The sequence below is a fragment of the Mytilus galloprovincialis genome, chromosome 5 (genome assembly GCF_965363235.1).
Source record: "Mytilus galloprovincialis chromosome 5, xbMytGall1.hap1.1, whole genome shotgun sequence".
Classification (NCBI taxonomy): Eukaryota; Metazoa; Mollusca; class Bivalvia; order Mytilida; family Mytilidae; genus Mytilus; species Mytilus galloprovincialis.
This window is the reverse complement of record NC_134842.1, coordinates 95,289,257-95,361,345: the sequence shown is the minus strand read 5'-3', so window position 1 is coordinate 95,361,345 and position 72,089 is coordinate 95,289,257. Positions and strand designations below refer to the sequence as shown.

Here is a 72,089-nt window from a genome sequence, read left to right as displayed (position 1 = left end):
CCCTTCCAGTATGTGTGAGATAACACACAGTGTTCAGTGTCATTCTATTGGTTCATTCTCCAGTTTTCTATGATGTAAAAAAGAAGATGTGACATGATTGCAAATGAAACAACTCCCCACAAGAGACCAAAATGACAAACAAATTAACAATTATCATGATTATAGGTCACCATCAACCTTGGCCTTCAACAATGAGAAAAGCCCATACCACATAGTCAGCTCTAAAAGGCCTCGAAATGACAGTGTAAAACAATTCAAACGAGAAAACTAACGGTCTTATGTACAAAAAAAGTACAAAAAACAATAAGGTGACACATAAACGAACAACAACCACTGAATTACAGGCTCCTGACTTGGGACAGGCACATACATAATTGTGCAGGTTAAAACATGTTAGTGGGATCCCAACCCTCCCCTTAACCTGAGACAGTGGTATAACAGTACAACATAAGAACCAACTATAAAAATCAGTTGAAAAAGGCTTAACTCATCAGATGGACAAAAATACAAGTAGACGTGGCAGGGTACTTGTACATCCCAACAATAAAAAGACACTAGGTACAGATCTGAGAGCACTAAGTTAACTGACAGCTAGTTCAAAGCCACTAACAACTAATAAAAAATTATGCATCAAAGACTAAATCATAAATCTGTACACATCCAACATCCAATGGATTTAGTATAAAGACGTAAAAAAAGACATGAACATGTGGAATGCCAAGATACAGGTATCGACAGATTGTAGATCCATGAATGTGTATGTATATAACATACTAGTAATATTTAGTTTGCTTTTAATTTACTGATAACAAAATCAATATTTATACCAATAAAAACAATATTCAATGATCTTAATACAGTGTTGAAATGGTAACCTTTTGATAATAAGTTTATTTAAAGGAGCAATAAGTTTACCAGGATGTGTCTTGAAGACTGTTGCCTGATTAAATGTTTTTTGTTTGGTGGTTTTTTCCATGGGGTTATTAGTTTCCCTATTTTCAATCTTTTATGCTTTAACTCAATAGCTTATAAACAAAAAGCAAAATGTTTAATTTAAATCATACAAAGTCCTGGTAAACTTGATAGTTAGTTCACAGGGCAGTGACAAATAGTTCATTTAGAGAGATACTTTAGCATGTTTAGGGTGACACATGAATCCTGAAAATGGGATCTAGGTCTTCTATACTATTTTTTGTCTGTATGTCTTTTTATTTTTAGCCATCACGAGTTGGTTGACCGTTATGGAATAACCGTTTCACAAATGATATTGGATATGTTCCTTACGTCGTAACTACAATCCCCTTCCCTTTCATGAATGTGACCTACCAAATTAGACTTTTTACCGGATTTGTTATTACATAAGCAACGCGACGGGTGCCACATGTGGAGCAGGATCTGCTTTCCCTTCTGGAGCACCTGAGAACGCCCCTAGTTTTTGGTGGGTTTCTTAAGTTTTCTATGTTGTGTCATGTGTTCTAATGTGTCTGTTTGTCTTTTTCATTTTTAGACAGACGTTGTCGGTTTATTTTCGATTTATGAGTTTGACTGTCCCTTTGGTATCTTTCGTCCCACTTTCAGCACAATTGTCTTTCTGGTCGGTTTTTATTGATGGAGGAAGCTCTAGCGCCGTATAGAACCACTGATCTTCTTCAGCAAATCATAATAAAATGTAGCCATGATTTAGCCAAAAGTGCTTAAAACGGTGTTCAACACCCACAATTAATAAATCAATCGAGACTTTGACACCATTCAATCATTTAATACTGCAAATATAGTTTGACCATTGCTTGTAAGCTAATAGTTCCAAGTGGTGAAATTGAAATCATCCCTTTGTAAATTTTAGTTGGTTGACCGTTACAGAATATCTGTTTCACATATGAATGCAGATATTTTCCAAATATCGTAACAATAGTCCCGTCCCCTTTTCCAAAAATATGACCTACTGAAGGAGACTTATTACCGGTATTTTCTAACATAAGCAATGCGACGGTTGCCACACCACCGTACATCGCCGAATCGGATTACCTGATACCCCCGCCCCCTAGTTTTTGGTGAGGTACGTGTTTCTCAATCTTCAGTTTTCTATGTTGTGTTTTGTGTCTTTTTCTTTTTCAGCCGTAGCGTTGTAGGTGTATTTTTTATTTCGGAGTTGGATTGTCCCTTTGGTATTTATCTTTATTTCCTATTTTGATTTCTTTTTTAGAGGGTTGCTGCTCACAAGGAAGCTATATACACATGCGTTGATGTTCAAATCATCCTTTCGTAAATTTTACGGACGTCATCACGAGTTGGTTGATCGTTATGGAATATCCGTTTCACAAATGATATCGGATATGTTCCTTTAGTCGTAACTACTATCCCGTTCCCTTTTCACGAATGTGACCTACCGAGTTAAACTGTTTTAATACAGGGTTTGTAATAACATGAGCAACAAGACCGGTGCCACATGTAGATCAGGATTTGCTTACCCTTCCGGAGCACCTGAGTTCGCCCCCATTTTTGGTGGGTTTCGTGTTGCTTAGTCTTTAGTTTTCTATGTTATTTCTTGTGAACTATTGTTTGTATGTATGTTTGGTTTTTTTTCCCTTTTTTTAGCAATGACATTGTCAGTTTATTTTCGATCTATGAGTTTGACTGTCCCTCTGGTATCTTTCTCCTCTTTCCTTTTTGCTCGCCTCTCTTTAACGGTATTTAGTAACTATCAAACACAAAAACTTAACATTGGCGAGTGAACCATGAACACAAGTTCAATGTCAGATAATACATATAAGACAGACATGAACACCTTACCATCATTTCAAGCACGAATTATATTTGAACTATACCATAATGAATCTGATAAATGACTTGACCAAGAAAAACAATTCTTGATCACTTTTAATCCAGGAAATAAGCTCAATGTCAGATTAATCTATCGGACATGCTGGCATTGCGATACTCTCTTATGCAAAATATTGTTAGCCTATTACTCATAATAAAAGAAATTCACATAAAAAACAACTATACATTTTTTTAGGACTCACAGAATCTTGAAAATGATCATGAACAATGGACATATGAAAGATAGAAACTTTTTAGATTTATCTTTTAATTGTTTATAATACAAACAATAATATATATACATGTATTATATACTTCAATATCTCTATCAAATTGTAATGTGTGAAAAGTATATACAAAAGACGGCATGCATTGTTTAACTTTGTGAATATTGTTGGTAAATATAGATTCTTTTTTTTTGTATCTTTTATCAATATTTTTCAATAATCATGAATTTACATGCCCCCATACACTACTACCTCAGTCCTGACAAGGGTATCAAGGGATACATACGGAGAAAAAATGCAATAAACAACTTGTATCTCTAACTTATTGATTTTTAACAATTGGAATATTTTAGGTTACATATAAATTAATAGTCTCTCCTCTCTCTCTCTCTCTCTCTCTCTCTCTCTCTCTCTCTCTCTCTCTCTCTCTCTCTCTCTCTCGTTCTCTCTCTCGCTCGTTCTCTCGTTCTCTCTCTCTCTCTCTCTCTCTCTCTCTCTCTCTCTCTCTCTCTCTCTAGCTCTCGCTCTCTCTTTTGCTCCTTCTCTCTCTCTCTCTCTATCTCTCTCTCACTCTCTCTCTCTAGCTCTCGCTCTCTCTAGCTCTCTTGCTCGTTCTCTCTCTCTCCCTCTCTCTCTCTCTCCCTCTCTCTCTCTCTCTCTCCCTCTCCCTCTCTCTCTCTCTCTCTCTCTCTCTCTCTCTCTCTCTCTCTCTCTCTCTCTCTCTCTCTCTCTCTCTCTCTCTCTCTCTCTCTCTCTCTCTCTCTCTCTCTCTCTCTCTCTCTCTCTCTCACACACACATACAACACTAATACTTTTACTCATCCGTTTTGCTACAATATGTATCATTACTAACTTTTTAATACAAATTTTTCAAAGATAAACATAAATTTGCTCATAGACAGACAGAAACTTTGTTACAACATAACGCATCTCTCTCTCTCTTTTTCTCTTTCTCTCTCTCTCTCTCTCTCTCTCTCTCTCTCTCTCTCTCTCTCTCTCTCTCTCTCTCTCTCTCTCTCTCTCTCTTGCTCGTTCTCTCGTTCTCTCTCTCTTGCTCGTTCTCTCTCTCTCTTGCTCGTTCTCCCTCTCTCTCTCTCTCTCTCTCTCTCTCTCTCTCTCCTGCTCTCTCTCTCTCTCTCTCTCTCTCTAGCTCTTGCTCTCTTTTGCTCGTTCTCTCTCTCTCTCTAGCTCTACATTTTTCTATTCTCTTACATTTAGTCTATATATTCTAATTATTCTTAGTATCTATAATACTAAAATTACGAGGTCCAATTTGTCAGCCGTCATCGGGTAAAAACAACAAATCAAAGAATTCAACTCTATCTATAACTAATATAGGACAATGGTGTAGATTAAAAATTACACCACTCCAGACCCTTTTGTTTTCCACATAATTAATATTGCCAATAATTAACAAGTTCCGGGTCTAATCCGATACCGATACCAATATTATATTCACCTGTTAGCTATTACCTTTTAGTTATCTATACGTTCCGCATTTGACAGGCGCACCACCAAACGGTGTATTTAGGATTTTGCTATATACACGGGTCATAATCAAAGGGCTGACACTACTAAATTCAATCATTGTCAAATTGTTCCCTATTGTAGCTTTATTCAGCAATCAGCAAGACTTTCTAAGATAACTAATATAGGACAATGCTGTTGATTAAAAAATACCCCATTCCTGGATAGCCTGGACCTTTTGTTTTCCAAATAATTAATATTTCCAATAATTGATAAGTTCCAGGTCGACGGGTTCAAACAGAAAGATTTGAAAGCAGAGAAAACTGTGTATCTTATAATCGACATGACTTTATCAGATGACAAAACCAATTACTAAAATAAGGCTTAGTCATAGTTATATACTTTAATTCAGTCACGGACCCGCGATATCACGGGTGTGTACTTGTGAGTATATAAGAATCCGACATAATAATAAACCCCAGCTAACAACTTACATGTAACTTTGAGTTAACTCTTATGAACTTTCTCTGATAACATTTACACCGTGCAATTATTATATATATAGAAGAAGGGAAGATGCAATAAAGTAGACGACATCTTACTCACTATGACAGAAAAAATGATACACAAAATAACATTGAGAATGGAAATGGGGAATGTGTCAAAGAGACAACAGCCCGACCGAAGAGCAAACATGAGCCGAAGGCCACCAATGGGTCTTCAACGCAGCTAGAAAATCCCGCCCCCTGAGGTAGTCCACATCTGGCCTCAAAATGAAATTGTGTACTAGTTCAGTGAAAATGGGCGTCACACTGCAAAACATATAAATGAACTAAAATTTAAAAAAAAAACGCATACAAGACTAACAAATCCCAGAGGCTTCTGACTGAGACAGATGCAAACATGCAGCGAGGTTAAAAATGTTTTGAGAGATCACAAAAAGCATAGATTGTTTTTGCTAGAGCGAATACAAAAAGATGAATTCTAAAATTTGCGACATGTGGTGCTACACAAAAGGTACTGACGGTAAACATGGTAAATCAACTAAGAAATATAAAAAATCTCAGAAAAAAATCTTAGACTAAATTTTATAAATGAAGGACAAAAGATACCAGAGGGACAGTCAGACTCATAAAGCGAAAATAACTGACAACGCCAAGTCTACAAATGAAAAGGACAGATAGACAAACAATAGTACACATGACACAACATAGAAAACTAAAGAATAAACAACACGAACCCCACCAAAAACTAGAAGTGATTTCAGGTGCTCCGGAAGGGTAAGCAGATCCTGCGCCACATGTAGCACCCATCGTGTTGCTTATGAGATAACAAATCCGGTAAATAGTCTAATTCGGTAGGTCACATTTATGAAAGGGAAGGGGATTGTAGTTATAACCTATTCGACAAAATATTTGTTTTGACAGATTTATTTTCCTCAAAATTCATAGAAAAACAATTTTGTGAAGAAAAACAACATGATCACGGAAACGATATGAGATATGTTACACAATATTAAACATTGTCAAACAAAAATATTATCACTTTTATTCTACAACTAGAAATGTACTGTTTACTATAATAATTACATGGTATATATATTCTGATTCAATAAAAACAAACACTACTGATGTGATCTAATTCTTCTCTAGATCCTCAAGAAATATCAAATATCAAATCAGTGCCTTATATTTATTGAGAACACTCTGACATGAAAGGAATAGCTTCCTATACTATATAGTATTTAATAATGTCTGCCGAACTTTTACAGCATATCATTTTAATTTTTGTAAAACATGTACAATATTGGAATGATTTTCTCTTCTCGCAATATCTAGAGGTGTTAGTCCTTCCCATTTAAGGTTAACGTCTGCATCATTCTTTAATAACAATTCAACAATCTTTGTATGACCGTAAAAACAAGCTATAAATACAGGAGACTCTCCTGTAATTTTGCACTTATTAATATCAGCCTTATTGCTTATTAACATCTGTACTACTTCAGTGTGTCCTTCCTGACAAGCAATGTACAGAGGTGATGCTCCAATATCTCTACACTTTTTAATGTCAGCATTATTGGTTATTAACATTTTTACTATTTCGTTATGCCCTTTCTGGCAAGCCATGAACAGAGGTGATACTCCATCATTATCTCTACACTTATTAATGTCAGCCATATTGGCAATTAACATCTGTACTATTCCAGTATATCCATTCTCACAAGCAATTAACAGAGGTGATACTCCAGGATCTCTACACTTATTAATTTCAGCATTATTCGTTATTAACATCTTTACTACTTCAGTGTGTCCTTCCTGACAAGCAATGTACAGAGGTGATGCTCCAATATCTCTACACCTGTTGATGTCAGCATTATTAGTTATTAACATCTTTACTATTTCATTATGCCCTTTCTGGGAAACCATGAACAAAGGTGATACTCCATCATAATATCTACATATATTAATAGCAGCCTTATTGGCAATTAACATATGTACAATTCCAGTATCTCCATTCTCACACGCAATGAACAGAGGTGATACTCCAGTATCTCTACACTTATTAATGTCAGCTTTATTTGTTATTAACATCTGTACTAATTCAGTATGTCCTTCCTGACAAGAAATGTACAGAGGTGATGTACCAATATCGCTACACTTATTAATGTCAGCATTATTGGTTATTAACATCTGGACAACTTCAGTATGTCCTTCCTGACACGCATACCACAGAGGTGATACATCATTATCACGACAATGGTTTATATTACTGATACAATGTTGTAAACACCATGTAACCAGTTCAATATATCCTAAATATGAGCACTCTATTAATGAAGTGCTATTGCTTATTGTGTCACATATACTAGCCAATTGTTTTTGTTGCGATATTTGTAAACCTTTCACATGTACAAGAAACCTATGTGCGAAGATAGGATCGTCCATATTGATATTACAAAAGACAGCTTCTACCCTTCCTTTCAACCAGTCATCTACCAGTCTATTTATATACATTTGCTGATATCTTTCCGGTACAGTTATTTTGAATTCATCACTACTGCTTTCTTTTACAAATAAAAACCTTTCACGAATAAAAATATATGAAGCATTTTTAATTAAACAATATATCATAACACTGCCAAAGTAATATGCAAGAAAGTCAAACACCTTGTCATGAATAATTTTGTACACTTCAGCATCCTTTCTGATAAAAGTACCAGTTAGTGAATCCAGCTCATCACGTAAAACCAACCTTGATGTACCTTTCACCACTTTACAAGCTTCATAAGTGTTCTTTATAATTGTTTTGATATCTTTATCGACATCTTCTGTGAGCCATTCTGCTTTAATATGATTGTTTAACATGACACATAGAGCAAGTGCACAATACTTGACATGTGCTCCCTCTGTCTTTAATTTATCTATCTCTTGTTTGTAAACTGTAAATGGATTCTGGAAGAAATCTAACATTTTCAGTTTTGTGTTTTTACTGTATAATTTGCATAAAAGAGGAAAACAGTCAAACATGTGATTAAATTCCGTGGTTTTAGAGGCGTTTGTCTTCAAGTAAAGTTCAGCAATAGATAGTTTTTCTGTTTTCGACAAACGTAGATCTTCAGACAAAAGATTACATTCACAGGATTGATAAAATGATAAAGATTTCATTTTTTCATCTTTGTAAACCTGTAGTCTACAAGACATAATTAATTTAAACAGTTTCTTTTCTACTAATGATTTGATTTTTTCCATCTGATATTTCCAGCTTTCAAATTTTATAGGATTTATGGAATATGTCCCACAAAAGTCATCAACAACGAACATGATTTGTTTACTTGGATTGTACCAATGGATAATATCTTCAGGATTTGTTACCGGTATGATCTCATAACTTTCTTGCATTCGAAGAGCAACATGACGCACCAACGAAGATTTTCCTGTTCCCGAACTTCCAGTGACAACAACGCAACCATTTTCCTTGATACGTTTTAATACACTCTTTGCTCCATTTGTTTCAATAAACATTTTATCATCTTCTGCCCAAATTTCCAATTCCTCTTTAATTTGACCTTCAAATTGAAAAAATGATATTTCTGTTGAATATTTACAGTTACTTTCAGACTGACTACTGTGACCTTGACCTGTACTTTATAAAATTTACAAAATGTTTGTCTTGAGCTTACCTGATGAAAGTTATTCCTACGTAAAAGAAATATGTTTCCGATCCAGACAATGTCTTGTCATAGAATTAACTTCAACAGGAATTTCAAGAACTAAAATTTTGGAAAACTTAAAAGTAAAAAAGTTGGGTTTTTTTCATTCATTGTTGTGTACAACTTGTTCTTGTGTTGTTCTATTGCATCACTGATTCAGGGAAGGGAAATAATGCCCGCTCACCAAAATGTTTAATCATTCTGTATATTTCTGTCCAAAGTCAGGAGCGTAATTCAGTAGTTGTTCTTATACTGTATATCATACTTCTTTTCGTTTGGTGTATGTGCAAAAGTCATGCAGTTGGTTTTTTTTTCATTTGAACTTTTTTCATTAAGTATTTGGTTTTAGCATTGTTACAGACTGAATAGGACCTATTATTGTTAACGAGATTGGCAAACAGACCACATCTCTGTATTCTATATCAAATACAAAAAAACTTAACATTGACATGTGAACCATGCCATAAAGGTCAGTTGAACCCTGCTTCACTGACATGTACTTTTCAAAATAAGGTAATATACATTGCCAAATAAAGTTGACTTGTTTTTATAGTATCTGAGAATAAATCCAAGTCCAGGAAACGAAGTGTTGACCAATGAACCGTGACAGTCGCTACACAACATACATGTACATCTAATAATAATTTGATATACCATATAAAGTTCACATCTTCTTTTCACTTAATACATTTAACACAACTTTTTAACGAAAAACACAACACAAACTTATGTTTGATGACAATCTCCCTTACATTATAAATAGAAGCTTTAAAACTATTTTTTGTGCTTACACTTTCATGTGTTACACATTCACAAGAAGACAATTATGGTCGGGTTGTTGTCTCTTTGGCACATTCCCCATTTCCATTCTCAATTTTATTTTAATTAATTCCCATTATACTTTTTTGCCTCAGGAATTTATTTCATTATTTGATTATAGTATCTGAGAATCTGACATAACAACAGGAAACCTTTCTTTAGCCATAAAAATATCGTCAAGGTCAGATGATCATCACATGTGCATGCAACACAAATTTCGTAGAAGAGGGGCCTTAATACAGCACAAACAACATTTTCCAAAGACTAAAAAAAGTTAAAAGTATATTTTAACAAAAAGCATTTGACTAGCAGGTCGAAACAACGGATGTTTTTAAATCATGCTGACTGTCATGGCAATTGCCAAATAAACGGATCACCAAATGTAACAAAATTAATCTAAATTATTAATTTAATACCTAAAAAAAATAGTAAATTTGCGGCAAAGAAGTTATATCACGAAAATGAGGTGAAAAAATTAGTATATCAAGCTCGGATTTAGACAATAAAACACATACCTCTGATGTTCAATGGAATTGGGTTATTTACAGCACGTCTAAATTCTTCCATCTCTTTCTGTAATTGTTTGACTTCTAGCATAATTTCCTGATTTGACTGATCTAATATTTTGACCTTTAATTCTTGGCACTCTTTATTCATTGGCTGACCACCCAATCTACGTACAGCCTACAAAAAGATACATGTATTATGTCAAACAAATGCAGTTTAATACAAGAGCACAATTTGTACAAGTGGTTTTCATAAGTATTACATCATGGATAGGGTAAGTTATCAAAATATTATGTCCAATCTTGGATTGCCAATTATAATAGATTTACTGTTAATTTCAATTATTGTATTGTTCTTGTATTACATGTTCTTAATTTTCTGTACACAATCATTTAAAAACATGTAGTATTCTATAATCGTTGATACATATGTAACACTTACATCAGATATATTACTCCATGCTGTATTGAAATCAGCAGTGGCCATTTTGTTACTATCATGATGAGCTAATACATTTCTGTACCATTTAATCCTTGCCAGATCAGCTCCTGGAGTTGTCTCTACCGGTAGTGGAAGTCTGTCGAATCCATTTCTTGGTTGAATAATAGATGCCAAGTTTCTAATCAAGCAAATCATCAATGTGACATCAAAAGTTGTTGAATCAGGTACACCTGTAACATCAAAGTATTAGAATAATAAACACCGGCAACAAAACATGTATTCAAATCAGGTAAACATGTGTAATATAAGGGAAATTAGAAACATGTACACCTGTAACATATATATAGATACGTTTGCTACATCAAAACGTATATAATAACATTTGTTGAATCAATTAAACCTGTAACATTAAATTAATTAGAAATAGTTACGCCTATAACATCAAACGTGTTATTATTTAGTATACATGTTACGAACAATTAGTCCTTGAACATTTTTAGTTATTATCGTCCTAAAATTGAAAATTGGGCATTTTTTAAATAACACGTAAAACAGTCAGTTGTACAATGGAAAACAGCTATATATTCTCTTTTGAATCATTCTATACACCAAATACAATATTTGAAAAAATAAACAATTTACATGTAGTGTCTATTACCAGCTGAAATGTATGTTTCATTATTTTACGTTATTTCGATTGACTAACAGCAATATTGCGTCATTCTAAAATTAATCTTCATTTCGAATTAATTGTAACATTCATGATGACACACGTTTCTACAATAAAGTACAAAGGTTACTTATAGTAATAAAAGAACAACTTGATATTTATCGTGTTTTCACGGTCAAAGCGGGCAAAAAGGAAATTTAAAAGTTTAGTAATTTCATAGGGTTGTAAAAGCGTTGTTCGTATGCAAATCTTTGGAAACGTTCTTCGGTCGACGCTTAACCCTAAAATGAATTAACTAAAAGAATCATTCAAGTGGTAATTTTAAAGGTGAATTTTGCAAGGGGGTGGACCCTTGCAAGCTCGAAACACTTATCGCTTGTTCGTGAAATGTAGCTTCAAAATGTATATATGAACATGAATTATTAATCTATAAGAACTTAACCATAATGGAAGCTATATTGTTCTGCTTTATTTTAAACAGAAAACTACTCCATATTTAATAACTAGAACATAAGGCTCTGTATACTTCAATTAGCAAAATACTATATCATGTTGCTTTATCTAAATGGATTAAAATCATAAACTTCATATTAAGACACTATAAGCATGCTATATATGAGATATGTTTCCAATTGGTTACAGAGGTAAACTTGTGTTCTAGCTAAATAAAAACGACAAGTGAGAGTAAAAAAGGTTAATTTAAAGTAGATGTACATAATAAACAATTATCCTACGAGCTCTAGAGAATTTGCAAATAAATAGACTACTGGCTAGAACGCCGAGCTACTGAAAGAATATAGGTATGCCCTCGAATGTCACATAATAGCAATTCATGTAATGCCTTTGTAACAATGGTTTGACAAATCGGAGTATATTTTTGAAATGATACTTTGGAATAGTAGGTAATAAACATTTTGGCACAGATTGATGTATATTGTTTATCAAATTCATGACACTAAATATAGTTGAAGACATAAACAAACTTAAAGGCATAGGAACATAAATTGTATTGTTGTTGTTTTTGGTTTTTTTTTGTTTATTTGTCTTCAAGTCATTGGTTGTTTTTTAACAAAAGTAAATAAAGAGCTGCACCATGAATGCATGATACGCTGGCGCTTTTCCAACAAATAAAGTTACATTACTCCTCAATGTCATAAAGGGTGGTTATTTTTATAGATATAAACAAACAAATCACCAAGGTTTTAGTAAAACTGCTCAAAGCAATTTAAAGTTATTGTCCAAAACCTGGTAAATCCAACTTTTTAATGAATCTCTAATCCTTAAAAACGTTCAATCTAATTTCCAAAAAATTATGAAAATGAAAAGAGCTCACGTCAATAGATACTTTGTATTTTATTATGGCCTTTTAAACATTTGTTGATTCGAGCGTCACTGTTGAGTCTTTTGCAGACGAAACGCGTGTCGTAAACATAAAGTTTTAATCCTGGCATCTATCTATGATGAGTTTATTTGCAACTACTGGGTCGATGCCACTGCTGGTGGAGATTTATTTCCCCAAGGGTATCACCAGCCCAGTAGTCAGCACTTCTGTGTTGACTTGAGTTATCATTGAATTGTTCATTACTATAAATTAACTGTTAACTGATCTTTGAATTTTTCAAAACCTAAGGCTTTTCTACCTCTGGAATAGATTACCTTAGATGATTTTGGCAAAACTTTTTGGAACTTTTGGTGTTAAATGCTCTCAAACTTTGTACTTTATTTTGGCCTTTTAAACATTTTTTTTTATTTGAGCGTCACTGTTGAGTCTTTTGCAAACAAACCGCGTGTCGTAAATATAAAGTTTGAATCCTGGCATCTATCTATGATGAGTTTATTTGCAACCACTGGGTCGATGCCACTGCTGGTGGAGATTTATTTCCCCAAGGGTATCACCAGCCCAGTAGTCAGCACTTCTGTGTTGACTTGAGTTATCATTGAATTGTTCATTACTATAAATTAACTGTTAAATAAACTTTGAAATTTTCAAAACCTAAGGCTTTTCTACCTCAGGAATAAATTACCTCAGCTGTTTTTGGCAAAACTTTTTGGAACTGTAGGTGTTAAGTGCTCTTCAACTTTGTACTTTATTTTGGCCTTTTAAACATTTTTTGATTCGAGCGTCACTGATGAGTCTTTTGTAGACGAAACACGCGTCTGGCGTAAATATAAAATTCTAATCCTGGCATCTATCTATGATGAGTTTATTCACTATTATTCGTTGGATATCAATTTTCACGGATTTTGTTGGTACAGGTGAACCACGAAATCAAGTATTCAACGAATGACATATTTTCTATATAATTGCATGTAGACTTCGGCAAAACCACAAAATTTAATACCAACAGACATGTTAGTTTTTCTTGATCCATTGGTACCCATGAAAATAAATGAATCCACAGTATAAACAATTCACCAAAGTTGCATACGAATTGGTTAAAGCGTAAACAAAGGTAAAACATGATACGTCCCGAAAACGGGCGTATAAAAACTATCACAGCAGTAAGGTCAAGATTACAAAATACATTGCTAGAAATTGATCCTACATGCTTTTTGTGTTTCTTGCATGGTTACATATGACGTTGCTTTGCACTTATACATCCAGTCATTTCATTATTGTTTTATGCTAATTTCTATATTCTTGTCTTTCGTTTCTTCTTATGTGCTTTGTCTGTGTTCCTTTTCGGATTATTTACTTGAATGTTACGCGGCTCTGTACTTGAAGACAAATCCCTCTATTGTTTTTGCGCATATATAAGTGTAACAGTACTATGCCGTCAGCGGTTTATGACGTCGCGGTTTCCGCGAACTCGAAACGTAAATGAGAGTTATTCCTCTTTGACCCGATGGAGAGAGTGACAATCGTTTTGATACGTAGATTTGCCGAGAAGAAAATGAAAATTGTTTTTATATAACAGACATGTTCCAGAATTTGATATACACATTAATTATGTGAATTTAGTGTAGCTGAAACAAACAACAAAACAGCAAATTATGAAATATATGAATAAAAAGAGAGTCAACTATACAGCAATCTATCAACAAAAAACACATAAAACGACTGTCAAGAAACGAAACAAAATCTGAATACTCGACAAAAAGTTGAGCCAATTAAATTATAATATAATACTAATTTCCTTAATTTGCTACGTGTATGGACTTATCCGTGTTCTTTAGAGTCAATCTCTTTGGTAGGTTTTAAATTGTATTTATATTTCCATAAATTATTAAGAAAGTACGAAAATCATCAATCATGTCTTCAAAATTCAATGTATCTATAGCAAAAGGTACATTTCGTACATATATACCTATATATGGATATGGCAAATACGTATTTTGAATGTGCACGGCAATTACATTTTTACACGAATATAATATTAAGATTTCTGATAAACACCAACAAAACAGTAACCATGCACGCATACGTGTAAAATAAAGTCCATCTAGAGAAGTTAACATATACGCTTCTAACATTGTAGGTTTTTGTATTTGACTACTCCAAGTCTGATCCGATTTGCCAAGTTTAATATTTATTTACTAGGTGCGCAATTTTTATATAAAAATAACATAATCGTGCCTGTGTTTAAAAGTTGTCGGAATAAAGAATTAAAGAGGAATACATATGAAAAAAAATCAATAGTTTCATTTGAGAAAAAGAGGTCGGACTAGGTTTCATTCATAATCACGGTATGACAACTGTATGAGTATACTTAGACTGTCTAGCAACATTACGGAATATTTCGATACGCATATATAGATGCCTATGAATACATGATCAAAACAGAAAGTATGTTTAATAGACCCCGTTAACACTTGCACAAAATTGAATCGATCTTTAAGAGCATCTCGCGTTTACGATCTTTTTATAACTTGTGCGTTTACATTTAGTATACATTGCAGTCATAAAATAATCGGTCTAATCATTTCGTTAAAAAAAATCGTGGAAAATAGAATAAGGAAATATTTGGTTCATTAGATATGCTTTTACATCTATTAATTATCTTTTTGATTAACATGTCATAAGTCCTCAAAAAACAAAGAAATGTCAGAATAATTTTACTTATAACGGTCATTTGGTTTGAAGATGAAGAATTTACAGAAAATAAAAAAAACAATAATAATGAATAAATACAATTAAAAAGATATTTTTTAAAATGTGCACCGATTAACACACGTATATTAAGCGAATAAGGAACGAATAAGTAACAGTGCATTAGTCCAGTACTGAAACGAGTATTTACGCCTTAATAGGGTTATTTTACCTATTAGAACCAATAGCTAGCACCAGACGCAAGAAAACATGGAAAAGATTTCTTTTAAAAGATTTAACACACGTATTATAAGCAAATAAGTTACACGGCATCGGTCTAGCGCTGAAACGGGTACATACGCGCTAATACGGATGTTTAACCTTTAAGAAAACATAGCTTACACCAGAGACAAGCTATAGCCTTTGTGTGCTAGTGTGGCGTAAAACAAGCAACAATCAATCAACAATCAATTAAGAAAATTATTTTTTTCTTAAAAGTTTCAATGTATTACAACGTGTATTTAGCAAATAAGGAACGAATAAGTAACGGTATCAGTTTTTCATTTATTTTTGTTTGGTTCGTAAATTAAGCTGTTATTTTCTCGTTTGAATTGTTTTACATTTGTCATTTCTGAACCTTTTACAGCTGTATATGCGGTATGAGATTTGCTCATTGTTGAAAACCGTACGTAGGCCTATATTTCTTGTGTCAATTGGTCTCTTGTGGAAAGTTGTGTTATTTGCAATCATACCACATCTCATTTTTTCTATTATCTTTCAGAAGAATGACGCAAAAACGTCGTATACATTTTTTTTTTTTATCTCCTTGTTCTTTCAAATCATTTGAGAATATGGCTAAAACACTGAAATCAGTTACTTATAAGAATATTGTAAACTGACCATGCGCAGATTTATTTTCATATCTACATAAAACACTTTGAATTGTAGATCGGTCTATCGCGATGTATCTAAGCGTTTACACTTAAACAAAGATCAGGGTTGCGTTCAATTTCGTAACGGCTACATTGGGCTACTTAGATTTTTGACTATTGAACATGTAGCTAGCCTAGCTGCTACATAGATATTTGATACAAGCTACACTAGCTACTCGTTCAATAGTCATAAATCTACGTAGCCCTATGTATATATATATATATATATATATATATATATATATATACAACTCGTCTAAACATCAACCCAACAATGTTAGATCTGTAAATTTGCTTTCACAAATTTTTGGTTCTTCCCTCGCCGGGATTCGAACCCATGCTACTGTGATATCGTGACACAAAATCGCATGCACTGCAGCCGTCCCGCTAGACCACACGACCACCTGGGCTCTCAAAAAAAGAGCTTTCGCTGGCCGTGTGTTACCTTTCCACGTCAGTTTTAATCTAGCGGCGTACTACAGTACATGATATATAAGGCATGAAGATGTTATTGTTACAGATCAGCTAAATTATCTATAGTAAAGGATCCTACAAATTAATGTAATATACAGTCACAGAAAATAATTATATTTATAAGTACGTCTGAGTCAGTGACAACTCTACAACAGATGTATCCATCGGATTGCCATCAATGATGGTGATACATGGCTGTGTACATAATGTATATACAACTCGTCTAAACATCAACCCAACAATGATAGATCTGTAAATTTGCTTTCGCAAATTTTTGGTTCTTCCCTCGCCGGGATTCGAACCCATGCTACTGTGATATCGTGACACCAAATCGCCTGCACTGCAGCCGTCCCGCTAGACCACACGACCATCTGGGCTCTCAAAAAAAGAGCTTTCGCTGGCCGTGTGTTACCTTTCCACGTCAGTTTTAATCTAGCGGCGTACTACAGTACATGATATATAAGGCATGAAGATGTTATTGTTACAGATCAGCTAAATTATCTATAGTAAAGGATCCTACAAATTAATGTAAGATACAGTCACAGAAAATAATTATATTTATAAGTACGTCTGAGTCAGTGACAACTCTACAACAGATGTATCCATCGGATCGCCATCAATGATGGTGATACATGGCTGTGTACATAATGTATATACAACTCGTCTAAACATCAACCCAACAATGTTAGATCTGTAAATTTGCTTTCGCAAATTTTTGGTTCTTCCCTCGCCGGGATTCGAACCCATGCTACTGTGATATCGTGACACCAAATCGCCTGCACTGCAGCCGTCCCGCTAGACCACACGACCACCTGGGCTCTCAAAAAAAGAGCTTTCGCTGGCCGTGTGTTATATATATAGCCGCTACGATATTGAACGCAATCCAGGAGGTGGCATTTTTTAAAGTCCGATGGAGATCGATCCTTCTCATTTTTGCAATACTAAAGATCGGCGATCTTTATTTGTTAGTGGAAGCGGGGTCTTAGATTTCTATTGATTTTAAGTAATTGCCATAAAAAAAGGAACAGAATTCTTAACCGAAATTAGAATTTATGATATCGTCTTGTCTTTCAGATATACTTTGACTGAACTATGAAATGATATAAACAATGTATCCACTATTTTAAGAAGAATTTCTGCTCAAGACAGACATGTAAGCACTATAAATAACCTGAATAGAAATGTTGTTTATAGAAGTATTCGTGAGTACATTTGAACATTGCATTGTTTTCCAACCACCGCATTGATATTACGTGTCTGTGAAACTGACTGAAAACTAAGTACTATCATGTGTAAATTAATGTGCATTTATTGTAGTTGAAAACAAAAAATCAACAAAACAGCAAATTACGAGATCTGTGTTGTCCGTAATTAGTAAGAATATCGTCCAAACCGGCCGAACGTCTTTCGACGTTGTTTTAGAATTGGCGCAATGTATTCCCGCCAATTCAAATTGTTGAACCTTTTTTAGAAATATCTCTTTTTCCATTCCGGTGACCCCATCTTTTTATTTCATGATTTTATTTAGATATAAACAACGCTTATTCTGTTGAATACTCAAAGAGAAATTATTGGTCAATTTTTTTTTATAGGTATTTCCCAATAAAAAAGGCCGGAAAACTATTATAGCAACTTATCGTTATTATTTTCCACTCAGACAATGGTAATATTATTAAAATAGTTTGTATTAACAGCTAGGTTAACAGAATAAACAAGTTTTTATTGGATACGGACTTTTAAAAAAATATTACACTGCTATTGACTAGAAGTCCCGATTTCCAAATTCCATGAAAAATATGGCGTTTTAAATCGAAAACGAGGTCGGTGACCCCATTTTTTTATTTGCTTATTTTGAAGCTTTTACCTAGCCTAAAGTAAAAATAAAACATAAAGACGATATTATTGGAAGATCTGAATAGAAGGATTTGGCTTTAATGTATACATACGGTCATCGTGTTCTTGTGTCAGGTAAATCTTTTACATATATATGTTTGTTTTTTAGTGATTAAGATATCAACACAACGTTGACTGTTGTACACCTGTTTTTGACATTTTTCCTATTACTCATGTTTGTTTTATTCACACATTGTTGTCAATGAAATATAATTGTATACGACTGTCATACAAGTGAGAGGGTTAGCTAGCTGTACAACCAGGTTTAATCCACCATTTTGTAAATAAGTAAATGCTTATACCGAGCCCGGAATATGATAGTTGCTTTTCATTCGTTTTGTGTGTTTGAGCTTCCGATTTTGCCAATTTATAAGGGAATTTGCGTTTTGAAATCTCCTTTGAGTTCAGTATATTTGTGATTTTAATATGCACTGTATATTCAACTTAGGATTGTTGTTGGGTTTTTTGCATTCATATATATAAACAGATTTGTATACAAACTATATGTCTTCCTTATCATAAAATTGAGAATGGAAATGGGGAATTTAAACATACCATTTGTTGGAAACAAAAGATTCCACTGAGTCTGTGTTAAAACTTTCCTGTATTTCAAGTCATCAAGAGTATTGTAGTTAATATTCAGCGTTGAAGGAAGATGGATAGGTGGAAATGATCCGTCAAAATAGGTACGGACTGCTCTGGGTGCCAGTCCTTTCAATAGCAAGGCTAATCGTACATAATTCTCTTCTTCTTCCGAGAGTGGTGCCATCATTTAAAAGATCTGTGGTTGTACAATTGCAACTTATTACATTCTCGAGTTATGGTCCGTCCCTTCCTGTAAAAAAAATGATTTTCTATACATAATTTGTTTAACAACACAAAATAACATTGTATGTGCTTAAGGTTCGTGTGGACACTTTGTCTAAAACGACTGCATTCTTAACTCAAAATTTACTCTGAGTACAAACTTACCTGTACATAAAGGCATAACATGCCCTAGATATATAAAATTCAAATGCATTTTATGGTTTATAATATCTAAACTGAATTGTGCTTTGCACTTTTATTCGTCACTGCAGAAGATAGTGAAATAAACAAACAATTGCGTCTTACTTGATAGAGTCTATTCAGGTACAAAGTTCAAATTATTGTCAGATATATCTATTGTCCCTCTATTGTCCCACTCAATCTATAGAGTTCAATTAAAGTATTACTAATAGGGAAGTTCTGAAACCTCTTTTCCCAGTTTTGTTCATTTTGGCACCTTCTGGAGGAATGAAAATAATGCCATTGAATGCACTGCAAAATCCAGTTTAGTTTTTAATTTTAAAAAAGAGAAACACGTATTTTAATTTTCTTTATATAGAGCATGCGACGCTTTAACATTTTCCAGATACTAAGTTCGTCTGTACTCAGAGTAAATTTTTAGATGAAAATGCAGTCATTTTAGTCGAAGGGTCCAAATAAACCTTAAAGCTATATTTTCTTATTTCCATATTGGTTATTTTTTTTACTCGTAAAGTCAAGATGTGGAAAAACGTTGTTTATGTGCTTGTGTGCAGATTATATACCTTACGGCAATATAGTGCCTGCTTGTGAGAAAGCTGCTCCCCTTTATATAGGTTATAAACCGTAGTTATACATTTGTTATGGTTGATAATATTGTCACAAACCAAATCTCCTTGTTTTGATCCTGAGAATATAAGGCGCGTGATGTTATTGATCAAATAATAATATATAACTTTATTGAATGGAGAGTTGTCTTATTGGCACTCATACCGCATCGTCTTGTATCTATATATGAAATCTGAAATCAAATAGAAAACAAACGTTCTAGCCAAATAATAAACGGAAGCCAAAAAGACATGTTCCAATAACATTTACTGGGAGTTAGAATCACCGTTTTCTTTCAAGATCAATGCTTTAGAATAAAGACATATTACTGTTATCAAAATTTTTACCTTCAAACAAAGGAATATTTAAAGAGTTATTATTAATCGAAATAAATGCTCATATTTTTTTTTCGCTACAAGAATTTCCTAAAATGTGTTTTTTTTAATATATGGAAACATCTTGTAGTAAACACTATTAGTAATTTCTTATGTTCATGCTATCGGAAAATAATCAATTTCTATTGTTATGAACTCGTCATATCCTGTGGTCACAATCCATTGTTATTCGTAACCATAGATCCATGTAATTAATCCTTGTTTCAGAAATAGAAACTATGGCTTTGCTCATTGTTGAAGGCCGTACGGTGACCTATAGTTGTAAATGTCTGTGTCATTTTGGTCTCTTGTGGACAGTTGTCTCATAAGCAATCATACCACATCTTCTTATTTATATGAGTATAACAAGTATAACTGTAATGTATAGCTCAGATCATCCCTGGTAGAACAAAGGAGCTGAGATGTAATAAATGTTCTCAGAAGGATTGGTGATTGATATTTAAATATATATTACGTTTATTTGAATTGAAAATTTAGTTTTAATACGACTTTCTCCAACCATTAATGGTAATCTAATTTGATACCAAAATTCGAATATTGTTTACTTTAGTATTAATTTGTAGTCTTATCAACATTTTTCGGGTTCATGTGGACCTTTTGGCTAAAATGGATTTGTTTGCGCCTCAACATTTAAATGATACTGTGAGTGTAAACAAACCTTTGCATATGGATATATTTGGATGTATTGGCTGTACTTGATATATAAAGCTCAAAAGAATTTAAAATTTAAGATAATTAAAACATAAACAAGATTTACTTAGAAATTTGCTGATTCGATATGACACGCTTGTATATTTACCTCCAAAACAGGGTGCTGATTGTATATATTGTGTTCTGTTTGGGTTTCAAATTTCTTCACAGACAAGACAAAGGCAAACAAGAATCTCCAATAGCATAAGATACCATACGTACCTATTACAGCTTACAATGAAAATTTGTAGCATTTAGATTTCGTCACAGCAGTCATTAGATATATTAAGGTTTTAAGTTACCAACACCATAAACTAACCAATTCATAACTTTCAACCTGATTATGATGTGCAGTCAACCAGAGTTTTGAGAGGGAACTAATGCTGGGGTTGGTCCTTTAAAATGTGTAGCTAAAAGACGGTTGGTAACAAATGAAAAATTGAAAAATTGGACAGGGTACTTGCAATTGTGTTTTATTAATTTTCATAGATGCAAATTAAAACCTATGTAGAAATTGGGGCACTAAAGCGGTTATAATAGTTTAAAAAAAAAAAAAAAACAGGCTAAATAATAAGGGGTAATTAGGGTTAAATAAATAAACAGAGAAAAAAGGTAACACAATTAGTGAACTATGGGGACATCATATCTGCTCAACACTACCTAAAATATCCTATTCGGAATTCCTTCTTTTCAGTTACATATATTGCATGATTTTCAGTTGCTTTAACATGTAATACCTTGTTTGCTTTTTAGTACGGTGACCAAGTAAGGAAAAGCCGCTTATTTATGGAGTTTAATCGTCATTCGGACTATACGGCTATAAATCACAGTATTGGTAGTTCAAAGGTTACACTTCACATTTTGACTTGTCGTCAAAAAATCGTACGGTGCAATTTTTGTAAAATGGGCTTTGAAGTTCGTTCCCTTATTTTAAAGAAAAAAATACTTTTAAAAGATTTTAGGTCTACATTCTTAAAGTATATTCGTGATATGCTTTTGCTTTTTGTTATTATATACATTGTTGTTACACCTTATTTTAACAATTTCAAACAAAGATTAGCAAAATTAATCCGTTATTGACGAGTTTTTGTAAATATTGAACACTACGAGTATTTTTCATTTAATTAATAGAGTACGTTTCAATTCATTTCATCATTTATTTTTTTCGCTAAATGTAAAATAATCAACATTTATATGATATTTCAAACCTTTGTTAAACAACAATTTCAAAATCCCATATCTCAGAAGCATTACTTTGACTTTTGCATTGAAACAAAATATACACTACAAAATGAAGATACAGGTTTTCCTCTTGAAATTCGACTTTCCAAAAATACTGAACCGGACCGATACTATTATTTTAATCTATTATAATAAATGATATTTCGTATCACAAAGATTTTTCATGACTAAAATTTGTTAAATTCGATCTTTTTTGTTAGTTCATGGTCCCATTTCGTGTTGGTTGTCGTGTTTTTATGTATTTTTAAAAAGATTTCTTATTTTCGTATGTTTATTTGATATGTTTTTTTTTCTTTTTATTTATTTCAAAAATTAAGAACCAAGTCAAAATTTGGACATGTAGTTATCTGGAAAATGTTTGAATTAGGAAGTCCTGTACGATTAGATCCTAGTAGTTAATAGTTATCAAAGGATTATAATTCATTGCGCCAGACGCGCGTTTCGTCTACATAAGAATCATCAGTGATGCTCAGATCAAAATAGTTATTAAGCCAAAAAAGTACAAAGTTGAAGAGTATTGAGGACCAAAATTCCAAAACGTTGTGCCAAATACGGCTAAGGTAATCCATTCCTGGGATAGGAAAATCCTTAGTTTTTTTAATATTTCAAAGTTTTGTAACAGGAAATTTATAAAAATGACAATATAAAAAAGGCAACACGTGTGTTTTAATTTTTAAAAGTGTATCGTGTGCAAGAAAAGAAGTACTGAATCACTTCCTTTACTGTAAAGAGTAAACGTTGCTTCTTAAGTTCTGTTGAAAGACTTAATGATTGAATCTGCCAGCAATAAGTTAAAGCGTATGGGTCTTTTGTTGAAATTCATGATTTGGTGAACCAATTCGATTCTGATGGCTTTTTGCACTTTCCCTACCACCCTTTGGCCCATCACTCACAACTTACACCAGTCTGAGAGGTGGTATCGCATTGCCTTTTAAAAATGTATTGATGATAACAAAAAAGTAAACAAATTGGTGACCTTGCAGCTGACTATTATACAAATGTGACCCTATGCTTTTCTCTAGCGCACTCAGTAGCAGACATTTTTTTACCGTTACGATATGAAAAACTCAATAAAGTTGTCTGCTGAAAAGGACAGCCGCACAAAGACTACAGCTTCCACCAAATTGTATCAAATTATTGAAGGGAGGAGGATTCCTGACTGAAAGAAGTTTTTTTTTTCTGTTAAAGAAAATCAACAGGCGCTCCGTAATTTCATTGGTAGTTTTTCTTCTTCAAAACTATGACAAATCTCTTTCTACCTTATAGTGGGTTTTACTTAGCTGGAACGTTTTTAAATCAGAAATTGTAGCAGTTATTTCACACAATAATGTTAATTGTAAATGACTGTCGTAACTTGGTTAGCACTCAACAAGGGCCAATACTCGTATGATAATTAATGCCTTATACTTTGACATGAAGTTAACAGAAATGGGAAAGAGCGACAGAATAATCATACGGACCTCTGATACGGATGTGATTGTTCTGTATGTTCACTACTACAAACAGATGACACATGCATGCGAGTTGTAGGTGCAGATGGGGAACATTAGCAGTATAAAAAATAGTTAAAGATTTTTTCCCATTCACCAGCTATGTGCTTGCTTTTCCCCAACTGTAACATCTAGAAATTGACAATGAGGGTCGGTTGAAAACAAAAATTTACGACAAAAGAGATGATTTCAGCTTTCCAAGTGAACTTTCCATTTCTAAGTAGCAACATTCCAGCAGCACCTGCATACGGGTTATATATCTTCCAATTGATATGATATTCCCGTGCTTGCATTTCCTATCATGATTTTCATGATAAGCTATTAAACCAAGAGTTCCAAATAGTTAAGTTGAAATCATCCCTTCGTAAATTTTACGGACGCCATCACAAGTTGGTTGACCGTTATGGAATAACCGTTTCACAAATGATATCGGGTATGTTCCTTACGTCGTAAATACAATTCTCTTCCCTTTCATGAATGTGACCTACCGAATTAAACTATTTACCGGATTTGTAATAATATAAGCAACACGACGGGTGCCACATGTGGAACAGGACCTGCTTACCCTTCCGAAGCACCTGAGATCACCCCAGTTTTTGGTGGGGTTAGTGTTGCTTATTCTTTAGTTTTCTATGTTGTGCCATGTGTTCTATTGTTTTTCTGTTTGTCTTCTTTCCTTTTTAGCCAGAGGTTGACAGTTTATTTTCGATTTATGAGTTTGACTGTCCCTCTGGTATCTTTCGTCCCTCTTTTACATGCATGAGCTTTTGCAAAATAAACGTTCGGGATAGAAAGCTTTAATTGAAAACAACATTTATCATTTATTGCTGAGGTTGAATGTCACCCGGCAAGGTAACTACTGTAACTTCAACGGAATTTGTATTAATCTTGTATAATAGAACAAGTGTTTGAAAAACGCCAATTTTCAGAATTAATCAATTACTAAGTAATAAGTTTCTTTTTTTTACATTTTCGAGATAATTCAACATCAATTGATTTAAAATTTAACACAAAATGCTGCTGATATCTTTTCAATTTGAAAATATAGAAAGAAAAAAAGAAAACAATATGTTGATCTTTGACCTTAATTTATGCAAAACTGTTACCACATTTCTTTTTGACGACATCGATATTCCAAAAGTACTCATTTTTCCGAATCCAATGATATATAATATAGCCATATAGTATGTTTGACGATTAAATTTTAAAAATATTGGGTCTGGTCACCGTACTATTTTCATTCATTTGTTATCCTTTGATTTATGTATAAATCATTTTCTTGATATTGATTTTCATAATACTTATTTTATCACTTTTGTACTCCATGGTTGGCTAAAACGGTTACCTTTAACTCAAGTAGCACTGATGAGTCAAGGATATCAATGAGCCCGGTTTTGATGTTTAGTCATATTTCTTTTACAGACGACAGTATAGTCTAGGGTTTTTTATTGGAATTATGTACACCATTGTTTTCAATTTTTGATTATCTGCTCTTTTCCATATAGTTCAGCGGCTACAAGCATATTTCAGAAGAATTGTGCACATCCTGCTACAAGCATGACAGTTGGCATAGACCTTCGTCAACTATTACTCTTTCATTTCAGATAGGGAAGCATTTGAAAAAAATGTCTCACTTCCGGTAAAATCCAAAATGGCGTACATCATACTTTAATCAGCCTAATATCAGAGGCTAGTGTGTGAAAAGGGGTTTTTATCATACTGCAATAATAAAATTTAGTACAAACCTTTGTTATGTACTATTTTTGAGTATATTATATAGATAAGATGTCTTTAAAAATCCTACTTTCGGTAAAATCCAACATGGCGAACATTGTACTAAAATAAGCTTATTTTTTAGGTAGGGTGATTGAAATGTGTTTTGATGTAATGCTACTATCATTAAATGGCGCAGGAACCTTTTGTTGATGCTTCTAAGGGATACATTGTTTAAGACATATGTCTTAAAACCCCTTACTTGCGGTAATATTCAAAATGGTGGACATAGAAATTTCATTTTTTTGTTTTTTATTAAAAGATAAAAGTGTTTTTTTTAAAACCACTAATCATATTTTGAAGTTGATATTTAAATACAAAGTTAACACTTCCGTACTTAAGTACTAAAACATTTTAAACATTACCACTATTTGGCAAAAAAAACATGTTAATTCCCAGTCACCACCACATGCACTTGATTTGGTTTTCCACATTAACAACAACCGCAGCAACCTTTATTACATTCACAATGTGCAAACTTCTGACAAAATGATGAGGCCTCAGAAAGAGTTTTTTTAAATGTATTCTTCTTTGTCCCTTCGTCGTCCATTAGCGCCTGGAATGAGTAGCATAAGAGCCAATTTCTAGCTCGTCCCATAAACACGTGTCTTAGTGTATTGAACGTTTTGCATGCTGGAAAAGACTGGACTAAGTTGAGGGAATAGCCTCAATTGGTCCTCCCTTTTGCGTAAATAATTATTGCTTTCTTTGTTAACCATGCTTACCCCATCTGATAAGTTTGTGCAATCTTACAGTAAACACCGGTGAGTTAGACGGATCAATTATCATTCCTTATGTGAAAGTCACATCATCAAATGCCACCAATGTCTCCCACGCAGTCTTTTTCTACCTTTTCAAACAAACAGAGAACCGTATCACAACCGGTAAATACATGGATCACAATATGTGTTTGTGTGATCACTTATTCCTAGCGCATTTGAAAGGTGATAGATATTTATCCAAAGCTTTTCCTCCTCCTAAACACAATCCATAATTCGTCTACCCCTATGTCACGGAGTAGCGAAACAGTAATGACAGCATCATTAGTTACGACTGTTCGAATAAGGACTCGTTTAGGTTCGTGTTTCAATGCATCAGACACATGCCCAATGATTCCAGTGTCAGCCTTCTAATGTGAATATGGTGCTTAACTTGAAATGTATCACGTGGTGGTTAACAGAAAATATCCTGAACATGTGTTGCTACAACTACCATATGCATCCAAGACTTCATCCACTCTTGTAACAGTGTCATGGTGTTTTTTTAAGGTAAGGGCATACTACCCTATCAGCATTTTCTTTATGAAACACATTGAATCTGTAGCAGCAGTGGATGTAGTCTCGGATGCGTAAATAGACAATACCGGGTGTTTGAAGGCTGCTGCACGAAACAAGAGCTAAATTTAGGGGAAAGGGAATACATAGATGAATCCAGGAACTGTAACAACAGTGGATGTAGTATCGGGTGCGTACATAGACAATACCGGTAGTTTGAAGGCTGCTTCAAGAAACAAGAGCTGCATTAAGAGGAAGGGAGTACATAGACGAATCCAGAGTCAAAACAAATCTCTCAAAATTAGCAAAGTTTTCTGAGAGATGACGACATTAAGAAAGAACTTTTTAGTTTTTATTCATGGGAGATTGCTCAATAGATTTTGAGGAATAGGTAGTTGTAGCAACAAATACTCATGATGTTCCGTGTTATCCACCACATGATGGTGTTTCAAGTTTAGCCCCATGTTAACATGACACGGCTTATACTATAATCAAGATACATGTGTCTGATGCAGTGATACACAGACTTAACTGAGTCATGACTCGAACAGGCGATACTGGCTGTTTCGTTATTCAGTGAAGAGTGGCATACGAACTTTGGCTTGCATTTGGAAGTGAGAAAAGCTTTAGATATATATCTATCTATGACCTTTCAAGTGCACGTTTACTTGAAATGGAACTTCGTTGTTGACATGGATGGCGTTTGAAATTGTGACTTTTTGATTTAGAATGATGATTGATCAGCCAACATCACCAGATATGGATTTGAAAATGTCATTGATAAAACGATATATGGTTTTGTAGTAAGATCGAACAAACTTATCAGATGTGGTTTACGAAGCAAGAAAACATATTTTTGGAAGAGGAAAGACTTATTGATGCTATTTGCACGACTTGGTCTAGTGTTTTTAAGCATGTAAAACGTGCAATATACTATGGCCAGTGTGAGTAAAAAGCTTGGAATTTTTCCTAAGCACACGCTTATAAGGCTATTTGAACGACTCCGTCTAGTTTTTTTTCAGCGTGTAAAATGTGCAATATACCGTGCCGAGTTTGGATGAGTAACAAGCTTTGAATTGGTTTCTATGCTTACTAGTCCAGATGCTTATGAATGGCGAATGGGAAAATATGACCCCTTGGAACCCTTTTGGACAATTCTTTGTAAGGTCTCTCCACCTTGTCACAATACCACGGTCTTTGTAAATGAGGAAAATCAGCTCTCCGATTGTGAATAAACATGTATTTGCGGCCATTCATCAGTAATTTTAAAGATGTTTTAGTACTTGAGTGATTTTATTTTACTTTAACCATCTATCCAAAACTCTACATCGAAGATATGGACTGAGGACTCCTCTTTGAAATTTGCGTCATTTTGGTTTTATTTACCGGAAGTGTTAACTTTGTTTTTAACCATTAACTAAAGAATAGAATAAGTGGTTTAGAGGATAACTTAAAGCTAAAAATTTAATGACCAGCACAAAAAAAAAACCACTTTCTTGACATTTTGAAAAAAAAGTTGAATATCAAAATAAAATAATGATCTTTCTATGTCCGCCATTTTGAGTATTTCCGAAAGTAAGGGTTTAAAGACACATGTCTTATACATTGTATCCATTAGCAGCATCAAAGAAAGGTTCCTGCACAATTAAATGATGGTAACAATACGTCAAAACACATTTCAATCACCCTCCCTAAAAAAAAAAATAAAGTTGCAGGATGTGCACAAAGCTGCCGTACTAATAGGAATGTTTTTCGTTTTAGTGTTTTCCTTGGTTTGCAACTGCTGGTGATACAACGTAGACTGTATCATGGTATTGTCGAGACGGATAAAGAACTGTGACAGTTGTTGATCATTATATATACTATATGGAGACCGACAAATTCGGTCTAACCCCTCCCTTTTTCCCAGGAAAAAAAGAAAGAAGACATTTTGCCTGTGAAGTATATGAAATCGAAAGTAAACTTTCTTTGTAAATAATCCTTGTCATTGGGTGGGTAAATCTGATAGTTGTTGATCATATTATAGTATATAAAGACAGGAAATTTAATCTTACCCCTGCCTATCCTCTTTCCCATAACATAAAGAAAGAATACATCTGGCTTGTGAAGTGTGTGAAATCGAAAGAAAACTTACTTTTTAAACAATCTTTGTCATCTGTTTCGATTTGTTTAGATGAAACTGTACATTAATCGCTCGTACTGTAAAAATTTACTGTTACTGGATATACTTTGTTTAAAATCAAATGGAATTGACTGTTGACAATCAACTTATATCACCAATAATCCTGCGCCCTCTAGTGGCATACCTTTACGACAATGGGGTGTTTAAATACCTTGAATACCTGTTACGTTTTGAGATGTGTGGTCTATTTTTAAATGTAACCTCTGTGTTGTATTAAGTGTTTTGTTTTGTTTTTCTGTTATTTTGCGCGGATATGTTTTCTTGTGTGAAAGAAACTGGATGTTCAGACTTCAATATATAAACATCATCAATATTTCTTCAAGATTCTACAACATTTCGTACTTTAATCTTATTTTATACAATTTCAATATTTAATTATGTCTTTACGATTGATATATGTTCAGGTCATTCAGTTAAACATTTCTAAATTAAATTTCATAGTTTTCTTACAAAAAAACTATGTTTGATAAAGATATCCGAGTCCTTCTGTCGTACATGTGCCTCTTTTCAATACATCAATTATTTTAATATCTTATTAATCATTATCTAAATGTCATCGCTATGACGTTCAAAGTCTGACAATTTTGAACTAACAAATCTAGTGAATTATTGAGACAGCTTTGGGAATGTGACAGTTGTTGGTCATTATATACTAAATGGAGACAAAATAACTCAGTCTAACCCATCCCCGTTTCCAATGAGATAAAGGAAGGGTAGACAATATATGTTAGGGTTTGCATTTCTTAATATTTAACATCTTCAAAACATATGAAATGAGTGAGGTAATGGAGATATCAGCTGCTCACTTCTACCTTTGCAATGTCTTTACCTTAGAACAAGGTTCGTCAGAACATGACAAAGTCCACGTTGGTTCACCAGCAGCTTCAACCCGATTGAAACAACACAGCGAAAACTATGAAAAAAGCAGATGCAAAAAAATTTTAAAAATGGTGTGTTCCAACAAACCTTGCTCGACTTTACGGTCGTCTATAAAATAATTGTGGCTTCTTTCCAAGGCTTAATTTATAAGTAACCCCAGAATACCAGAGATAAAATCAATATCATGAAAAAAGAAAATAATTTAAAAATAAACAACACAACGAATAAAAATGAGTGTGAAGCAACTGAAAATCGGATTTTTATGATTAATATATTAAACCTCGGCGTTTTTATAGGTTTATATGCGGGGATCGTTTTTCTCGTGTGATAGAAACTCAATATCCGGACTTCGATATTATAACATCATCCAGACAATATTTTTTTAGATTGTCGGACATTTCGTACTTTCGTAATTTTATTGTCTGACATACTTGGTAACAGTGTAGGGAAGAGCAGGTATTGATATGCATAGGCGGTTTGTAAGGAAAACATTTAGTCTTTTGGAGAAACGGATGGGTAAATCTGATAGTTGTTGATCATTATACACTGTATAGAGATAAAACATATAATCTTACTCCTATGACAAAAAGGAAGATACCATCTGCCCTTTTAAATCAAACGTAAATTTACTTTGGAAATAATCCTTCTCATCTGATTCAATTTTGTTAAGATTAAATTGTACATTAACCGTTGCTACTGTAAATCCTTATTGTGATTGGATAAACTTTGTTAAAAGTCAAACGGATTGACTGTTGACAATCAAATCAGATTTCTAATAATTCATGCGCCCTCTAATGGCCTATACAACAACCTTCATGACAATGGGGTGTTTAAATACCTGTAATGTTTTTGGATGTGTAAATCCCCTGGTCTGTTTTTTGTTTTTATAATTGTTCAGCATGGGTATTGTCCTAAGGTTTTTAGTGGGGAGATATATTTATGTGCTCTACGCGTAGTTATTTTTAGATTCGTAGTACCTATTGTAAGAACCGGTTTGGATTTCGCGGATAGCTATATAAGAAAAGGATCACTTTTTTTTCAGTTATCGAGGTTAGACGGTGACCACGTTGATAACTACTAGTGTAGACATATTTACAGTAGTGTAGAATTGTTATGTAATTCAGAGATTAATTGGATGTGTACTAATTATGATATTTGTCTATATTTAGATATTGTGGAAGGACAGTGTACCATGTATTTTTTTTAGTTAGTGTGTAGGATTTTATAATGTCCTCCATGAAAAAAAGGTCCACCATACACATTTTGACAATATTTACTTATTTAAATGTGTCCTGGACACAATTTCCTATGAAAACATGTCCTCAGGTATGAAAAAGTGTCCATGATCATGGACATTATTCACTACCATAATATTTTGCAGGTGGACATTTTTTCACAGGACATTGTGTCCGCCAGGGCATTTTTTGATTTGATTAAAGTATTAAATGATATTCATTGCCTTGTTATTACTGGACGCGTTTTAACTTTAATTACGAACTTGAACTAATTGTTACTTTGACATAAAAATGGTCTCATTGGCACTCATACCATCCTTATCTTTATATCTTTATCTTTTAATTGTATTATATACATGTATAATTCAAACTCAAATAAGTAACAGATGCTGTTCAGTTTTATTTTCCTTGGAGGACACAATTTAATAATATTCACTACGAAAACTTGTTCTGCAGATGGACCATATTTCATAACTGTTGCTGTAAAATGCTGTCCAATTAGGAGACAATATTTCATGGCAATGGACATTATTTATTTTCTATTGCCTTCTTCTCTGGCATAATAAATATAGTAAAGTTCTTCATATTTGATTTTACACTTCCTTTTTTAGCTCACCTGGCCCAAAGGGCCAAGTGAGCTTTTCTCATCACTTTGCGTCCGGCGTCCGGCGTCCGTCGTCCGTCGTCCGTCGTCCGTCGTCGTCCGGCGTTAGCTTTTACAAAAATCTTCTCCTCTGAAACTACTGGGCCAAATCAAACCAAACTTGGCCACAATCATCATTGGGTATCTAGTTTAAAAAATGTGTGGCGTGACCCGGTCAACCAACCAACTCAAAAACCAAAGCATTTAGAGCAAATCTGACATGGGGGTAAAAATGTTTATCAGGTCAAGATCTATCTGCCCTGAAATTTTCAGATGAATCGGTCAATCAGTTGTTGGGTTGCTGCCCCTGAATTGGTAATTTTGAGGAAATTTTGCTGTTTTTGGTTATTATCTTGAATATTATTATAGATAGAGATAAACTGTAAACAGCAATAATGTTCAGCAAAGTAAGATCTACAAATAAGTCAACATGACCAAAATGGTCAGTTGACCCGTTTAGGAGTTATTGCCCTTTATAGTCAATTTTTAACCATTTTTCGTTAATTAAAGTAATCTTTTACAAAAATCTTCTCCTCTGAAACTACTGGGCCAAATTAATCCAAACTTGGCCACAATCATCTTTGGGGTATCTAGTTTAAAAAATGTGTGGCATGACCTGGTCAACCAACCAAGATGGCCGCCACGGCTAAAAATAGAACAAAGGGGTAAAATGCAGTTTTTGGCTTATAACTCAAAAACCAAAGCATTTTGAGGAAATCTGACATGGGATAAAAATGTTTATCAGGTCAAGATCTATCTGCCCTGAAATTTTCAGATGAATCGGTCAATCGGTTGGGTTGCTGCCCCTGAATTGGTAATTTTGAGGAAATTTTGCTGTTTGGTTATTATCTTGAATATTATTATAGATAGAGATAAACTGTAAACAGCAATAATGTTCAGCAAAGTAAGATCTACAAATAAGTCAACATGACCAAAATGGTCAGTTGACTCCTTTAGGAGTTATTGCCCTTTATAGTCAATCTATAACCTTTTTTCATAAATCTAAGTAATCTTTTACAAAATCTCCACTGAAACTACTAGGCCACAATCATCTTTGGGGTATCTAGTTTGAAAAATGTGTCCGATGACCTGGCCATTTAACCAAGAAGGCCGCCACGGCTAAAAATAGAACATAGGGATAAAATGCAGTTTTTGGCGTATAACTATGAAACCAAAGCATCTAGAGCAAATCTGACAAGAAGTTAAATTGTTAATCAAGTCAATATCTATCTGCCCTGAATTTTTCAGATGAATTGGACAACTGGTTGTTGGGTTGCTGCCCTCCAATTGGTAATTTTTAAAGAAATTTTGCCGTTTTTGGTTATCTTGAATACTATTATAGATAGCGATAAACTGTAAACAGCAATAATGTTCAGCAAAGTAAGATCTACAAATAAGTCAACATGACCTAAATGGTCAATTGACCCCTTAAGAAGTTATTGCCCTTTATAGTCAATTTTTAACAATTTTCATTAATTTGGTAAATTTACCAAATATAGTTCTCTGTTACTAATGGGCAAAGTTCATTATAGATATAATTGTAAGAAGCAAAATCGTTCAGTAAAGTAAGAACTTCAAACACATCACCATCACCAAAATACAATTTTGTCATGAATCCATTTGTGTCCTTTGTTTAATATGCACATAGACCAAGGTGAGCGACACAGGCTCTTTAGAGCCTCTAGTATTGTTATTCTTTCATTGTCATTACCATTTGCTAAGAATTTCTTAGAACTTAAATTTCTCTATATTCCCTTCCATCCATTATTTATTTGTTAACATATGTACATTGATCAATTTCTCATCAATCCTTCATATTTTAATTAAAATTCAAGTATAATAAAACTTTGTAATGACCTTTGTGTTACTTCCCTTGGAGGACACAATTTGAAAAAAAAAACTACTATGAAAATTTGTCCTGTGAGTGGACACTATTTAATATTGTTAGCAGTAAAAAAATATCTTTTTGAGGGACACCATTCCATGGCAATGGACATTATTAAATACCAAATTTCATTGAAAAACTGTCCACGTGGACACTTTTTCACAGGACAGTATTATGTCTTACAAGTGGACGTTACGTATTTGCATTCAGTAAATCCAATGTTTTGGTGGACAATGAAAATTAATGAAGATTAAGTTTGTACAAATAAATGTTTAATAAAATGGACATGGTCACTGTCCTGGACAAATCAGAAATGTGTTTCTTTATTTTATACAAAGAATGATATAGTACATGTATATAATTTAGGTTTGAAGTAGGTTTCAGAAATTAAGTAGCGATGTGCACATAAATACTTTATGTTCGTTTGAACAAGTGAATTAGAAAATAAGTTTTTTTCTCGTGTGACAGAGACCCGATGTCCAGACATCATCTGGACGATATTTCTTTTATGATATTTTATTCAATTTCAATGTTTGATTTAGAGATACTCATTATTTTTTTTTTATAGTTGATACTTTATTCAAGCATTTCTAAATTCAAAGTGTCCTTATAAAAAAAGAACATGGTATCTTTATTAAAAATATCAGAGTCCTTCTGGTGTGAGACTTATTTCATTACTTAATTGTTTTAAATCAATATATATTTTATCATTACTTTAACCTTCACAGTCTGACAAATTTGAAATTTGAGCCAATGCACTTGACTCTCCAGAGTATATTTAAGTCTTATGTAGACACAACGCGCGTCTGGCGTAATAAATTATAATCCTGGTACCTTTGATAACTATTTACACCACTTGGTCGATGCCACTGCTGGTGGACTTTTCGTCCCCGAGGGTATCACCAGCCCAGTAGTTAACACTTCAATAGGCGTTGTCATCTGTTTCAATCTGGAAACTAGAGGCCCTTTGGCCCAGATGAGCTAAAAATGAACCTGTATTTTAATCGCTCCTGGTATATTTCTTTACAATTACTCTATAAACTGTTTTAAATTAACATATTAACTTTTTAGGGGTTCAATTATAGCTGGATGTTTTGAAGTCATTTACCTTAATCACGACAGGGTTTTTAATAACCTTGACTACCACGTTTATAGAATGTGTAAATACCCTTGTTTATTTTTATGGCCATATAGTTTTACCCTTGTCCGTCATTCCCCAACAAATCATTATGCTTATTTTTAAAAGCCTTCAGATAGTGGGCTGATATTTTTTATATCTGAGTTAACCATGATGAGTTACAGATCAAGTTTAAGGTTCGTTCCGCTCTGCTAGTTTTTGCCGAAATTACGGGCTTTTGACTTTGATAAATTGTTGAAAATCGCAGTTATACAGACTTTTTTTCTGAACGCCTTCAGATATTGGGCTGATTTTTGGTATGTGAGTTTACCATGATGAGTTATACATCAAGTTTAAGTTAGGTTCTGTCCAATAATTTTGGTCGAAATTACGGGCTTTGGACTTTGATAAATTGTTGACAATCACAGTTATACAGACTTTTTTTCTATACGCCTTCACATTTTAGTTGATTTTTGATATGTGAGACTACCATCATGTTTGTGTCCACATGTCTTGTTGAAATTGCAGTTTTTCAACTTTTTGAGACGGGGCCATTCGTGTCGTTTCGACACATCTAGTTAACTATTGTATTTAACTTGTGTGTCTTCCTAAAAATTTTCTTAGGAATCAATTTACTACTGTTCGACACTTTATGTCCAGACTACAATATTTAAAACTCGTTTGAACATGTTTCTGTTTAGATTGGGGAATCTTTGAAGTGAACAGATGAAATTTAATTTTATTCAAGTTCAAATTTTGACTTAAGTAAATATATATTCCTTTACAGCTGATTGGTGTTTCAGTTTTTAAGTCAACGATAGATATCTAAATGTATTTTTCAAAACAATAATGTATTATGTTCAAAAAATTTATCCAATACCCTCAGATTGGAGTTTATTTTCAAAACATCTGTTTTTATATTTTTTTATCATGGTTAAATGCTTTTAATCTGATCTCGAAAGTCTAGGGTTCTGAAAATGGAGCAAACACACATGTCTCTAACAAATATCCATAACTACTGTTGATTGAAGGTTTTTTGGGGTTTAAGAACACGGAAGATAAGTCAATGATAACTAAACTTTCAAGCAATATTACAATTAAGGATTCAACCTGTTTTGGTGAGTACAACAGATGGACACCGAAAGGAGATGATCGGTAACACATTTTTTGACAGGTAGTAAAATTTGCTTTATATTTTTTTTTTTTTACAAAATGCAAAATCTCTTCATTAAGTTTTTAAGATAAATGTACTTGTTATCATTATTTTGTCAATACTTTGCTTTTTAATTTAAATTGCAGGTCTTTTTTTGCATGCTAACCCTTATGGTTCCACTTCAAGTCGTTTTTAAGAATATGCCAAAAATATATACTTGTTTCAATGAAACATCAAACATTTGAAATCAAACCAACTTTTGAAAAAATAAACTGTAATTGATAAAATAAAGTCTTATTTTTAGGGTTACAACAATAGTTCAGAACCCCCAACCCAAAATTTGCTAGTTATTCTCAATAGAACAAAACTTTATGTGTAATACAATTCAATGCATGCAGAGGTGAAATTCGATAACTAAATGATATTCAGGTCCAAATTCTTAAACCATGTTGGTACCCAATGCATTTTATATATATATATAATAAATAGATTTTCCGTTCACATTTTGTTTCAAACCCACGGGAAGTCATACTGGTATAGTTTGTTGGATTAAAATTATATCAAATGTGCCAAAGCGTTAAAATTTTGTTTATCAATAGGATCTTACCTTTATAATTCAATTTTTAAATGTCATACTTTGTTTTTTAATTAAAAACAACTCAACATCGGACTTCACAATCTTGGAAATACTGACCTCATCATGCTTATATATATAATGACAGGTACAGTTTGGTTTCTTAAAAACATATTTTTCAGGGATATGACATTTGTTTTCTGTTCGTATGATGTGTTTGAGCTTTTAATTGATTTTTTCATTTGATAAGGTACTTTCAGTTTTTTTTATTTTCCCCATTGTATTATGATTCTATCTCCAGGTTTTTTTTTATTATATAATGCATTAACTCCTAGTCAGTAGCTAGACCTAAATTATAGTTATGTTAGAAAATGTTCAGTACCAACTACCACCATGACACAATTTGTAAGTTTTAAACCAGGCTTTCTAAAAAGAACACTGATATCATTATCCCAAGACTGCAAAGGGCATGGTGATGGTTTGAAGCTGCCTGTCCTATCATTTTGAGTGAAGAGTTCATGTTAATAGCACCAATAGTTGCATTAGGGTGATTTTGTATTTAATTATTGATAATATGACATTTTGAATAAAGCATCCATGCATGAATTACGGTTCAAATGCCGTTAATATGCTTATAGAAGATAGGTAAACTGATAAAGCTAAAGTGAATGAGAGGTATTTCTAATATAATTAAAAGCCAAGGAAAATAAACAATAAAATCTTGTTTATAATATTTAATAATAAACTTATAGCTATATATATGTATGGTAAAATCAAAGTAAGACTAATGAAAACAGGATAATAAAAAAACAAACAAAACAACTGTTTATCAAAAACAATATCACAAATAAAATGACAAAAACCTGTCCAGTCCAGCTGGATTAAGTACCTAGATGTATCAATTAAACAACAATGATTTCAGTACATTTCAAAAACATATTTTTAGTTAGTAAGTAATTGTTTACATGATGGGGAATAAAAACATAGGCCAATTGCAATGATGCCACTTTAACTAAACCAGTATTGATGGAAGTAACGGTTATAAATTTCAGAGAATCTATATCCATTTTGTAATTAACCTTTTAAATACAGAAGCCATTCATTTTCATCCATCAATTTCCCTTTTTAGCAAGACTTTACATTATTTTACCTGATAGAAACAAAATTTTGACAAGTTTAGAAATTTTTTTAATTTATTTTAAAACTCAATGAATATGGATGGGAGATAACTCAAGACGATTTAATTCTATAAAAGATGGTACAGATAATTCTAATACCTAAATCATTTTTGTAACAAGACCATGAATTTGGTGATCCAATTTTTTTCTGTTATCCTTTTTCTTAAGTATTAAATAAAAGATATATTATTTTTTTTTAAGCCTGTCTATACATTTTCAAATTATTATGGTGTGTTTTTTTTAAACTTTATATAAATTATAAGCATGTTACACAATTATTAGCTACAAAAGACTAATGGAATATATACTATGTTTTTACAGTTTTAACATGAAAAAAAACTTGTTTGTTTGCAAATATATAAAGAACTTTTATTTAGTTTGCTTATGCTTCCTTAAGTCCAGCAGATGATAATCATCCATATTCTTTTCTATTTATTAGCTATTTGTAGTACTATTATATCCCTCTGCATACAGACAAAAGAAATACTTTATTGACAATTAATCTGTAAGCAGAAAATTTAATTCAAATCTTACATAAGAAAATAATGAAATTAACAAATAACATGAACAAAAATGTTTAGGTTAGTTACAAGTAAACATGTGGACACTGAGTATATTTAATATTAGGTCAGTGGGCATGTTTTATTTCAAATACATGGTTAATAGTAGAGCTTGGTTCTTTTGAAATGACTTTACTTTGTTTACAAACCATGACAGTAATGTTTCATCATGCTTTAAGGGTGTACTTAGGTGAGGTTTTGGAATTTGTGTCAAATGTTCAGACTCCTTGGTGTTATTCCATACAATACAAGGTAACATATTTTGCCCCATAACACCCATTTATTTTTTCATATAAGACTTAATAGGTCATTTACCAAAATGTTAGAAGATTTTTGATTTTCTTTCTTTTGTTTTGAGACCCAAATAATACCAATGCAAATATAAGGTAAAAGTCTGAGTCAGCCTTTTCCCGCTATATATTAAATCTCCAATATCTCAAAAAGGAGGTCTATGACCTATCAATATTTTTATCCTTAATGAATGCTCTACCAGCTTATAGTATCAATTTTAAATTTTTGATTTATTGATTTTCACCTAATCTCACCTAAGTATATCCTTAAGACAAAAACACTGTTACTTATATTATTTCACATAAGTAAATTGACTTGTCAAGACAAAATGTTTCAGCAGTCAGGTCATGTATGGTGTACATTGACAAAGGTGCTCTTGCTTAGAAGAACATTTTTATTCTGGAAAGTAGAAATTTAATACATTAACACAATCAATTATAATAAAAAGTAAACAAGGCTAACAAAAAGTTTTAAAAATAATTAATACATTATACATTAATTTAAGTATATCACTATTTGATTATGGGAGCATGAAATATTTTGGCAACTTTACTATATTTAAGTACTAATACTAGAATTGTGTTTTTTGTTCATTATGAATTCATTAATTAGCACTGTTACATCTCTTTATATACATTCTCAATTGTAATGAATAAACAATGATCAATTTATTGAGTTCTATTTACAGTTTATGACATTAATATATGCAATTCTGTTTCAAATTTATCATAAGTTATTTCAAACGAGAACACGACTTATGTGTACATAGAACACCATATCCTTATTGCATCATTACATTTCCAAGTTCAGTGAACTGAAGAATTTGGCATATATTTTCAAAAGTTCAAAACATAACGAACCTGTGTACTAAGTTTTGATAGGATGACAAAATAACTTCAAAGTGCCTTATCCCAAAACTTTAACCTTTTATTCGATGGTCGAACAAACTCACCCACAATCCAGAAAATGGAATATTCCAATACTTATTGAATGAATGGGAATAAAACATCAAGTATTGAAATCTATCTATAAATCAAGCTGTAACGATTTCAATACTTCACATTTTTTACACATCTGTTTATATATAACTTCAGATGGTACATTTTGAGATCTTTTTTCTTATAAATTCTGGATTCACTAAAAATTATACACAAAAAAAGTTAATAATAAACATGCTATTGTCATGGTAGGTAATCTTGAGCTTGAAACTCTTCAATAAAGTTCAATGAAAAATTCAAATTAATAAATAAAATAAATAAAAAACTTAACTGAAATCGTAAAATTATTTCATTTCCATTAACAGGGAAATGCATATAAAGTATTATTTTTGATTTAAATCTCATAAACAAAAATTCACAATTTTTTTTTTTGTAGTCTAAAATAAGCTGCCATTTATCCCTTTTAAAGTAAGTGCCGTTTAATAACTAACATATTGGTGGGGGAAATCACTCATAAAGTCTACTTAAGTTACATTTTAGTTGCACAGAATGACCAGGTATAGAGTATTAAAAATGTATATGAATATATAATTGTTGGACAGCTGAATAATGATAACTGTGTGAAAATACATATGTGCAGCTGTTTAAAATTATTTGCAAACAAAGCACAATTTGTTAAACAAAATTAAAGTACTTGTGATCACTGTAGGGTAAAGATTGCTTTCATTTTACAATTTTGTGAATTTTGAAATAAATTTTGAACTGAATTTGCTAGGATAATTAAGAATTCTAGTTGGAGTTATCTTCCTTTGTTTGTGATTGTACATTTGTAGTTAGTTTAAACATATTTATTTATAGTGGATTGGGAAACAAGTTATTGCAACTTATATTCATCCCTTTCCACTTTGCAGGTGTGAGTGCTGCCTATTAGTGGTATTAGCCTACTATTTCAAAATCTACAAGGATGTCTTTTACGTGCAAGAGATTTTTCTCTCAGATTTATGCAACATGCATAACTTTAATTTTAAGTTATAAATAAACTCATCATAGATACCATGATTTTAAATTAAAAAATATTTTCTTGACAAGTATGGTAATTCAAATACACAGCATATTATAACTTAAATATCAAAGTATAACAATGACCATTAAATTGTATTGACTGGATAGGAGGATTGATCCCTTCACTGCACTATTTTGTTTGAACTATCAAAGGTAGTGATCAACCTTGAATGATACAGATATCAAGTAAGAACTATAAGTACTATTGCTTGTATTTTATGCAATCTTTACCCTAAAAAAAGTATATAAATATATAATTGTTTGATAGCTGAATGTCAGATAACTGCTTAAAAATACATGTGTGCAATTGTTGGAAAATTATTTGCTTGCAAAGCTCATTATGTAAATTCAGAAATTATTGCGATGTTTTTATTATTGCGAAAAATGTGACAGGTTAAAATTCGTAATATTTTAAGCTCACATTTTAAAACTCTTTATATGAATAAAACTGGCTTTACTCAATATGGCAAAAATTAAAATCGCATTTTAGTCTAAAATGACAAAATTGCAATAATGAATGCACGCAATAATCTCTGAATTAACAGTATTTGTAACACAAAACAATCATCATAAATGTCTATTGGAATGCTGTAGATATCACAACTCTACTCCATGACCCGTTTTAATGTATCTATCTTCAGACCTGTACACTTGCCCATACTTAATGGAAGATGATGATCACTACAGACTGTCCATTTCTTCTTGTCCGGACTCTGTTGAATACTGATTGCACAACAAAATGGAATTTTTGTAATAAAGTCTTGGTATTGCGGTTCAGTTTTTGATTGTTTACCTAACAATGATCTTGAACAGAGATCTAATGTTCCTGAATGTCCTACTAATAGTACACTATCTCCTAAAAAAAATAGAAATGGTGGATGTTAGGTAAAGTATGGTACAAGATAAACATACTTAATTTGCTACAAAAGATACCACATTTTCTACTTGTTTCTTTCTAACTCTAATTTCATGACTGATGTGATCCCTTAACATTTTGATATTGTATGAAAACTTTTATGTGCAAAAGTGATTGCTTTATAGATTATCGTTGGTTATCTCAACGAGATTGATTTTCTCACTTGAGCCGGTCACGGCGAAAGCGAGAAAAGCAATCGAGTTGAGATGACCAATAATAATCTGTTTATCGCTATTTTACCTATGACGAGGTTGTCAATTTCATGTTAATTTCATTAGCAACGCCACGTGGCTTCTTAGTTTCTAGCGATAATTTTCCATCTCAAGCGAGTAGCATGATATGAAAAATTATCACAAAAAAAGATCAAAGGAAAATGCACAAAATAGCGATAATTATGAATACTGTGGATTCATTAATTTTCATAATAACCAAATGATTGACAAAGTTGTATTTTTTTCTGGATATTTGATTTTATTGTTAACCTATAAAATCTAAGAAAATTGGTACTTCACAAATAATAATCAATCTGCAGTATATCATGTCTAGAGCTCAATGATGAACAATTCCAAACATTGACAACATAAAATATAAAATTAAGATCTCACAAAACTTGAAAAGAATATTTGTGAACAAACTGATAAATCATGTATGTAGCCAAAGTACTGCATAACCAAACAAGAATATGTTGATAGTACACCAATGCCCCCCTTACTCTCACATTTTCTTTGTTCAGTGGACCATGAAATAGACAGACAAACAGACCAAAAAACAAAATGGTGGGGCTTAAGAAGTGATAACGTAAATTTTGGACCTTGCAAGAGAATGTTCAAATGTAATTCATTATGTCAGAAGGCCAAGTGTCACAGAAACCAAATAGTAACAATGTCTATAGATCTTACCACTTTTTTCATGTGATTTGAGTATCTCTCTTGTAGCTCTGTTACACCGGTGGTAGAGTTCATCAACAGTTTCATCAGGGTCCAAGTCCTCTCTCACAAACTGTGGACAATGGTTTGTAAGTATTGGTAGACCCACATCAGTCAGCTCCTGGGGATCCATGAATTTTGGCACTCCAACATGATAAGTCCATTCGAACAGACCTGGTTCTATTTTGATTTTATTTGTTAGCCCTAACACTAAAATGAATAAAAAGAAACTAATTTGATACAGTTCTTCAAAAAATAACCATACACATAAAATAAAATGGATTCAGATGTAAAGTAAAATCTAAAAATACAGAATTAAAATTTCATGGAGGAACTGTGAATATTTAATATTAGGTCAGCTGGTTGTGGTTTATTTTAAATGTCAAAATAAGAATTAGATATATTTTAAGTTGTAGATCAAGTCATGTTCCTTTAAAAGTAATAAGGTTAAAGATAATATTAATCGACATTTGACACGCAGAAACTTTACAAAATAAGGTTTGTAATAACTGTGTCGATCACGCTTTGGCAAAAACACAGTGCTGTTCTCAAATTAAGATACATTGTATTAATGTAAACACAACATTACAATTTTTTAAAGATTTCAGATAAAATGTGTCTTCATTACGATAACAATCACTCATATTGATCACTATAATGATTAAAAACAATTATTATATTCTTAAAACTTTTGTCTAAATTGCCCTCTCACCCCATATGGAATTTATTGACTGTTTATATCATATAGGAAACTAGCACATTTTGTTGCTGTTTTTTCTGTAACTTCTGCCTAAAAGCAAATAGATGAAAAAAAACAATAGCTGGGCTTTTCCTCCTTTTAAGCGGTCTACACATTGAATTTGAAATTTTTACAAAGTATTTACAATATAAAAGATCCTTGAACTAAGATCATATATTTTTCATCACCTGACCTACCTTTATACACTTCTACTGATGTCTGAACACAGCGTAAGGAAGGTGACGTGTAAATGTGAGATATACTGCAGTTTGTTTTCAGTAAATATTCACCTGCAAATAAACAGAATTGGAAGTGCTTTATAAAAAGTGGCCTTCGAAACAAATTATTGCAATTTTAAGTATGGACAAAAATGCGGGTTTAATTTTTGCAACTTAAGAAAATTTGCATAAAGATATATGTAACAGATATCATAATTAAGTTTGTATTATTGCGATACTAATCCTGTTGCAATATTTGCAATAATTAAAACTTATAATTTCTGAATTTATATAAAGCATAAACAAATGACACAAAAATACACAAGAATCTGAAAGTTTCCTTTGTTTTACATGGACCCTCAAAAAATCAAGTAATTTCAATCTGAAACAAAAAATCTGAATAATACTAGATCAATAACTTCAGTCCAATGGTTTTTGTTAGTTAAGCACTTACCAGCAATTTTAGCCTGGAATTTTCCCACCTCTGTCAATGGTGGATCGTAGTTATACTCTAAGTATGTCTTCCTTTTATACATCTTCTCCGGTAAATTTAAATTTTTTCTTGTATATACACCTATAAATAGATTTTTAAAAACTAAATTAGTTTAAATAATTAATTTGGATATAGCTGTGACTAAATTGCATGCATATAAGCATGTCTTTTTCTACAGGTACTTTATAATGTCATACAATTTGTAAAAGTGTTTTTAAGTTATTGCACAGACATTGTTTGGTAGCTCCCTGCCTGAATAACCGATATTTTACGATAATGAATAATCGAAAGGGAGGATTATAAATTACACATGTTACAGCTGATGTTTTAATTTTAGTTTAGAGCCTTACTGATTGTTTTAATCTGGAACACAGAGAAGCAACACAATAAAACATTTCTACTCATTTCCTATCAATATGTATATATTGCTATTTGATAAAGAAAAAAAAAAATATTTTGAGATATTTTAAGAAGATATTGTATCAGAGTCTCACCATCCATTATATCTTACACAAAGTAATAAAAACTTTATATATTTATTCCACCTAACAGAAGTTCCAATGGAAACTTTGTTATAAACATTGTCATGATATCTATTCCTAAACTTTCTTTCGTCATGTCACTACAACACAATGGTTTGACACCACATACCTTTCCACTTCATTCATTAACAACAAAAAAACCTACCATCATCATCAAATGCTTCTTCGAACCAGCTTCTTCCCAGTGAAAAGTCAGGACGTTCACCATGCCTCATTATAAACAGCTTACATGGACCTTGTTTTTTCGGTGGCAGTTTTGGTGGTGGTGATTCCGCTCGAGTTACTTTTGTTGGATTTGAATCAGCTCTATTTATTTTGGTTGGTGGCAGTTTCGGTGGTGGTGATTCAGCTCTGGTTATTTTTGTTGGATTTGAATCAGCTCGATTTATTTTTGTTGGTGGCAGTTTAGGTGGTGGTGATTCAGCTCGTGTTTTTTTCGGTGGATGTGATCTTGTGAACTTAGGGGAATCATGTGGTCTGTTTTTAACAACCTGATAGAAATGACACAGATTATGATGAAAAAATGAAAATAGCATTATTTTTATAATGTTTAAACCGTACATAGTAAAAAAATCACAAACATTTCCAACAAAAAAACTATTGACATAGAAATATGTCTTGCCTGTCAGCAGAACATTTTGAAAAAAGACAATATGTGAAACTTCAAAGTAGCTGCACTATGACAATCAGACATAGAGGACAGCGCTTAAAAGTGATCATCAAACTTAAATGTACTAACATTAATAAAACTGAAAATATCATTGAGCTATCATGAGTAGTTCCTATCAAACTAACTTAAGCAGAAAAATCAAAAATAAAAAATTTCTGATTAATTCTAGACCATGATTTACTGGACAGGAACTTGAAATAATTGTCAAACTGTTATGAAATGACAGTAATAGAACTTTATAGAAAATATCATTGATCGCTCACGAGTGGTGCTTATTTAACAGACTTGTGCAGAAAATTTAGCATTGAAAATTGCTAATTAATTCAGTAATTGACTGGATCATGACCTAAGGGACAGGGCCTTGAACTAGTCATCCAACTGATGTTTGTACTGAAACTATAAATGAAATTTTGTGGAAAACATTATTGACTTATCACAAGCAGTGGTCTCGCTAGCCCAAAATAGAAGGGCGCTGCGCCCTGGGTGCCCTCAGCCGCGCCCTGGGTGCCCTCAGCCGCACCCTGGGTGCCTTCATCCGCGCCCTTTTGCCCTGACGTCTTTTTCCAAAATTATCTTGTGCCGTTTTTGTAAAATTTTGTTTCATCGATTTCTGATCTCCAAGTTAATTATATATATGACACCTGTGTGATTGCCCCCAGGTTAATCATGTCATTACAATCAATTACAATGATAAAGACTTCAAAGGTGTTAATAACTAGGTAATTTAATTAGGACAATGTATCTTTTTGTCATACTTTTGATGAATGTGTCAGTGAGTGTGTTTAGCTTGGGTCGGCATTTTTGATCTCCAAGTCACAATGGAAGAGCGTATATAAATGAAGACTTTCATGACTTTAGAATTGAATTTAAGTCATCAAAATGAAACTATGCCTTTACAGTAATGCCTTCCATCTCAACTTGTTAGCGACAAGCACAGTTTTTAATTAACCCAAACGTGGTGGAAATTGATTTTGGAGTTACTTCCCCTGTTTTAGCTTATTACAAATTTGTGCTCTAAAAATATTATCTAGTATCAAAAAAAGGAATAAATTAACAATTGAATATATAATAACATAATAATGTTACCTTAAAGATATTAACTGTCTTTGAACATATTAAAAAATATATATTGCAATTTCTACTTGATAATTATACTTTTAGCAATCCATGTTCTAAACAATGTTAAATTAGTAATGCTCTTTGTTTCAGATTATACGATATATTAAAAGCTATAATTCCTATATAGATAAAAAAAAATAACACATATTGTTTGATAATGGGTAGAGTGAAGTTAAACTGTAAAAACATAATATGTTGATGAAGATGTACTATATCATTCATAACTACACAAACAATGAAATAAAGACTATAGTTCAAAAGCATCTTTATTTTAAAAAAAACAACATATACAGTAAAAAAAAAAGAGATTCGTTAACTCGTGATACACACAGAAACGTAGACAGAAAAATGAGCAGTGCCTTTTCTTATCATAAAAAGTGCCCTGCCCTCCACTGGCACCCTGCCCCTTTTGATTTCTAGCTAGAGCACTGACAAGTATAGTTACTTCAAATTGACTTAAGCAAATAACTTAGCTATTGTTGGGCCGCCAATGACACTGCCAGAAAAGCAACAACTATGTCACGCCTTAAACAACAAAAGGAAAGACAAAGTCACTATTGTTCTCAAGAATTATAAATACAGAAATGTACAAAAAACATGAAACTATAATCAAGATCTGAAAATTAATCAAACACAGAATTTCTCATTTTTATCTTCTTCAATATTACATTTAAATATATAAATACATTAAGCTTAAACTTCAAGTATTTGACTATTTGCCATCAATAAACCCAAAAAGCAGCATAACTAGAAAGCAAATAATAAAATCTATTTACCAGTGCATATTGATTTTCATCATGAGCAACTTCAGAATGGAAACCATTTGTAACAGGGTTAACACTAGAGGGTCTTTCTACAAGAGGATAGGACCTGAAATGTAAATCAGTTCATAGTCAGCTATACAAATTGACTAAATGCTATAAAAAATACTTTAAAAATACAAAAAGGTTTTATACAAATTAACTAAAAACTCTAAAGAGCCTTTAACACAAAAAGTTATAATTGCTTAAATGATCAATAGAATCTTAATCACCAAAGATTATAAGACCAATCTATTTTCACTTCAAACTTAAAAAGTTTTATGCATTTTAAACATTTAGGCTTAAAATCATTTGCTAATTCAGAAGAGCAGAATGTACCATGAATTTAAGCAAACTTGACTTTTTAAATCCAGTAAGTTCAATCCTAAAGTTATGTTAAAATTTCAAAAGAATTATTATAAGCACTGTAGGTTAATATCAGAAACTTTTCTGTAACTTCATATAACCTTGATTACCTTCTGTAACTTCATATATAACCTTGATTACCTTCTGTAACTTCATATAACCTTGATTACCTTTGTTTAGTCCATGCAAAAGTCTCCTGCGTCTTTTTAGTGTAGGTTCCCGGAAACATCCCAGCATTCCCTGTTAACCAGGAAGTACCATGATACCAACGATCTTTACTTTTCTCAACTTCAGCAAGATCAACGGAAATAAAATCTCCTTCTATCAGCTCCAATTCATCACCAAGTTGATGTGTGTAACATTTAATCACTTTACGGACCTATAAGAAATGAGTATAATAACATATTAAGAAATAATTCATGGAAGCCATAGATTGTTGGAAAGGAGTAGGTACGGTAAGGCCCCTTTTTGGCCCAAAAATATAACAGTTTTACAAAATTGTTAAAATGTAAACTTTTAGTTATTTATTGGACAGTTGAATGCTTCTGCTACATAAATATGGGCTGTTTTTGACAATACAATGTACATATATCGGGTTGTAGCACCATTAAGTCATGCTAAATTACTGAAATCTTCAAAATTCTATCATTTTAGTTAAATTTTAGATGGTTTCCGTGTAAAACGAAAGTGGCCGCATTCGTGTTCATCCTTAATATTGCAATGTAAGTTGTATTTTATGATAATACATAACATATATAAAGATTGTGGATGAACAAGGATGCGGCCACTTTCATTTTTGACAAAAACAATCTGAAAAGTGACGTTTTTTTGCATATTTGAGAGATTTTTCATATTTGAGCTTCAATCGGATCGTTTTTAATGACTTTATCAGTTAAAATCTTTCACATAAACTAATTGAATCAAGTGAAATGGACACTTAAGTGTTTTAAAAGTGGTCAAAATATTTCGTCAGATGAAACTGAAATTTGAGGCCAAAATGAGTCCTTACCAGACCTACTCCTTTACACACGGCCCAGGCCATGTGTAAATTTCCAACAATCTATGGCTTCCATGAATTATTTCGATTCTAATAGGACAAATACGGTCATTAAAATTCTGAAGCGATGGTGGATATGCTGTGTATGTGGCTGACCTTTTTTACTCCCTGTTAGATAAAGCTCAAATTTCTTTATAAATATGTAACTTGCGTAGGATATTTCGAGAAGAACTGCTAGAAAAAAACTTTTTAATTCTTTAAGTTCTCAAACCCAACATTTGTCATTTTTAATTTACATGTTTTTCTCGTAAGCTTCCGTCAAATCAAAAGTTGACATTTTGTAACTAAGGAGCCGCCATGTTGACTTACTGAAATGGGTAAATGTGCGAATAATGCAATAGAATAGAAAATAAAACAAAACCTACCTCAAAAATCAGTTTTAATACAATATCATACGAATTCCGATTGTTCAAGTAACAGAAAACTTTCAAGTTTAGCGTTTTCATTTGTATGACGTCATGTTTTGAAATGACTTAAATGCGCCAAAAAGATTAATAGACTTTCGCGGAATTTTATTTAATTTTTATTTTGTTGATTTCTCCGAGCTCTTGTGCATTACTTCTTTTTATTATGCATACGAATAAGAATAAAAGTTTTTTGTCTTTTTTTAATTGCACTTTTTAAAACAATAAAATCGACAAAGGATCTGCAAATAGGTTCCAATACATGTAGATTTACGTGGGAAGGATATTGTAAAAGCCATTATTATGCATATCTCTGAGTCTGCGCTTAGTATATATTATCGAGAATTTTATCACAGTGTTGTTTACAAAGCTAAAGAAGCACGTCATATTAGAATTACATGTAAAACTTCTGTGGATTCATTATTATTTGTTGGATATAAATTTTGTAGCTTTCGTGGGTAATGGAGAACCACATATATCAATATTCATCAAAAGTACACATTTTCTGTAGGCTAGTATCAGGAGCCTGTAATTCAGTGGTTGTCGTTTGTTTTTGTGTTACATATTTTTTTTTCATTCATTTTTTTACATAAATAAGGCCGTTAGTTTTCTCGTTTGAATTGTTTTACATTGTCTTATTGGGGTCTTTTATAGCTGACTATACGGTATGGGCTTTGCTCATTGTTGAAGGCCGTACAGTGACCTATAGTTGTGAATGTCTGTGTCATTTTGATCTCTTGTGGATAGTTGTCTCATTGGCAATCATACCACATCTTCTTTTTTATATAGTATGCATATGTTGGCAAAACCAGGAAATCAAATATCCCGGAAATTACAATTTTTCCACATTCAAAAAAAATTGTACCCATGAAAATATTAAAGTGAATTCACAGAAGGCAGGGATCTCCATGGATGAAAATTGAACGATGGAGGAACTTTCACCATTACAAACCGTGTCTACGCTGTACAGTGTAGCGCAATCGGAAGTATTTTATCCCTCCATACAAGGAATGGTGAACATGCTAATTCATTGCTTATTTAAATTATATTTATTTGAATTTTCATTATAGAATTAGAAGTATCAATATTTTCATTTATTGCCGTTTTTAACCATTCAAATGCCAAGTCTTCATCCCCCCTTTAGTCGAGAATGACCAAAAGCTGTCATGAAGGTCCCCATGTAGATTTCTTGTATTTTTGGTAATTGTTATGGGGGTTAAAAATCATATGATGTGGAGCTTATTTTTCATGGACACTGTTAAATTCAGAACCCATTACCGGTATGGCTGATTTGCAGCAACAACAAAACGATTCGTACGGGTTATGTAAAAGGTTTAAAAAGAGATTTGTAAAGCAAACGTTGACAAATGAAAAGGTTTTTAATGACTTTATCTGGCAAATTGATGTCGTGCAACATGCATCTTTCGAGTCTGAATAGAAACCGGAAACGCGGATGTATCAATTTGATTGTAATATACGAAATGAATTCGGAATTATGATACGATATTTCTTTACAGGAAATATTTAAGTATTTACTTTTAAACTTTTAAAGTAATTCTAAATTATCGTTACAGCAGTACTTGAGTTATTTGGGATGAAATAATATTTACTGTTTTGCGTCTGATTTTGTACTTCTTAAAAAAGGGGGATGCTGATTGCGTAAGTCAAAATAAAGCACGTGTTCGACTTGTACAACTGTTTTCTTTGTAACTGGATTATTAATTTATTTATTTAATCTAAATTATCATAATCATTTGCTGAAACTTAGTTAATTAATTTGACAAATGGATCGTCTATCCTCAGATAGTATTCTCCTGTCTGGTTTGTTGATCTACCTGTACAAGCTCAGGTACAAGTGATTAGCGATCTTAATCCGGATATCCCTCAGGCGTTAGAACTGTATTGGATTATAACATAAAAAGCCTAAGGGTTATGCAATTACATGCATTTGATTATAATTGATAAAAAATGGCGTCGGGCTACAAAAAACGATGAAGTTTTAAACGATGGCGGAAGCAATTTTACGATGGTGCAAGACAATTTAACGATGGCGTGAGTCATTTGACGATGGCGCCAGACAATTGAACGATGGCGGGCGCCATCGTTAAACAGGCCATGGAGATCCCTGAGAAGGTCATCCACTCTGATAATAAAATTCATTTTAATCAACAACCAGTGAATCTATTTTTTTTAGTTATTATAAAGATACCTCTGTCGGTCCAGATCTGGCATCCCTAGAATATAATCTGTAGTCCCATCTAACATCAGCTGACAAATCTATTTCTTTGGCTAGTTTTAGCAATGCTTCATGCTGCTCTGTAGGATACTGGTATGCTAAGGTCATGTGTAACTGTTTTCTGTGAGGCTCTAGATTGACACCTATAGATATAAAAGTATATTTGCATTAGCTGATGGTCATGGAATTACATGTAGTTCATATTTGCATCTTTGTTTTACATAAAACACTCTGCAGTAAAATAGTTTAATCTGTACAAATTTAACCATTGGGTACTAGGATTTTTTTTTTAAATCTCAAAAAGGTCCAACGATTGCAATTATTTCTGTTCATTCAAATTTAACTAAGGCTATTCCAGAAAAAAATGTATGGGGGGGTTGGAAGGCACATTGTATTAATAATACATGGGTGATGGGTATCAGAGCAACTTTTCACACAATAATGCACTATAATTCTCAATTACAATTGTCTGGGTGGCGGGTGCTGACAAAAACTGCCTCCCCACCCCATACATTTTTTTTTGGAATAGCCCTAAGATTAGATAGAATATACTACATTAAACAAAAATCTAAAATTCTTTGTACCACTAACTAATGCTTAAGTAGAGAGCTAAAAATTGATGAGAGCTCAGTTGAAATTTGTGCATCTTGAATTGTAAGTAAACTTTTAAAAACTTATATTAAATGCTGATTTAAAAAAGGATGACTTTTGCTTGAAACATCATCAAAGTATATTCTAAATCCCCTTAAACTGGTTAAAGAAACTGTCCCTCTCACAAAGTTCATACACTTAAATATTATTTTCAAGCAAGTAGATAACTGAATCAGTTGGGTATGGGGGGAACTAAAAAATCTCTGTTTTAAGAAGAAGTGAGAATAGCTCACAAATTTGTACCTCTTTCCTTATACACTGTCATACATTACACCACTAAGAAAATTGTTTCTTTATGCAAATTATAAAGACTGTCATAAAATTAATTTTACATATTATAAATAATATATACATCTAAGAATTTTTTTTGTTGAAATCCGAAAATTAAAATGTGTCGATGAACTAATTCAAACTTTTGAGCAAGGAGTAAAATATGAGAATTAGATTACCAAGAAAGAACATTAGAAAATAAAGATTATGTAAAGGTTAAATTTAAATTATTTCTTTTTTTATTTGAAGAAATCGTTTCTTTTAGACAGACACCCCTCTAATGGTATGATCCTATTTTGATAAGTGGAAAATAATCAGTTTTAACCATTGGACTACAGATGAACCTTTTTTAAATCAACAAAAAAATATAGTTCAAATAATTTCAAATTTCTTTGCACAAACTATTATGAATAAACACCTGATTTTCTAATTTCTGCAGAAAAATCATCTGCAATTTTCATTAGGAAGTCATAATGCTGATCTCTGATAAACAATCCAATAAAATTCACTTGGCTGAAGAAGTCCAGCTGTAATTTTCCTGGACACTGACTCAATTTTTCTTCCATTTTGGCCATTGCTTCACTCAAGACATGCACTTTGTTGTCATCACACTGAAAAAAAACAAATTAAGACCTCAACATCCATACATGTACATGTAAATTATCACACTGTCATCAATCTAAAAATGTTTCATTCAAAGCAGTTGTTGGAAACTATCTTTAATTACAAGTATGGAAAGGTAAATCAAGCATAATCAAGAGTTGAACCTTTTGAGGACTGTTGTCAATTTGGCAATCATTTATCATCACCATTTCTTTATTGTAAATCTTTTCATTTTAGATAACTGAGATTGAATTATTACTGGTTAAAGAAGTCTTCAAGATTTTAAAGGTATAAATGTGGCATAACTCTGTTAGTGCAGAGGCTCTTACATTTAATTAAAGTATCTATATGACATTCATGGCATAGCTCATTGACTCTTTTCTTTGTTAGTAAAATGCTCTACAGACTACAGAGAACACTGCATGTTACTGCATTTTGAAACAAAAAGGGGGAAAGCTATTTCATCATTACTCATGTCCATGCAGTATTTGTTCGCACCTGTCCTAAGACAGGAACCTTATGATCAGTGGTTTTCTTTTGTTGTTTTTATATAGATTAGACTGTTGGTTTCCTTTTTGAATGGTTTCACAGTTAGTAATTTTTGGGGCCCTTTAATTATAACTTGCTCTTTGGTGTGAGCCAAGGCTCTGTGCTGAAGACTGTACTTTGACTTATAATGGTTTACTTTTATACATTGTGACTTGGACGGAGAGTGGTCTCATTGGCACTCATACCATATCATCTTATATCATTCATATCTAGAAGATGTACAAATTACCAACAATCTAGATTTTTCACATTGTGTTCTAGAAACCTGTCTGTGCAATAAATATATATATACATTAAATGTACTTAAATTTCACTACCAAAATTTTCTATAAAATTTACATACTTTGAAGAAAGGACATAATGTAACATGTGGGAAATAAGAATGAGCTCCATTAAATCCACACATGTTCTGGCTCTTTTCCCAGAATTCTGTCAGCTGTTTTTGTAGGGGTCCAACAGGACATAAGTACAGGATATACTCTCTAGGAATGTTGCTGTCTAAGGTAGGATCATGCACATGGGACAGTAACCTGTAAAGAGACAAAAACATTGGAATATAAGTGTTTAAAATTAAATGCTGTTTTTTTCTTTTTATAGCCAATCATGTCCTCGTGAATACATTTTGGCCTATGCCAGTGAAAAAGGAACAATCCCATTACTTGGAAATTGGTGTTAATGGCTCCTGTTCAATTCATTCAACACTTTTAAGAATAAGTGACAGTTTCAGGGCATAGCTGAGAGAGTGATACAGCAGATTGTTAGTCCTGAGAAAAGACTGTTAACTCAGGCTTATCCAATTTTTATTTTTCAGGCTTGTTCATGTTGGTTAACTGTATCATTGGGTTGCTGTCTCATTAGTTATTCAAACTCCCAGGGGGAGGGTTGAGATCTCACAAACATTTTTAACCCCGTCGCATTTTTGCGCCTGTCCCAAGTCAGGAGCCTCTGGCCTTTGTTAGTCTTGTATTATTTTAACTTTTAATTTCTTGTGTACAATATGGAGTTTAGTATGGCGTTCATTATCACTGAACTAGTATATATTTGTTTAGGGGCCAGCTGAAGGACACCTCTGGGTGCGGGAATTTCTCGTTGCATTGAAGACCTGTTGATGACCTTCTGCTGTTGTCTGCTCTGTGGTCGGGTTGTTGTTTCTTTAGCACATTCCCCATTTTCATTCTCAATTTTATCCCATCTTCTTTTATTGATATTTACCATTTAAATAAACTCATCAAAGATACACCAGGATTGCAATTTTGTATACTTTTAAACCGGTAAAATAATTTTGTTCAATATTTAATATGATGTTTGATAATCAACAGTTATGTCCCTTAAAAAGTAATGGGTTCCAAGTAATACCTTTTGATCAGGTATCTTCATTTTTCAAGAACAGTTATCAATTATCAGGAATGTCCCAGTCATGCCAGTGTTATTGTTTATATATAACAGTACATTGTACTTAACATTTTAGAGTTATCTCCCTTTTTCAAAATATATAAAATTTCCTAAAATTGATAAGAAAAGTTGAATAAAATAAATTCATTATAATACTAATCTGTTCTACCTTTCATATTTTGGAGCATTGCTTTCTTATATATGTTATTTATGTCATGAATGTCACTTTAAAAGGGAACATCTTTTTCTTTACCAAGGAAAACAGTTAAATTATGCATGTGTCATTTGTGTGTGAGAACAAATATGTGACGGCGACTATAGACAATATCACATTTGATTGATATCTTGTTTGTTTTGTCCATTATATTCCTTGGTTTGCCTTTAATCTTACCAGTCTGATGCTAGCTGTACACCATTATCTCCAGTAGCAGCTATGGCCTTCTCTCTGCAAAATTCAATACATGTTTAATTATATTACATAGAAATCCATATATAAAAGTTTGCATACATTTATCCTACAATCATTTACTGTTAATTCAGAAAAAATTACGTGCATTTATTATCCATTTTGTCATTTTTGACTAAAATGTGATTTAAACTTTTGCATCATATAGAAAAATTCTATTTCATTCATATAAAAAATGAAAGTTTAAATTATTACAATAATAATCCTGTCACATTTTTCGCAATAATAAAAACATTGCAATAATTTCAGAATTTACTCTCTTTGACATATATGTCCCCATTTCTATTCTCAAATCTCATGTTTGGAAAACAGAACATACAAATAATTTCAAACGGCGGCAGATAAATCAAGGCAACAGTAATTAACTGACGTTCAATCTATGTAAATTGATTTAGAACAGGTAACCTATAACAATTAAATTGACCAACAAAAAAGTAAGTAAGTAAAGACCACAAAAGCAGACAATTTTAATAGTGAGAGGGAAATGTAGATGAAAATTACTGTCATAAAACAAATTGTTCAGTGTTTTTTGTGTTTGTTAAACATTTATAAATATAAACATTTGATATAAACAATCAATAGCCTTTGATATCAAATATCCCATATAAGTCCTCTTGCTACTTATTTAAATATGATTTTTTTTACTATCTTAAACAGGAAGTAAATAGTCTTCCTGATATGAAATAATCTCTTTGATTTGTAACATAAAACTCTATTGTACACTGGTCCATTTATAATGTGCACACTAAAAGTCAGTGATCACAAAAGAGTGCACTTTAAATTCACTCTTACTATTCTATAGGTGAATCAAATGAGTGATTTTCCAGATAAAAACTTGACTGTCTGATACATTTAACATATATGGTCTTATAATTGTGTGGTAGAATAGTAAGGGTAATAAATAAAATACTGGGAAAAAAAGTAATTGTTGATGATTTGGTGTGATAGCATTATTGACATGTTTGACACAGTCCTTAAAATAAACCAAATAAAAAACCTTGATCCTAATTTCCAATACGACAGTGAAAAAGTAAAAAGGACAGATGTCACAAAGTATCTTTTATCTGTCAGGTTACTAGAAATTTTGAGAAAAATTGTTACTGATTTTCTGAGTACGGTGTGACATTTCATGGTGAATGTTGGTGTCTGATGATTCATTGTTGGTTGCCTCACATCCAGTGGCAAATATCTAATGCATGTTAAGAATGAGAACAAATCAAAATTAAATACCATTGGTTAGTCCTGAAATTAGAGGCCATCCATGAGTAACATATGAGTAAGGTCAGAAATTTCGGACTGCCACAGGAAAATGTCAATGAGGGTACATTGTATATATGACAGGGACAGAAATTTAGCCTGGCAACATGCCACCTAATCATGCTAATGGACCCCTCAAAGAGCTGTTGCAAGTGTCCTTAATGTGCAAAGAGTGTGACACTCTCTACACGAGTTTTAACATCTCCATTCTCAACAGACATGGCTGTGAACTTGTACATCCCATACTGCTTAAGATTGATGCCCCACTTTGGCAAGGGTTTTACTGCCAGTCAGAGGAAGACTAATTTTAATGCCAGTAATGGTGACTATATTTCTATTCTCTGTCACCCTTAGGGATGTTGGTGTCTTCAGATGTGTTAACACTTTGGTTAAAGACTCAAGACATTAATAACAATACATGAAATAATATTTCAGTCATAATCACCAATATAAATGAATATCATGAGATTTTAGTAAATATGTTTTTCTGTTTTTATTTTAATCTAACCACTGAATCTAACTTGTGTTCAAATTTTGCCTTTTATGTGTTATGCCACTTATCATAAGTTGTGTCTATTTCTACAATGTACATTAAATTTCACTTAATTTACTTATTTTCCCTTTAAATATATTGGACATTGTTGGATAACATAACAAACCTTTTTTTTTTTTAATATTATCAGACTTTTAATTTGTTATTCAGATTTCTTTTGTCAAGTTTTACATTTTAGGTAAATCACTGTGCCTACATGTATCTAACAGTTTAAGTAGTGGTTTTTTAAAGCATTCATTCAGTCATTATTTTATTGACAACTAGACCACATGTACATGTACATGTACATAAATGTACAATAATATGTATATGAGTCATGTCATTTGTGGTTTTTTTAATCATTTTTTAAAGGATTTTAGCCAAAAGGTTTATTGTGGCCTATTTATGGGCAAAATATTTTCTGGTTTGTGTGTCCGTCCATCTGTTTGTCTGTTCTTTCGTTTGTCCTTCTGTCTGGTTTCAGGTTAAAGTTTTTGGTCAAGGTAGTTTTTGATGAAGTTGAAGTCCAATCAACTTCAAACTTATTACACATGTTCCTTATCATATGGTATGGTTTTTCTAATTTTAATGTCAAATTAGAGTTCTTATCCCATTTTCACCGTCCACTGAGCATAGCAAATAATAGTGTGGATGGGGCATCCGTGTACTAGGGACACATTCTTGTTTTAATAGTTATTTTAAATCACACGTTGGTTGATTAACTACTTTTTTCTAGTATGAACATCTTCATACCAATCAACCAACATCATCAATTAACAGGGGATTTACTACTGAAATAAACCACATGGTTAAAATAAACTGTAATAAAAATAATTTTTGGCGGAAATTCTAAAGGAGACTTTTAAAATTAAATTTTAGGAGACTTGAAAGTTGACAGAAGACATTAAACAATCTTAAAATAAACAGGAAATCATATATATGTATGTATTGTTCCTACAATATGTAGATAATTTCCTCTTAATCTTAGATAATCAACACAAAATACTAAAGATGCATCTTTGCGAATTTCTGTGTCAGACGTCCCTTAAATATATTGATAATTACAAATGTAGGCCTAAAATAAAATATTGTTTGTTTCCCCAATCCCGACCTACCTGCAAAAATGGTCCTACTCATAAAATTTTATTGTGAAAACTAAGTCAAATATTATTTTATTCATTTCTGATTTTTGGGCTTGCCGGATTATCTGATATTAAGGCTTTTTTTCAAAAAACAAAAATTATTTTCCCTACCTACCCACCCACAACTGGCTTGGCAGGGTCAGGATTGGGGAAACAAAAAATTTATTAATTTCAGCCTTATGGTGTCTACATGCACAAGTGTTCAAAGAAATAGCAACATTTTCTTCTTTTAAATCATATATCATTTCAAATGAAAAATGAACATGCTGAATAGAAAGAAAATCTTCAATGGCCTCCAAAAATCATAATTTATATTTTAGGCCACACCAATTTGATTTATAGTTCTTTCGTCAAAAGCTCCAAAAAATATTGGGTGAGCGAGCGAAATTTTTTTGATTGTAAAAAATTCTTTGGAAATGAGTTGTGTTGAGGCGGGTGCTCTACAAGTGGAGCCAGCCATATAATTTTTTGTTAAATTGTGCAATTTAGAAATTTGTGTACATGTTAAAACAGGATAACTTCAAAGTAAAAAGGAGGTGAAACATGCTCTTATGCATATACATGATATAATTTGATGTATTTGTGCCTGTAGTACAGTCTATACCATACCCAACTTTCTGGTAAGCTTTTATTTAGTATAATTTTGATCATTTTCGTCAAATAAGCTTTAACTGTGTGAATTTTTATTCAAATTCACACATGTGTACAATGTAAATAATAAGGAGGCAAAGCGGATAAAGTTTAATGAGAGGAACTATGTAAGTTAGGAAAATATTTTGTATAAAAAGTAAAATCACAAAAATACTGAACTTTGAGGAAAATCAATTGGGAAAGTTCCATAATCACATGGCAAAATCAAATAAAACGCATCAAAAACTAATGGACAAGAACTGTCATATTCCTGACTTGGTACAGGCATTTTCAACTGTAGAAAATGGTGGATTAAACCTGGTTTTATGGAATACAATTAAAATAAGTGCATATATTTCAAAAAGTGCCCTAGCAAAATATTAATAAAATTGAGAATGGAAATGGGGAATGTGTCAAAGAGATAACAACCCGACCAAATAAAAAACAAAAAACAACAGCAGAAGGTCACCAACAGGTCTTCAATGTAGCGAGAAATTAAATATATTTGATACAGTTGTTTTCATATATATAAGTGATTGTTTATTGGCTGCTTGGCATCTAGTCAGAAATATTTATCCATAAAAGGATCAACATAATGAGTGAGGTGAATATTTCAACAACATCTTGAGTAAAATATTAATAGCAATCTGCTATGCATGTTTATCTCAGTGTAATGAAACATTCCCCCATTACAAAAGAGTTCTTAGTGGATGTCAATAAACTAACAAGGGGATATGGGTTTTCAATAATTTGAAAATAAGATTTATATATCATTTTTTTTTAAATCATGTGAATTTAATATCAATTTCATCCAAAACAAACAGCTCTATCTATGTCTGTTGTAGTCCGATATTACTCTGACGTCCAAACGCTATTTTGCCTGACAAGCTGTGGCCGTTGGACAATACCATATATTCTGGCTAAACAGCCAATTTGTACATCAGATTAATCTCGGACTATGAATGTTGAAACAATGATCGGGAGTGACAAGTACTGTTGTGATCTTCTTCGTCTAAGGCCAATTAAAATTAATTGCTAGATTTTCATCCCCGCCCGCCCCGATTTTTTTTATTTTGAAAAATTTACGATTTCCGGATATTGTTCATTTCCCTTACCGGTAACCGTCAATAATTTCGTTTCATTCGAACTTCCTGTTTCAAATTTCGGTTTTCATATTTCTTGTTTCGAGTACTTTAAAACCATTGTTATGTTGACAAATTCTCCTGCTCAATGATGACATTATCGTCTACGGAGAATAGAGATAGATTACCAGAAGGGCATGAAATATTCGGGTTACGAGTAATACGCTGTGTCCAAGAACGCAAATTGCGGTTTGTCACAAATTGGAAATTTCTGTCATTAGCCGTTGATTTTTTTTAAATAAAACATTGACTTTGTGTCAGAAAATTTGGGCTCTGAAAGATTTCAAAAGTGCAAAAATCGTGGAACACATTGGTAGAAAAAAAATCATTACTGGATTAAAGAAACTGACAAAAGCACGAACTTGTTAGATCTATGACCGTATATTTGAGTTCAAAAAGTCGGCAAACATACACATTGTGTTATAGAAAGCCCTTAGATTTACCAATGGCTATTGTTTTTGTTTAAAAACACCATATACCTTAACAGAGTCATTTAACAACTTCATGTTTTACATTGTAATTATATTTGCTTCAGTCTTGCATAACTTGAGAGTCTTAAAAGCACAACCCTACTATCATGACCATTACCAACACTGTTTGAGTTATCATTTCATTCATAATACTTGTGTTGCATACCATTGCATTTGCATAATTTTATGGGGACTACAAACCATCACTTAAACAGTAGTCCAATTTCTCCATGATTTTACTGTTTACTCGAAATATGTTTCTAAAGTAGCAATTGCATGTAGAACAGTTGTTGCCAATCAGAGATATTTATTTAAGAATTTGAAAAATTATGTACGATTCTTTATACATGTTTACACATGTACATGGTATAAGCTAATTGTAACACTTGCATATATATATGAAGTTTACGTCACAAGAAGGTTTCATATTAAATAAAATTTAAAAAATAAAATCCTCCCACCCGCCCCATTTTTTTTAAAACTTTGGATGAAAATCTACTAATTAATTTTAGTTGGCCTAACGAAAGATTTTTTATTTTGTCTTCTAGAACAAGTCTTTATAGGTAAAACTAAATCCATTTCAAATAACTGTGTGTTTTATAACTACTTGTCCTGTGCAATGATTTGACACAACTTCATGTTGGCATCCCCATTTTTGACCTTTTATTAACAAATCGATTTATCACACGTGCATTTGAATCGATATGAATATATGCTCAAGAAAAAAATGTCAAGGATAAACTAATTTTGGAGCGGCATGCAGCCCAAAAAATTGAGGAAGCAGTAAATTTTTTTTTTATTGAAAAGTCAATTTCTCCAAAACAGGAACGGGAAAATCCAAAGAACTATTAATCAAATTGGTGTGGTTTTAGGCTATCAACTTTTATGTAATAAAGGTAGAGGGCAAAATGTTGTATTAAATTCCAAATCTATATTTTCATCATTGAAAAGTTATTCCTGTTCAACAGTTCAACCCTGTTTACATAAAAAAAAAAACTCTTTATGCTATACAAGCATGCATGGCTAAAAACAAATACTCCCAATATTCGAAATTGAATACACAACACCTTTGAACAATTCAAGACTAGATGATAAATCAAATATATATATATTGTATTGCAATTATAAAGACTATGAAATCATATGTTTCTAACAGCTATGTCTATAATGATAGCTGTAACTAGGAATTATTTTTTTTCTCAAAAAAAATTGAAATCTGGAGTATCTACATTTACATGTAGTAAATAATTTCTGAAAATTATCAATTTATACTAATATGACTATAAGGAGGGGTAGTGATGCATGCATGGCTATTTACTTCTATGTTAACCAGTTGAAGAAACTTAGCCATGCATGGTAACCCCTACTTAGTCATGTTAGTTAGATCATGGAATGATTCTTTTGTCAATATAATACTTCCATGGTTAGATTAATTGTGTAACCATAAACTTCAGACAGATTATCTCTTATTTTCAAAATCATTCTAATGGTTATTTATTTCCTATTGGTTCATTTCACCATTGTTACCTGTACCAAGATACCACCTTCATGTACCATTGGATATTCATCCAAAAATAAAAACCTTATTTTAATAGATTTAACACCATCATTGAAATTTTATGAAAACAGCTTAGTTTCTTCCTACATTTGTCCTCTGAATAATTTTATACTTTTGGTTTTTTTTCTAATAGAAAATTAAATTACCTCTATTTAACATGTTTTTAAACATGTTGAAGATACTTATTGTGTCATTGTTTGTGATTAATGTTTTGTTTTTGCTCTAACAAACATTAAAAATATGTGCGTACATCATCCTTGGGCAAATAACCTTTTTTAAGAGATGTTAAAATCTAGACTTTCTATACAGTCACATCATTTGGGATTGTCTTGCATGATTTCACACCAAAACAAAATTACTATTTATAGTGTTACAAGTCATGTTTTACATACAGTTTAACACGATTTAAATAGTAAACAAATGAATAAAAGAAACATGTCCTTTAAAAAAATATTATCATTTCATAGTTCTATCTTTATATTAAAATTAAACTGGTTAGTTGTTTTCTTCCAAAAATAATGGAAACTAAAAAAAGTTCTATAAAAATTAAAATTGCATAAAACATAAAAAAAAACTTGTTTTGTATAAAATTTAATAAATAAAATCCGAATTGAATAAATATCCAGAAATCTACTCTACCGCTTTGCAATATGCCCATGTATATGTATATGTATGATCATTCTTACAAATATTCTTTTAGATAACATTAAGTGTTGCCCTGCTACACATGTCACTGACAGATTGAGATTTTAAGATAGTCAGAAAAAATTATATGTCGTGTTCTTTCTTCGATTTTTCTGAAGAAATGTAAATAGTAAAATCAGTATTGAAATAAAAACATACGCTCGTTGCTTTGGGAACCCCATCTGCATCAAAATATCAAGTGCAGATGGAGTCTGTCTTCTCTTAATCGTGTCATTCCGGTGATGTCTGGTTGGTAAATCTGCAGAAGCCATTTCTCGTCTGCACTTCCTGCTTCTGATTAAGGGAGATAATTCAAATTCATTTCCGGTGAGGGACAATTGGGGTGTCAAAAAGTGTGCGCGTAAAATTATTCAAAAACATTTGTATAAAGTATTAAAGAAATTCCGATATGTTGCATAGTTTAAAATAGAAGAAACCAAAATTACTTGAAGGAAATAAAAAATCAGGAGTCTTGAAAATAATCTGGGACTATCACAGTAAATCTGATCTATGGTGCTACATCAGGGACTTTTTTTTTATAATTTAGTCATCACTTATGAGGGTCTGGATGGGAGTCTGTCATTCTGTAAACATTTAATTTTCACCCCTTTTTTCTCTAATCTTTAAAAAATTAACCCTTTTTTTCTCTAATCTTCAAAAAATTAACCCCTTTTTTCTCTAATCTTCAATCCCCCCTCCCCCCCTTTTCTCTAATCTTCAATTTTTAAGGGCATTCTTCTTTAATCATAAAAATTAACCCCATCCAAACCCTCACTTATAAAAACAAAACAAAAAGCAGCTGTCTTAATTAATCAGACAGAGAGAAGGCATTATCCAACAAAAACAGGCGAAATACGAAATTAAAATGTAGAACATGTAGAAAATGAAATTAATCATAAATTGAAAATAATATAAAGTGTCAAATTCGAAACTTTTGGGATGCGCTAATAAACATGATGACTACTATATATGTCTGTCTTTTCTTTTGTTGTTGGTATGCCTTCGGATTGGCTTGCCGTCTAATTGCTGTGTAGCTAACACACACCATCTCCTTTTGTTCATCAGACTATCTATCTATATAATACTAAAATTACGAGGTCCAATTTGTCAGCCGTCATCACGTAAAAACGACGAATCAAAGAATTCAACTTTATATACAACTATTATAGTACACAATTTAAAATTACAACACTGCAGGCCCTTTTGTTTTCCACGTAATTAAGTCACCAAAACGGAGTTTTGGGGACTTATTGTTTTTGTATCGTTTCTTATTATGGCACCCTCAACGGAGTTGGGGTGACGTATTGTTATTCTACGTTTCTTTTTTTTCTTATTATTATTTTTCTTGCAACAAATTTTGTCCAGGTGATTTCTCGAAATCCAATGGACCAATGTTGATTGAACTCTACTATAGTAAGGACCCCCAGGTGCAGAGTTGCAGGAAGCATGGAATGGTTCAAGATGGCTACTGTTTCCATGGAAACTGAACAAATGTGAAAAAATCCAGTTTTTTAATTTGGTGAACTGTTTGGATATGCTTTATCTCAGAATCATTATATTTTAATACAATGTAGGTGCCCACTATATACAGGTGTTGGATGATTTTGGTGATCATTGGAACTACTATGTTGCCATGGAAACTACACCAAAAATTTCGAAATTCTCAAAATGCTCCAAACTTCAGGAAACTTCACAGTAACGATGAGCAACATTGGAAGATGTGGAATTTGGCGTTGGAATTTCCAAAATATCTGTTGTTACCTTGGAAACAATGCAAAAAGGTCAAAACTTTGAATTTCCACAGAACATTCCAGAACATCAATGTTAAATTTATTCTAGAGACATTAAATGGTATATTATTATGGAGGGCAAAAAATACAGCACAGGTTTGACTTTGGAATATTCAAAATGGCCGCCGTTACCATGGAAACAGCAAAAATATGAAAAACTTCAAAATGCTTCAAATTTAAGGAAACTTATAACAAATGTTGCCTAGCTTATGTAGACTTGACTTTTGAGTTTGGAATTTTCTAAATGGACGCCGCTCACCTGGCAATAGGGAAAGGGTGCCATCCGTTATTGCTAGCAATTACAAATCTAGTTATTATTATTCTTATTCTTCTCTTTCTGACCCCTTAAACTGTCCTACCATTTTTTTGGAAGCAGTAGGGGATGGAAACTTTATATTTTTTCTGGGTATGGGTCTGCATCATGGGGGTTGCAGAACCCAATGTCCGTGATACCAGGGTGTCATCTTGGCATAATTAGGGGGGCTCAAAGATGGGTGGGGTCAATTTTTTTTTACATTTCTTAAATTTTCTACTGTATGTAGAGTAGATGGAATAATGATTACTTCTATGAATATTAAGAGACACATGTCTGCTTCAACATGGAACTTTTTTTATTTCAGTAGGGGGTCTCCTGGCATAATTTTAGGGGGGTGAATTTTCATGGAACATTCCAGAACATCAAAGTTAAATTTATTCTAGACACATTTAATGGTAAATGATGGTATATAATTATGGAGAGAACAATTTGCAGCAGCACTTTGTCTTTGGAATATTCAAAATGGCCGCCGTTACCATGGAAACAGCAAAAATATGAAAAACTTCAAAATGCTTCAAATTTAATGAAACTTATAACTAATGTTGACTATCTTGTGTAGAATTGACTTTTGAGTTTTAAATTTTCAAAATGGCCGCCGTAACCATGGAAACAGCAAAAATATGAAAAAAATCAAAATACTTCAAATTTAATGAAACTTATAACAAATGTTGCCTAACTTGTGTAGACTTTAATTTTGAGTTTGAAATTTTCAAAATGGCCGCCGTTGCCATGGAAACAGCAAAAATGTCCAAAATAAATAAAATTCTTCATATTGAATTAAACTTTACACACACATTATTAGGCATCAATGATACCGCAGAACAATGATGTGGGGTCCGTTTTGGTGACTTTTGTGTTAGCATCCTAACACAGGATTACTTGTTAATATTGCCAATAATTTAGAAGTTCCGGGTCGAGTCCGATACCAATAGTATAATCACCTGTTACCTATTACCTTATCTGTACGTTCCGCATCTGACAGGCGCACCACCAAACGGTGTATTCAGGATTAATATGCTATTTACACGGGTCATAATCACAGGGTTGACACTACTAAATTGTCAAATTGTTACCTATTGTAGTATTTTAATCCGTAAGACTTTCTGAAGATAACAATACGAATACTAAAAATCTGGACTAAAAATAAGTTTCAATTTGTTAGCGGGCATGACGTAAAACAGCGAATCAAAGCCGGAAATCAACTTTATTTATAACCAATATAGGACAATGCTGTTGATTAAAAAATACTCCATTCCAGGACCTTTTGTTTTCCAAATAATTAATATTACCAATAATTGATAAGTTCCAGTTCGACGGGTTCAAACAGAAAGATTTGAAAGCAGAGAAAATTGTGTATCTTATAATCGGCATGACTTTATCAGATGACAGTACTAATACTAAAATAAGGCTTGCGCATAGTTATATACTTTAATTCAGTCATGGACCCGCGATATCACGGGTGTGTTCTAGTATAGATTAAAAACGGATGAATTTCAGTACGCGTAATGTAATATACATGTATGAATACACGGAAGAAATTGTATAGATTTAAAGAGTCATTATACACATACAGCTGTCAAAAGCTTGTTCACCAATTTGACTCAAATTCTCGCCACTTAAACGTATATCCTGTTCTCTTTTACTATTTTTTTCAACTTCATTTTGACAATAATTCTCTCTCAGTCTTTCAATTTCAGCACTCTATTCTTCTCTTTTCTTTATTCTTTTTCTCTATTCTTTGTATTTAAGCTCTCTCTTATTGATCATTATAATGTAACGAAAATGAGCACCATTTTGTCTTGATACGTCCTGCCTTCAGTTCATTAAGGCTACGTACAGTTTTACCAAAATATAATTGTTCGTGGCCAACTAATAGAAATTAAGCTGGTGTTTCTTTTACAGGCTAGCTCAGAGAGTCTTAACTAAAAAAATGTGTAAATTTCTTAATACGGCATGGAAGTTATGATCACAAATTATCATTGCATAACAGTTGTAATTCTGAGCTTATTACCTTATCATGTGTTGTTCTCGGTTTGTTTACCGTCATTATTGTAATTATATGTTATGTCATTTTGCTATAGCATTATATTTGCTTTTGCAATAAAATATATTCATTCATTCATTCATTCAATGTTTTCTTTATTCTTTGCCATCTTTTCCCTGTTCCCTTTTTCGTTCTCTATATCATTCTCTAATCTGTAAACCCATCCAAACCCTCTAAATAATTTAATTAACTTATTTTCGGGTTTTTCTTTTCGTCTCTTTGTAAATTGTGATTTTAATCAAAATTAAATGCATTTGTTAGATAAAAATATGCACGTGCATTACAATGTTCTTAATGTTTCAAGTTATAACACCTAGGTGGTACATTACATTTATATTGCAGATTTAGTATGCCAAAAACTGAAATACATGTCCATTTTTCTGAGTTTGGTGTTATATGTATGAAATACAAACTATAGTGATGCTACTGCAGATTCGATAAACAAGTGAGTATATATTATAGTTATACATGAAATTTCTTTTCATCAGTTTTGTTTTCGCTGTGCAATTGAAATTTAAGACATTATCTTTGAAATAAAATATATACGAGAACAAATTTAAGGCTCTCGTGACAAATATATGCAGGACTCTGAACCGCCATGGTACTCCTAAAACGGCTGCGAGGGCCACGCTGAAGTGCGATGGTTAGACGCTGATGTGCGTTTTTGATCATGCCCAAGTGCGATGGTGACATAGTGACGCTATCTTGTTGATAGCTACGCCGAAGTGCGATGATAGAAAAGATGACACAAGTCAAACATTCTAAATGCTTTTCATGTCGATAGAGAGATGTACGTGTGCTAGAAGCGGTAGTTTTCCAGGTTTCTTAGTTAATAAGTGACGTATTATAAACGTTTAAAACTACAAGAAACTAACTTGGAGACATTAGCCATTTTGTTTCAAATTTCCACTAAAGATTCCTTTCATATAGCTTTCGATATATCATGGCATTCTTTAAATACATTCAGGTCCGCAGACAAACTCTCCGTTTTATAATATAACGGTAAACGAGTAACCTACGAGAGGTACATATACAAGTGTAAAGATAAAATGTTAATATTCCTCTGTGGTTTTTTTTCAGACCTTGGACGATTAACATCTTGACGCATTCGCTAAAAACTTGTATATTTTTAGAAGCCCATGTTGACTACTGTATTTGTCCTTTTTGTTTGTATACATACATTTGTATTGGCTTGTCGTCTTATTGCTGTGTACCATACATCTCCCTTCTTTCATGTAAAGGAAAGAAGAATAAAAAACATAAAAATAACAGGCTCTCCAATACAAAATAAGAAACAAAAAATAACAAGTTAGTCATTAAACAGAGCGACCGTAGTATCGTAAAAGCGTGCAGTAGGTTTTAAGTTCTTGCGCAAATACGGACGTCTAAACATAACGCGACGTCACTACGTTAACTATACTGTTAGACGTCGCGCAAAATACTGGTGATAATAACGTAACGTCGGAAATATAGCAAAAAGCCGTCTTATTTTCTTGTTTTTTACGTAACGTTTTTCTAATGTGATTTCTAATGTGTAAGCATTGATTCATTCAGGGTTTTTTTCATGGGAATATTTTTTTTCAGTAAAGATATTCATGTATATTTTATTTAACGAAAAATGTATATATATATATGCCCAAGCTGATCTTAAAAAACTTACCATCACTATCATAGATCACAACGAGGATTGGTCAAAGGCCGACAGACTTGCTCGGGAAAGTTTTTGGATAAGAAAGCTGAGGACAGTTTCCCCAGAGGGCATTAATGAAAAAACATAGAAGAGTCACTCATTTTTCCTACCATCACTAATTTCCTGTCATCACTTGTGGCCAGTTACTACGGCTTCCGTACTGGACCCTTACACTTTCAGGAATTTTTGAATTATATAAGTTTTGATTACAGTTGGCAAGGATGTGTAAGTACGCAGCCACGTTCTATTACTTAACCTTAGTAAACATTCATTACTCAATTTTCTTATCATCAAATTACTTTATTTTTTAGATGTTTAAATACGCAGTCTCTGATGCAACTGCCCTACCGTTGTCATATTTTAAATATCATACCAGTTTAGATCGGTCAGGACTGTTTATTTGTGTGGGGACGATATCATATAATATAACTCTGATAAAATAAACAACAGCTTTGTAGTTTGATGTTTACTAGTTACTAAGAAAAAGATAAGGTGACGTCGCCGTTGTGACGTCGACCTTGGTTACAATGTTTCTTCCGAGACGTTGCCGGTCCCGCGGTCTTCTCGACATTCTCGGGGCCTCAAAAAAATTACTTTACGTAGAAAAGAAAATTGAAATACAATATACAAATAACTTTAAATTAAGATTAAAGTCTTTCAAAATAAAAAAATCACAGTTCTTTCACAGTTGAACTAACGTAGTTCATAAAACAAAATCGCATAACATTAACAGTTCATAATCATGACGCAACGCATTTTTAAACAAATATGCTAGATCACTTTACTTCGAAAGTCCATAAAACAAGTTTAATGTTCTCTTTAATCGTTGTCGTGTTTCCATGGTAACTTTGCATAATCTTGGTTGCCGCGAAACTCAATTGAAGTTCTTATATAGTTCTCTTTGTCGTCGTGTACTTGTTGAAATTCTACTTCTCGAGCTTCAATCTTCCTAAACGCTTCTAAGTTGTGTTCCTCTGTTTGATGTGAAATAAGTACATTGGAAATACTTGACACTGTTGATAGCTGTGATTTTTCTGAATTTAACGGTCCAGAAAGTAAGTACCCTAATTTCGATTTGACTGCGGTGGGTCCGTTTCCGCGTACAACTTTATCTTCAACTATTTCCCAATAAAAATCGGCTCCAATTAATAAAGAAATTTCAAAGGTATCCTGTTGCGTAACTGGATGTGCGAGCTTAAGATCTTGTAAATAGTTACTGTTCCTGTCAATGAAACGAATGTGGTTCTGTAACGGCGTAGCTATCATTGGAACGATTAATGCAGGTATTGGGATTTTATGTCCAGTTTCAGTTTCAACATAAACTGTGGCTTTATCGAGTCGCCTAGCATTAGTGTTGGTTTCTCCAAATGATGAGAGTTGAATCTTTTCGGATCCTTCTCGCTGCAGGTTTAAATCTCGCGCAAGACTCTCCGTTACAAAAGACCTTTGAGCGCCTTCATCAAACAAAATATTCGTATCTGTGCAATTATGAACTGACCAAACGGAGGCCACGGCAGTTTTCAACAATACATTTGAGTGAAATTGTGCTGACGAGTGTAATATTGTTGAGTCTTCTTGTATCTCGGTGTCCTTCACAAGATTTACTATAGTTGATGTAGATGGCGTAGTTTCGTTCTTATTACAACTGTTTAAAGAATTGTTCGTGTCAGAGTTACTTCTCTTGTCAGGGTCTGTGGTGTGTTTAACTTCGCTACATAAACTAGTGTGGTGTCTTTTACTGCAGTTACGACATGAGCCTTTTGATTTGCATTCCTTTATGTGATGTTTACCGAGGCAGTTGAAACATAAATGGTTTTGTTTAACGATAGCGAGGCGTTTATCTAAATCGCGTATTTTCGGGCAATTGGCAGGCGAATGAATATCTTTGCAGAAAATGCACGGCTTTTCTGTTAAATGCTGATTATCATTTCTAGTACTTGCGTTGTGTTTTCTTTGTGAGTTAGCACCGGCAAAAAGGGTAGAATACGAAATATCACTTTCTGTCTGTGTCACTTGTCCGGCTTCCATGATTTGTATCTCTTTGTGTATACTTCTTCTAAGATCTCGTAATAGCCAACTTGTCGTACCATGCTCCCGCGCGAGATGCTTTCTAATTTCTCCTGGCAGTTTGTTGATTATAATCGGGACTAATAAATTACCGTATGAGTCCTGTGTCTGTCCAAGCGATTCAAGTCCTCTAACTAAACTCTCCATTTTGTCATAAAACATTCTCAGGCTTATGAGGTCATTCCGGGGTGGCGTAATATCAAGCAGTGCTTGTAGGTGTGCTTGTGTTATTTTATGAGTTTGTCCAAATCTCTCTATCAGAACATTTACGGCTTCGGCATAGTTAGCGTTAGTTAGAGAAAAACCGGCAATTGTCTGAGCGGCTTCGTTTTCTAATTGGGCCTTCAAATAATTAAACTTTTGAACATCTGTCAATGTTGGGTTGTAATGAACTGCCGATTCATAAGAATCCCAAAAGCTCGGCCATTCTAAAATATTGCCATTAAATGTAGGTAAAGTTAATTTTGGCAAACGGTGATTGCTGGATATAGCGGACGGGACAGTATAGCTTGACGTGGGAATTGATGTGGCAATTTGGCTTGTCTCTGTTAAAATTCGAGCGGCATCATTTGACTGTGGCAATGACGGGGCGGCATAACTTGTCTGTGCAATTTCGGGTGAACTGGTAGGGATGAACGGTGGACTGTCTACATTTAAAACTTGATAAGACGAATGTGATGGTTGATTGGAAATAGGTTGTGATGTTTTATCTATGAATATCTTAAAATGTCTCAGTTTAGTAACAAAATTTGTAGTATACTCATCTGTGTCTACGATTTCTGTCTCTATATCCTCTGTTTCCGATGCGTTCTCAATTTGTTCATTCAGTGTGTCGAGTAACTTCTTCTTCTGTTGTAGATTTTCGTATGTGGCTAACAGCTCCTCTCTGTCGAATTCAGAACTTTCTTTCGCGTCGGCAAATTTTCGTAAAAGTCTGGTAACGGCACTACGATTGCCCGTTCTTCTTGATTTAAGCTTTTGTAGTTCCATTAGTCACGGCACCATAAATGTGGGGACGATATCATATAATATAACTCTGATAAAATAAACAACAGCTTTGTAGTTTGATGTTTACTAGTTACTAAGAAAAAGATAAGGTGACGTCGCCGTTGTGACGTCGACCTTGGTTACAATGTTTCTTCCGAGACGTTGCCGGTCCCGCGGTCTTCTCGACATTTTGGACTGTATTTCCACGCAGTTGTTTAACATCTCAACTGTCAACACCTTTGGGAATTTAGAGTTGTGCCAGTTCACATCGTAAATAACTTTTTTTATTTTTGGCATATTTTTGTAGTCTTTGCGGTGTGTTTGAAAATTTTAAAATTGTTCCAGCGTTCGCTTAAATTGTATAAATCAAGATTTTGATAGAGTCTTAATTTGAATTGACATGATTCATTTTTCATCGTGCAATTACCGAAGAAGGATATCTGTTATCCGAAATATCTAACATATTGTTCGTTTTATTGTGTTTTTGGTGATGTTGTATTCTTTTAGACTTGTTATATATTATATTATGTAGTGTACTGCATCATGTTTATATGATCCATCGCCCCGTAAGATTTATCGAATTTATCTACCGAATTAGACTATTTACCGGATTTGTAATCACTTAAGCAACACGACGGGTGCCACATGTGGAGCAGGATCTGCTTACCCTTCCGGAGCACCTGAGATCACCCCTAGTT

The 72,089-nt window shown here is 32.7% G+C and overlaps 2 protein-coding genes across 2 annotated transcripts; both read right to left on the bottom strand.

Moving 5' to 3' along the window:
- Window positions 1-3,861: 3,861 nt before the first annotated feature.
- LOC143074214 (uncharacterized) lies at window positions 3,862-19,286 on the bottom strand. Its single transcript, XM_076249763.1, has 6 exons — window positions 19,046-19,286; window positions 10,492-10,721; window positions 10,059-10,227; window positions 7,704-8,580; window positions 6,546-6,872; window positions 3,862-3,877 (listed from the first exon to the last, which is right to left on the bottom strand). The coding sequence occupies exons 1-6, from the start codon at window positions 19,260-19,262 to the stop codon at window positions 3,862-3,864; spliced, it is 1,836 nt and encodes a 611-aa protein (XP_076105878.1). The 5' UTR covers window positions 19,263-19,286.
- Window positions 19,287-37,355: 18,069 nt separating this feature from the next.
- Window positions 37,356-62,803, bottom strand: LOC143076777 (ubiquitin-associated and SH3 domain-containing protein B-like). Its single transcript, XM_076252650.1, has 12 exons — window positions 62,657-62,803; window positions 55,008-55,061; window positions 53,568-53,754; window positions 52,491-52,683; window positions 51,125-51,294; window positions 47,625-47,833; window positions 47,065-47,158; window positions 44,645-44,990; window positions 43,919-44,038; window positions 43,444-43,536; window positions 42,481-42,717; window positions 37,356-41,521 (listed from the first exon to the last, which is right to left on the bottom strand). The coding sequence occupies exons 1-12, from the start codon at window positions 62,767-62,769 to the stop codon at window positions 41,271-41,273; spliced, it is 2,067 nt and encodes a 688-aa protein (XP_076108765.1). The 5' UTR covers window positions 62,770-62,803; the 3' UTR covers window positions 37,356-41,270.
- Window positions 62,804-72,089: the final 9,286 nt, after the last annotated feature.

Bases quoted from the DNA above. Each gene is read 5' to 3' on its own strand.
- LOC143074214 (XM_076249763.1), bottom strand. From the start codon at position 19,262: ATGATGGCACCACTCTCGGAAGAAGAAGAGAATTATGTACGATTAGCC. The intron at 8,581-10,058 runs GTATGTGTTTTA...TTCAATTTGAAG, and splicing joins AATTCCATTGAACATCAGAG to GTCAAATTAAAGAGGAATTG. The intron at 6,873-7,703 runs GTACAAAATTAT...TGACATCAACAG, and splicing joins ATCAGAAAGGATGCTGAAGT to GTGTAGAGATATTGGAGCAT.
- LOC143076777 (XM_076252650.1), bottom strand. From the start codon at position 62,769: ATGGCTTCTGCAGATTTACCAACCAGACATCACCGGAATGACACGATT. The intron at 53,755-55,007 runs GTAAGATTAAAG...GTCTCTTTACAG, and splicing joins GTACAGCTAGCATCAGACTG to GTTACTGTCCCATGTGCATG. The intron at 42,718-43,443 runs GTAGGTCAGGTG...TATTCATTTTAG, and splicing joins ATCAGTAGAAGTGTATAAAG to TGTTAGGGCTAACAAATAAA.